The 72,089-nt window shown below is 45.1% G+C and overlaps 1 protein-coding gene across 3 annotated transcripts; it reads right to left on the bottom strand.

The window, feature by feature from the left end:
• Positions 1–17,088: 17,088 nt before the first annotated feature.
• LOC136573054 (phosphatidylinositol 3-kinase regulatory subunit beta-like) lies at positions 17,089–54,690 on the bottom strand. 3 transcript variants are annotated; one of them, XM_066574195.1, is made up of 16 exons: positions 54,627–54,690; positions 48,563–49,299; positions 42,068–42,160; positions 39,684–39,746; positions 38,090–38,227; positions 36,862–37,063; positions 32,683–32,768; positions 31,197–31,299; positions 29,547–29,645; positions 27,609–27,789; positions 27,403–27,528; positions 26,929–27,071; positions 25,829–26,005; positions 23,922–23,993; positions 20,008–20,178; positions 17,089–19,892 (listed from the first exon to the last, which is right to left on the bottom strand). In XM_066574195.1, the coding sequence occupies exons 2-16, from the start codon at positions 48,891–48,893 to the stop codon at positions 19,703–19,705; spliced, it is 2,175 nt and encodes a 724-aa protein (XP_066430292.1). In that variant the 5' UTR covers positions 48,894–49,299; positions 54,627–54,690; the 3' UTR covers positions 17,089–19,702. The 3 variants fall into 3 exon arrangements, with proteins under 3 accessions (XP_066430292.1, XP_066430291.1, XP_066430293.1); XM_066574194.1 differs by having other exon boundaries at positions 54,622–54,683; XM_066574196.1 differs by lacking the exons at positions 31,197–31,299; positions 32,683–32,768; positions 36,862–37,063; ... (3 more) ...; positions 48,563–49,299; positions 54,627–54,690 and having other exon boundaries at positions 27,609–27,785; positions 29,547–29,611.
• Between the last annotated feature and the right edge of the window lie 17,399 nt (positions 54,691–72,089).

Raw genomic sequence — 72,089 nt, 5'->3', positions numbered from 1 at the left:
AAGGAACCCATGGGCTTCTCATACATGTGATTTGTAGCATTGTAGCAACGCTACAAAATCGCGCGTCTTTGTCGCCCGTGTGAAGGAGGTCTTACTCCCTCTTTCAATCCATCCATCCCCCTTTCAATCCATTCATTCCTATTTCAATCCATCCATCCCTCTTTCAATCAATCCATCCATCCATCCCTCTTTCAATAAGAATCCATCCATCCGTCTTTCAATCAATAAATCAATCAATCTATCCATCCCTCTTTCAATCAATCCATCCTTCCATCATTCTTTGAATCCATCCAACATTCCCTCCCTCTTTCAATTCATCTTTTTCAGTCCATCCATTCCTCTTTCAGTCTATCCATCCATTCCTCTTTCAGTCCATCCATCCATTCCTCTTTCAGTCCATCCATCCATTCCTCTTTCAGTCCATCCATCCATTAGTCTTTCAGTCCATCCATCCATTAGTCTTTCAGTCCATCCATCCATTAGTCTTTCAGTCCATCCATCCATTAGTCTTTCAGTCCATCCATCCATTAGTCTTTCAGTCCATCCATCCATTAGTCTTTCAGTCCATCCATCAGTCTTTCAGTCCATCCACCCATTAGTCTTTCAGTCCATCCATCCATTCGTCTTTCAGTCCATCCATTCCTCTTTCGTCCATCCATCCATTCCTCTTTCGTCCATCCATCCATTCCTCTTTTAATCCAGCCATCCATCCATTACTCTTTCAGTCCATCCATCTTTCTTTCAGTCCAGCCATCCCTCTTTCAATCAATCAATCCATCCATCCATCCATCCCTTTCAATCCATCAATCCTTACTCCCTCTTTCAGTCCACGATCCCTATTTCAATCAATCCATCCCTCTTTCACTCCGTCCGTCCATCCCTCTTTCACTCCGTCCGTCCATCCCTCTTTCACTCCGTCCGTCCATCCCTCTTTCACTCCGTCCGTCCATCCCTCTTTCACTCCGGCCGTCCATCCCTCTTTCACTCCGGCCGTCCATCCCTCTTTCACTCCGGCCGTCCATCCCTCTTTCACTCCGGCCGTCCATCCCTCTTTCACTCCGGCCGTCCATCCCTCTTTCACTCCGGCCGTCTATCATCCCTCTTTTAATCCATCCACCCATCCATCTATCCATTTATGCCTATTTCAATCCATCCATCTATCCCTCTTTTAATCCATCAATCCCTCTTTTAATCCATCAGTCCCTCTTTTAATCCATCCACCCATCTATCCCTCTTTCTATCCATCCATCCCTCTTTCTATCCATCCATCCCTCTTTATCCATCCATCTATCCTTCTTTTAATCCATCCATCCATCTCTCTTGTAATCCATCCATCCATCCCTCTTTTAATCCATCCATCCATCGCTCTTTTAATCCATCCATCCATCGCTCTTTTAATCCATCTATCCATCGCTCTTTTAATCCATCCATCCATCCCTCTTTTAATCCATCCATCCCTCTTTTAATCCATCCATCCCTCTTTTAATCCATCCATCCCTCTTTTAATCCATCCATCCCTCTTTTAATCCATCCATCCCTCTTTTAATCCATCCACCCATCTATCCCTCTTTCTATCCATCTATCCTTCTATTAATCCATCCATCTATCCCTCTTTTAATCCATCCATCTATCCCTCTTTTAATCCATCCATCTATCCCTCTTTTAATCCATCCATCTATCCCTCTTTTAATCCATCCATCCATCCCTCTTTTAATCCATCCATCCATCCCTCTTTTAATCCATCCATCCCTCTTTTAATCCATCCATCCCTCTTTTAATCCATCCATCCATCCCTCTTTTAATCCATCCATCCCTCTTTTAATCCATCCATCCATCCCTCTTTTAATCCATCCATCCATCCCTCTTTTAATCCATCCATCCCTCTTTTAATCCATCCATCCCTCTTTTAATCCATCCATCCCTCTTTTAATCCATCCATCCCTCTTTTAATCCATCCATCCCTCTTTTAATCCATCCATCCCTCTTTTAATCCATCCATCCATCCCTCTTTTAATCCATCCATCCATCCCTCTTTTAATCCATCCACCCATCTATCCCTCTTTCTATCCATCCACCCATCTATCCCTCTTTCTATCCATCCACCCATCTATCCCTCTTTCTATCCATCCACCCATCTATCCCTCTTTCTATCCATCCACCCATCTATCCTTCTTTTAATCCATCCATCCATCCATCTCTCTTGTAATCCATCCATCTATCCCTCTTTTAATCCATCCATCTATCCCTCTTTTAATCCATCCACCCATCTATCCCTCTTTCTATCCATCCATCTATCCTTCTTTTAATCTATCCATCTCTCTTGTAATCCATCCATCTATCCCTCTTTTAATCCATCCATCAATCCCTCTTTTAATCCATCTATTCCTCTTTTAATCCATCTATCCCTCTTTTAATCCATCTATCCCTCTTTTAATCCATCCATCCATCCATCCATCCCTCTTTTAATCCATCCACCCATCTATCCTTTTTCCATCCATCCATTTCTCTTTTAATCTATTCATCCCCCAAGCTGATGAAAAATATGCCCGTCTTGCGAGACTTTGGCGTCCAGGTTGTGTTTCGCTAGAGTGAGGTCAAAAAGATGACCATTTTGACCCGTAACGAGTCCCTTTCTTACTATGACTTTATGACATGGCTCAGTCGATATGGTGAAGTGACAGACATGCCCAAGTAGAACAGGAATGAGCACGACCTATGGTCCGGGGCCTGGACGTTTATGGTCAAACTTAAGCGTTCAGGGAACTCAGTGTCTCACATACCATCTGCAGCCTTCCTCAGTAGGGATCGTATCCTGGCCTTTTACCAGGCGCAGCCGAAGCTCTGCCACAAGTGGGTGACCCCTCACACTTGAGCGCCGCTTGGAAGACTGAAGTGCGCTCTGTGTGGGGGTCTGGGTTATCTTGCTGCCTCCTGTGCGGAGATTAGGTGTAACCTGTGTGGTGACCTCGGTAACCCATTTAGCCGCCGTCTGCGCTTTTTTGCCAATATGGTTTCAGTTCCTACGGATGGGGGTTGTGATGTGACCTCCAGGGGAGAGGGGACCAGCAGACGTGAGGGGGCTCAGGAGCCAGGGAAAAAACGGTAAAAGACAGCTGCTCAGCAGAGGCGTCATGAGAAACTGAGCAGGGAGCTGGCAGGAGCCCACGTGGCAGGTGGGTCAATGGCTCCTGTTCCCAAAGCGAATCTTGTGGCTGTGGCTTTGAGGGACAGCGAGTTAGATGAAGAGGACAGGAGGAGCCAGAGGGAGGAGGAGACCAACTCTGCAGATTACTCCCACTATGAAACTGTGGATGAGGATGGCAAGAAGTGGTTAGAGAAAAGGCGCAAGCTAAAATGCCACTAGGAGGAAACAAAGGGGGGATTCAAGATCTTCTGCCAACCTGGGCCAAGTACTGAAAGGAGAAGCCTGCTCACCTCCGGTTGGACAAATTGTGGGCAAGAGCCTGGTGGTCACCCCCTCCCCCCTAACAATTTAGTTGGGCCAGACCATAATCAGCAAGGCACATGTGCTGGCACAGCTTAGCTAAGCACCACACTAGGTGAACGAAGGCCAATCACCGCCTGCGGGTGACACCACTGCCTCTTCTCCTGTGTTACATGCTGTCATTGCTGTCCAATCCCCCCCAGGACGCAGGCACGAGCCTGCATAAACAGCGTACTGAAATTTTTTCCAGCACATCGTCGAACTGTCCCCATCCTAGACTAGGTAAGGCGCACTCCTTCGCCTACTCAGTAGTCCCCAGCGTACTGAAATTTTTCCTAGCGCAGCGTTCAGCTCTCCCCATCCCAGACGGGGTAAGGCGCACCCCTTCGCCTACTTAGTAGTCCCCAGCGTACTGAAATATTTCCCAGCGCAGCGTTCAGCTGTCCCCATCCCAGACTGGGTAAGGCGCACCCCTTTGCCTACTCAGTAGTCCACAGCATACTGAAATATTTCCCAGCGCAGCGTTCAGCTGTCCCCATCCCAGACTGGGTAAGGCGCACCCGTTTGCCTACTCAGTAGTCCACAGCATACTGAAATTTTTCCCAGCGCAGCTTTCTGCTGTCCTCATGCCACACACTCGCTTGATAGCCACACCACCCTCATGTCTATTTATAAGTGCGTATTGGATGAGGAGGAACCAGGAGACTCACACTGCAGAGGGTTGGCAGGACCTGGCAGTGACCCGCTTTGAAATTGTGGACGATAGCCCACAATGCTGATGAGAATTGCTGATAAATTAAGGTATGATTATAATTCCAATCCCATGCCACCTCTGTCATAAAATTTCATGAGCCACAAACGTGGGCATAAAGCGGACTCAGATGCCAGTACTTCTACACACATCTCCACAATTCAACAACCCATTCTAAAACAAAAGATTTTTTTACCCAGAGTGCAGGTGAACCCTTGAAAGATTTGTTAATCAAGAGTGCAGGTGAAACCCTGAAAGATTTGTTTACCAAGAGTATAAGTGAAACCCTAAAAGGATTTGTTTACCAAGAATATAGGCGCATTCTTGAAAGATTTTATCAAGAGTGCGGGTGAAAACCTGAAGGATTTTTTGAGCGACAGCTCAACCTTGCTTATTGGGATTCAGGTGGTGGTCCACCGATAGGCAAGCTAACGCCTGTCCCAGCCCCTGCCTCTCCCTGAGGGGCTCGTTAACCAGTGCTCCAGGGATACGTTTCCGTGCGCCCCTTTTAAAATTGTGCTTCATAGCTGACAAATCACAGACAAATTAATGTATGATTGTAAGTGCCATCCCATGCCACCTCCGTTGCATTTCATTAGCCACAAATGCCAGCATAGGGGGGACTCAGAGGCCAGTACTTCTACATTTTTAATGAAGAAAACAACCCATTTAAAAAATTTTTTTTTACCAAGATTGCAGGTGAGAACCTGAAAGATTTTTTGAGTGAGAGTGCAGGGTATTTGTGAACCAAGAGTATAGATGTACCCCTGAAAGATTTGTTTACCCAGAGTGCAGGTGAACCCCTGAAATATTTTTTTTTAACATAGAGCTCATACTTGCTTAATGGTATCCAGCATGTACTATGAAGAAATTAGAGTGGCCAAACCAGGACAATTCATTGTCTCTGTGACAGATAGCTGGACACTACGCTGGGATACATTTGTGGACTCTGTGGGCATATGAAGCTGGAACCAGCTCGCTTGCTAAAGTCTAGTGGTGAACCTCTTCAAAATTGGGGGACAAGAACCTGGAGGCGGCCCTCGGAAAAAAATGTTTTGACAGAGCCTGGAGGCAGCTCTCTGAAAAAAAAAAGGTTTTTACAAAGCCTTTTGGCCCTCTGAAGAATTGACCGTTTAGTGTGCTGACATGCTGGTTTAGGAGGATCCAGAGAAAGAAGATCAGGAGGATAGACCAAGATACTTCTACTCTTTTTTGGGGTGATGGAGGGTGCATGGTTCTCCAATTCCAGCTTAAAGATACTTGTTAGGCTGCTTTCCACCGGTAGAGAAGAAAAGTCTGGGAAAATCCAGGCTTTGTTCATCTTAATAAGTGTAAGCCTGTCGGCGCTGTCAGTTGACAGGCGGATACGCTTATCCGTGATAATACCCCCAGCAGCACTAAACACCCTCTCTGATAACACGCTAGCTGCAGGGCAGGCCAGCACCTCCAAGGCGTACAGCGCAAGTTCGTGCCACGTGTCCAGCTTTGACACCCAATAGTTGTATGGAGCAGAGGGATCACGGAGGATGTTTGTACGGTCGGCTATGTACTCCCTCACCATCTTTTTAAACTGTTCCCTCCTACTCAGCCTAGACTAGGAATGAGTGGAAGCGTTCTCCTTATACCGTGGGTCGAGAAGAGTGAACACCCAGTAATCTGTGTTGGCCAGAAGGTCTCTAACATGAGGGTCACGGGAAAGGCAGCTTAACATGAAGTCAGCCATGTGTGCCTGAGTCCTAGTACGCAACACATTGCTGTTCTCACTAGGAGGATAACTCTGTCTCCTCCTCTTCAGCCTATACACGCTGAACAGATGTGAAGGAAGTAGCATGGGTACCCTCTGCAGTGTGGGCAGCAGTCACTTCCCCCGCCACCTCCAATATGTGCTGAGAAACAGACCTGAGGGTGGTCTGGCTATCAAGCGACATATTGTCATTCCCCATCTCCTGTTCTATCCGCAAAGCATCGGCCTTAATGCTTTGTAGCGACTTTCTCAGCAGGCAAAGCAACTGGATGGTTACGCTGATAATGGCAGCATCGCCGCTCACCATTTGTGTATTTCTACCGACTCCACCACCCTGATGAGAATGTTGGTCTTGCAGTTTGGAAGGAGCCATGGTCACAAATGCACCCTACCGTTCTGTTCATTTCAACAGGACTGCTACAGATTGCCAGGCACTATATAACAAGTACTAAATGTTGTCTAGCCCCAATTCAAGTCTCATAAAATCACTCTTCATTTCTAATGGATGTCAAACACAGCACAACTGTTTTGAATTGCTTTTATTTCCTTTTTGAAGTACCATATAAAATGTCATTTTTGAGTACCAGTCCTGGAAACAAATACTGGGTTTACATTAGTAAACATTTAGATATAAACAGAAATACTTAAGAAAAAAAAAGACAAAAACATCTCTGGTAACATATTTAACAAGTAGCGTTTAGTGTACAAGAGAAATTAAAAGTTTACATTGCCAATATCCACTGGATAAAACAGCTTATGGCATGAAACATGGAAAATTAAACATATAACAATAAAGCCAGCTTATCATGTAGAAACTTTCAACATTTGTGTCAAATGGCTTGTCGTGTGAAAAAGAAAAAAAAAAAAAAGACTACATGCTACAGAGTATGTGGCATATTCTAGAAACTAACAAATGATTCACTCTACACTTCCTAGTAAAATGGTACATAGTATATGTAGAATTTTCACAGTATGCTTTTTTTCCCTGCATAATCTACAGCAACGAAAGCTTACATGTAATAATCTAGAAGTGAAATGGAATACATCTATATAGAAAACATGGTTAGGTATAAAAATCTAGAACACTTTCTAAATAGTCTTTCTGGTCTGCACAGGGTTATGAAGTATAAAAGAATTTAAACGTTCTACCTTGAGAAACAATCATAGCAATGCCTCGACTAAAGAAATGTGGAGCAAAATGGACATAGTGCACAATGTACATATGCCTTGTGACATGTACATGAAAATCTAGATTTACTCTTGCAGTCCTTGGTGCAACTTTATCATTTTTACCGCGCGTTTCGACGCAACGGTTATCGCTCAAAAGATGCTCTTGAGCGAATTTTGAGCAATAATCGTTGTCTCTAAATGGGCCTTTACAACCGACAGGACAAACGTTAATTGTTTGGAACTGATATTTCTTATTCCTGTGTTTGTCTAGAGAAGTCTGTGGTAAGTTGTCCGTAAAGGGTGAGCTACAGTCATTGATCATAGTTGTGCTTTAATGATGTAGAGATAAAAAGCAGCAAAGGCAAAAACAAACAGCAGATCAGAATTACCCTTAGGCTGGGTTCACACAGGGCGGATTTGCTGCGGTTTTGCCGCAGAAGAAATGCTTCTGCAGCAAAACCGCTTCAAAGGTTAATTTTGGCTTGCGGAAAAATCCGCATTTTTTTCCGCAGCGGTTTTTACTTTTTGCCGCGTATTTCGGTGCGAATTTTGCTGCGTCCATAGAGGTCTATGGACAAAAAAGCGCTGCGAAAAAGACAGAAGAATGGACATGCTGCATCTTTGAAAACCGCGCCACAGTTGCATTTCCGCACTGCGGCTGTGCGGAAAAAAATCCGTCCTGTGAGAACAGCTTTTTGCAAAACTCATTTGTGCTGCATTGCACTGCCAACGCAGCGGTTTTGCCGCAGTGCGGATATACAACAGCAATCCGCGGCAAAACCGCAGCAAATCCGCCCTGTGTGAACCCAGACTTAAAGGGCCATTTCTTTCAAAGAACGAATTTGCACAATATTCTTTGAGTCCAAATGCACAGCCGTCCTGCACTATTCGTTTATAGTTCGTTGGACACTTACCTTCAACCAGCATAAAAAGAATCGCTGACATCTTGCTGAGTGTAAACGCTCCCCGCTCAGTGTATACATAGAATGTGAAGAGCTGAGCGAGAAGCCAGCGGGGATCTGTCTAAACGCTCTGCACGAGTGCTAACAACTAGCCGTGACGTCACTGCTTGTGCAGCCGTTTGGACAACTGTCGTCCCATGTAAATGGACTGTTGGGTAGACCACAACTATCTTGGGAAACCGGCATTTCACGGGGCTGGCTTATTTGTACACTGTTCTTTTGCAGTAACTTGTAGATCAACAAGAACTCTAGTTAAAATATCCTTATATGGCTTTCCTCCAAATATTTCTTTACATGACACATTGCTCCTGATTGTTTCAAGGGGTAGGTTTTGTCTAGTGCAATGACCCTTACAAACCTACAGATACATTCTGAACTGCAGAAAAAGCATAGTTAGAAAAATAGGCACACGTTCTAAAATAAAAAGTGTTACAATAGCTTATTCAAAATGTGAAAACCCACTGAGGGCAGGAACAAAGAATAGAGTACAGCATGAGGGGAAGCGTTATAGTAATAGAAATAGCTTCTAACGGGTCATTCGTGGAGCCAGTCGTTAGAGAGAACCCGTCACCTCCTCTCACGTGTATGTTTTAGTAAATAATAGCATTCTCTATAACAGTTCTGGAGTATCTTTTCTTAGAACTCTGCTTTGTGCTGTTTCTCAGTTATTCCTCCTGGAAATTACTGAGTAAATTGTCAATTAGGCGTTACAGGTAGGAGGGTGGGTGACATCCAATCAGTGCTGAGAGTATCAGACTGTAAGGACACACCCCTCTGTCAAGGAGGAGGATAACACACCAGTTGACAATTAACTGAATACATTCCAGAAGTAACAGGAATAGCACAACAGGTAGAAGAAAATTTGCATTGTTAATTTCTGGGCAATACAAGTATTAATAGCAGTGTCAGGAGAGGCGATAAGTCCTCTAAATGCATATAGTAGGCTCCCCTTCAATTCAAGTGTAGCTAGTAGTCTGCCACTAGCCATAGTTGGAGAAAGCCATGTGCTAACGGCACAACCTGCCTTCTGCAACACCAAATACTACAAATAAATGTTGGTGTCCTCTTTAAGAAAATATATAATCTCCACCTGAGTTCTCCCAATCGCTAGGCCTAGGCATCAGTCAATAAACAAGGCCATAAAGTAGTGACGGAGGCAGTGTACGTGAGGATGCAACAAAGCTGTGAAGTTTGTACAAGACTTCAAAAAGACTAAAGTGCAACAGGAAATCATGGCTTAAACTGCCCATACAGTAGATATTTATTTTTTACCACGAAGGGCTCTTTCACACGAGTGCATAAATGGCAATGGCATTTTTACGTTTTATGCCCACTCTGTATAAGCGCCTGAATGGGTGTTTTTCCGCGACCACGGCCAATGTTTTCTTGTCCATTCATACAACCGCGAGCATTGCTTTTAGCAAAAAAAAAATACGCTGCACCCCGGAAAACCCTCGCTCTGCAAAAATCCTCGGGATGCCTTCCAGTGCCTACATAGAGGCACCTGTAAGCTTTTCGCAGCGTTGGACGCTGCCAAAATGCCTCCCCCTCCCTTCTCTTTCCCTGCTTCCATTGTAGTCTATGGGACCCGCCGGTGTATATTGGCCAAAACATAGTTCCAGAACTATGTTTTGGCTGAGCGTATATGTTCTATTTTTCACGCTGTCGGCATATTTACGCGCCGTATATTCGCCCGTGTGAACGGCTGCATTGAAAAGCAATGCTTCACATGGGTACTGTATATGCGCCCAGGCGTGAAAACGCGGCATATATGCGCTCGTGGGAATAAAGCCTAACAATGTAAGTCTGTAGGGAGAGCTAGATAGCTCTCAGACCTCATCGTCAGGGTACGTTCACATGAAAACGTGTTACTGGTGGACATTTGAAGAGGTGAAATCTACATTGAAAATTATCATCATAAATTGACTGCGGTGAACTCAATATCCACACTGCAGGTTCATTTACACTGTTGACCTTCTCCGTGGCATGTGGATAATATTTCCAGAAATCTCACCCACATTTCCTGTACAGTAAAATACTGGAGATTTTCTACAGCTAATTCTGCTATCTGATTTTCGCAGCATATGAACATACCCTTAAGAGAAGAAAGATGGGACCGTGTGATTTTTACTTGTCCGTTTTTTGTTTGTTGAGATGAGCAGCACCAAATTTTGGGATTCGATACTTGTTCTTCCATCTATATAAATAACACGCCAAACATGTAGATGGAGGAGTCGGGAAGATATCTGTTGGCCCGTCTAAAGTCAGCTTTATCATGAGGTATACCAGGGCAATAAGTCGTAGGTTTAGTCTTTTACCATTTGGTCATGATTGCTTAGGAACGGGCAACTGCATTTTCTCCATGAGATGATCTGATAATGTTCTAGTAAAGAATACAGTCCAGCAGCGCTCCCAAACAAGAAGGAAAACTTCTGCTAACTCCATTACCTGACAATATCAATTATAGTGGAAACAAGTCTAGGTTGCCATGAGGCATCCAGATTCAATGGCCGTTTCCTGCAGCTTGCACTTTACAGTCACTCTTTAATGTAAGATCCAAACCCTAAATCCCAAAAACTTTACAGGAGAACAAACGAACTCTGCTTTTGTAATTCTCAATTTACTAAACACTGAAGCTCCCCAGCTTAGGAACACAAGCTGCAGCCTATAGGTAACACTAGTGGACGCCCCCACTCTTGTGGAGAGTTCCAGTGGTCTTACACATTGTACTGGAAGCCACCAACAAGCCTCATCTCTGCTGGATAACAGAAGGTGACCATGTGTTTCCCCCCCACCCTCCTATATAAAGGGTTTTCCAGGCAGTGCCCTCCTCTGTCAGAGGCAGGATACAAATAGGGTTGGAGTAGAGGCCACTGCTCTGACCCCTATGTAGTGGCCAGCGCTTATAAATGCAGCCTTGGGTCCCACTGATTTCATGGAGAGCTGCGCCTGCCATTAAGAGCATCGGTCACTACACACGGGTCTGTGCAATGCTACCCTTTCTTGTCATTTGGAAGAAGACAGACAGAAAATTCATTTAGGTCTGGGATTGTGATACAATATATTTTGTGGTTTGGTGGAGTTCCTATTTAGGGGGATATATTGTACGGCTTCATTCTTACAAACATATCTGCTGCTCAAATGGACGAGCCAAGCTGTGAACAGCGGATAGCATAGTCCGAGAGATGGCATCGTACAGGAAGAAATCATCCGTGTAGTTGTCAAGAATACAGAAGTGTGCCATCAATCTCCATTGATTGTGAATCTGTGTAATTGTCTATCTCAGCGGCTGGTCGCAGAACTTAAGGTTGATGGCTTCAAAAAGGTCTGCGTGAGGTTTGTTTAGAACAAAATAACACCAATGCTTATGTAAACCTACAGAATTCTTGTTTTGAATGTTGATCCAGACTAAGGAGCCTTTTACATGAGCCGATACATCGTTCAGATTCCTGCATCCAGCGATCATCATTCAGTGTAAATGCATCCCCCGACTAAACGAGAATTTGTTGGCTTCTCGTTCGTCTTTACGGATCGGCCCATGTAAACAGGCAGTTGTTCACTTATGAATGACTGCCTACTCACTGTGCATGTTGGCTGGCAGGCGGGCCGGAATGGGGACCAGTCCACTCCAAGTCCATTCACTAGAGAGGATTGTTCCTATGTAAAAACACAGAATTATCACTGGGACGATCCGCACCCGAAAGTTCGCCCCATGTAAAAGGGTCCTAACTAGAGATGAGCGAGCATACTCGCTAAGGGCAATTGCTCGAGCAAGCATTCTCCTTAGCGAGTACCTGCCTGCTCGGGAGCAAAGATTCGGCTGCCGGCGACGGGCGGGGAGCTGCGGGGAGGAACGGAGGGAAGTTCTCTCTTTCCCTCTCTCCCACCCGCTCATGGCTGCAACTCACCAGTCACCCGCGCCGACAACCGAACCTTTTCTTCCGAGCGGGTACATACTCGCTAAGGACAATGCTTGCTTGAGCAACTGTCCTTAGCGAGTATGCTCGCTCATTTCTAGTCCTAAGCCTTGGGATCAGGAGGGAGGTTTTTCCTTTTTAGGCTAGATTGGCTCATGCCTTTTGAGTTTGTTTACCTTCACCTGGAAGAATAGAGGGGAAAGAAAGTTATTCAACATCCGCTTCCCTTCAGTCTTATCATTTACTCCTTTTTAAAGTTAAAAAAAGATACGCATCATGTAAAGTAGGTCTAGCTAAGCAGTATTTGTAACCAAGCTGGCCATTGCTCCCCATCTCTGTGTTTATTTTGCCAATCACCATTTACCATCCTCTTTCGAAAGGGTGGTTAACATTAGTAAGATATAGTGCAATGTAAAGCCTTACACATAGCCGAGCATTTATTTTTCACCATCATTAGCTAAATAGTCCTTTAAAATATTCTTCATTTAATTAGGATGAAATCAAACAAGAGATACAGTAAAAGCCCGTTTACACGCAACGAAAATCACTCAAAATTCATTCAAATGAAAGAATGAGTGATAATCGTTACCTGTAAACACAAAGCCATTGTGCACTATTCTGCCACTTGTCTTTTATCACTGGGTTTCAGCCTGCATAAAAGTAGTCGTTCGTTTGCTTGTCGTTAGGTTAAAATGGCATGCGTTCAGGCTCTGATTGGTTCAATGCGATGGCTGGGATTGGTTCGAGTGCTGCAGTGAGTGGTTCTTGAGCGCCAGCGCTCAGTCAATTACTGCAGACCTGCGGAGAAGTGCGGCGGAGTGGACAGCAACTGTTACGCCTCATGTCCACTAGCTAAATGGAATTGCAGATTCCGCAGCAGATTTTGCCCATAGGGAATCATTGGCCATCCGCGGTCCATTAACCCCTTACCGCTCCATGACGTACCGGTACGTCATGGAGCAGCGGGGTATGTATGAAAAGAGGTTGCGTGGCAACCTCTCTTCATACAGCGTGGGCGTCAGCTGTTTATAACAGCCGACACCCGCGGGTAATAGCCGCTATCAGCCGTTCGCGGCTATTAACCATTTAAATGCCGCTGTCAATTCTGACAGCGGCATTTAAATCCCCCGAATGATGTTCGGGGGTCCTGCACGCCCCCCCCTCTGCAGTGAGATCGGGGGAGCCATGCAGGTGTCATGGCAGCCGGGGGCCTAATGAAAGGCCCCAGGGCTGCCTTACCAGACTGCCTATCAGACTGCCTATCAAGCCATCCCTGTGGGGTGGCTTGATAGACTGCCTGTTAAACTGCAGTATGACGTAACGTTATAGCATTACATCATACTGCAGGAGCAATCAAAGCATCGCATGTTAAAGTCCCCCAGGGGGACTTCAAAGTAAAGTAAAAAAAAAAAAAAATCTATAAAGTTTTTTTAATTGTAAAAAAAAATAAAAAAGTTATAAAAGTTTAAATCACCCCCCTTTTGCCATATCTATTACTAAAAAATCTAAATTCTAAAATAAAAATATGTATTTGGTATCGCCTCGTCCGTAAAAGTCCGATCTATCAAAGTAGTGCATTATTTTTCCCGCACGGTGAACGACGTCCGAAAAAAAAAACCAAAACGCCAGAAATGCACTTTTTTAGTTACCGTCTCCCAGAAAATACGCAATAAAAAGCGATCAAAAAGTCGTATGTATTCCAAGTTGATACTATCGGAAACTACAGGACATCTTGAAGAAAATGAGCCCTTGCTCAACTACGTCGACGGAAAAATAAAAACGTTATTGCGCGCACAAAATGACCGCAAAAAATAATTGAAAAAAATTAAATGTCTTTGAAAAAAAAAAAGAGAAGTATAGTAAGAAAAAACCTAAACATGTTTGGTATCAGTAATCGTACCGACCCATAGAATAAAGTTATCATGTCGCTTTTGTTGCCGTTTGTGCGCCATAGAAATAAGACACACTAAAAGATGGCGAAATGTCGTTTTTTTTTTTTCATTTTACTCCACTAAGAATTATTTTAAAGTTTTTCCGTACATTACATGGTACTTTAAATGGCACCAATGAAAAAATACAACTCATCCCGCAAAAAACGAGCCTTCATACGGAAACGTCGATGGATAAATAAAGGAGTTACTATTTTTTTGAAGGGGGATTCCGCGCGGATCGGCAACATTGCTATCACATTGATAGCAATGTGTGCGGATATCTGCATGCAAAAAAAATACCATTTAAAGCAAATCCGTGGCAGATTCTGCGCAGATTGTATTTTTCGAGTGGACATGAGGCCTTAGGTAATGTATTGATTTTTTTTTAATGCAGCTAGGGCTTATTTTCGCTCCCCCCCCCCCATCCCGGCAAAAAAGAAGAGACAAAATCACGATAATGCTGCCAGAAAACGCAGCGATATCGCACAGATGTGATATTGCTTTGATATCGCTGACGCTCGTGTGAAAGAGGCCTTATTTTCAAGATTATTTGTGTTCCCCGCAGAAAGTGATGGTACCGTGTATTCCAGCGATATGTCTGTGATGGGAAAACTCCTGCCAAAAGCGGCTGCAGTCCCGGCCGCACAGACAAGACACTGCTAAAACGTCGCAGGAGGGCAGCAGTAAAACCCCTAACTGCCACAGAAAAAAGAGGAATGCAGGAGCTTTTACTGTCTTTTTTTTCATAGGAAAGTACAATACTTCTGATATAAAAGAGGCCATTTATTCACATTTAAACCAGAAATGACCAAAACGGACAGGAATCTTAACATTTTACACCACTGCCTAATACTAACTATTGAGCTATACAAACAGTAACGTCTTGTACGAACATATCCTTGTGTGCAGTCAGGCGCTCTCAATGCTGGTTTGTATACCCAGGAGACTTGGTACACACTTATGTGTATATATGGGCCCCTCTCCACGGCCATGACGGAATACTGCCAGCGATATTCCACCGAGGGGGAGTGCTGACAGGTCTCAACAGATAGGCTCACTGCAGCATGATGCGATCTAGATTCCACGAGCGGAGAATCGCTATGCTTCTCCGCTCTTGGCCGCCGGCGCTGCACTTATCATTGCAACGCTATGGAAAGCTTCACACAGCGTGATCTGCCGGCGATTTATCGCGCGTGGACAGGCAGCCTGTTGCAGAGTTTTATTCAAGCACCAAAATTGTTAGGTTGTATACAAGAACAGTTATGGTCAACATTATTGGCACCCCCGACTATTAAAGGGGTTGTTCACTACTGATGGCCTATCTTCAGAACAGGTCATCAATAGATCATTGGAGACCCGCCGCTTCAAATCCCAGCTAATTCCCAGGGCCACTGTCATCAGCGCAGGAAGCAGAATGTACTGACCATAATGGCCTGAGTTGGTACTAAAGGAGCAACTACCGTTGAATTTAATGTGAGGTGCGTCTGTAGCACCAACATAGGCCATTGCGCTATTGTCAGCTCATTCTGCTTTCGGGGCTTACGGCAGTGACAGTGGCCCCAAGTATCAGCTGACTGGTAGCTGAGCAGCAGGTCCCTGCAGATCAGCTATTGATGACCTGTTGGTAATCAATAGAAAAAATAAAAAAAAGCCCCAGAAGTTATGCTAAAAGGTATGGAGCAGGCTGCCCCTGCTACAGTTAGTGTAAAGCCTGCAGTACCATGTTTGGACACCACATAAGGAAAGAGACTCCAATAGAAGTAAATAAGCAATGTTTGTCTACGAAACAAAAAAAGGAACATGATGGAAGGTTCTAGTAGACTGCCTGGGAAAATATAAAATGGGCTGGATGTGGTTTTGGGTCCTTTTTCTTTCTGCTGTTGACCTGTGGGACAGAACTGCTATGTAGTTAGACAAGCTGAGGAGCTGCTGTCCTGGGACATCTTGGTGCTGGTGTGCAACCATACCTGCTCCTAGACTACAGATAAAAACGGTTAGCGCTGGAACTCCGCTGCTGCTACCAATCTGGTAGTGTTGCTCGTTGTGATCGGCCAGGCCAAGAAATTGGGCTGATTTTTGCCAAATCTGATTGGATCATCACGATCCGATTTCTAGCAAAAGTTGCCAAGATACTGGCTTTCTGCTTTGAGTAGAGAGGACAGGTTTGTTGGCTTAGCACTGCTGGAGTTCAAGGTTTGAATCAGACTTTCATGAGAATTTGAACTTGGGACCCCGTGCCAACCCCTGGGCTGCAGCCGCTAGCCCCCCGCCCCCCCCCCAATTTTTTATCTTTTTGATTTTAATGGAAGTCGGAATAGGAAGTCCAGATTCACAATTATTGTTTAAAGTCAGGTTTGTCACTCCCAACCTGTTAATCTCTCAACACTATCTGGGAGCTCCCAGTGACTACCCCGGAGAGTGGGGAATGGGTTGAGCTCCCCAAACAGCTTGGGCTTGCAGAAATCTTTCTCTGCCAACATGCAAGTTTATAGAGCAAAGAAACCGATCTTAGTCAAGTGGTGTGTATGTATCTTATACATACGATAAGACAAACAGTGGAATCATGTACTGTGCAACGTTACTGTATAAGGCGTGATCTAACAGTGTGGGGACTTATCAAAAAGTACCTACAGCATACTAGGACATTTTGGGAAACTTGAATAATTTTGCATTTATGGTGTGACCTATAATACTGAAAATCTGATAACCAAGGATGCTAATAATGACCACAGCTGTACAGTACAAGTAATTTAACATCTAGGTAAATGTATGGGTGGTAGACTCTCAGAATCGCATTAAAAGCACTGAATACAGCAAAGCCGAATACACTTACACATTGGAATGTGACCAATATGAACAATACCTCTACAGCGTGATCTATTGGAAGGCAGCATTCCTACAAGTCAATGTCTGACCTTTTAACAAGCCATGTAACAATGACTGGGAACATAACCCAAAGTCTTCTGTAGTAGGAAAAGGTAACCACGTATAGACATCATCAGTGTGCAGTAGGTCTTTGGCTTGGCTAGTGAGAGGCCTAGAGATGTGGGTCAGGAAGGGTATTGTTTCTGCTTGGGGAGAGAACCTAGAAGGTGTGAAAAGACCTATAAGGCCATTCATGCTCCTCTGGGAAATATGCAAATAGGAAGATGGAAAAATATATTCCAATAGATGGCGCTATGGAGGTATTGTTCCATTTTTCTATTTGCGTACTTCCCAGAGGAGCACGGATGGCCTTATAGGTTTCCTTACACCTACTAGGGGTTCTCCCTAAGGTAAATGATGACCTTTCTGAATGACATGAACAACTTCTGAATCACAGAGGTAAAACCCCATCACCACCCAGAGACCTGATGGTGTGATCTGTTCGGGGAAGGTAAGTATGTATTGTGGCGAGCCGGCACCACGGTCTGGTCATTACTTAATTTAAGGCCAAAATCTTCAAAGTACAAGATTTGTTTTCTTCATATATATATTTCTCTCTTTATTGTCTACAGATTCTGACCTACCTGCAGCCTCCTAACTATGTCAGTATGATACTGCAGCATATGCATAGCTTCAACAGTCCCATTCGGGTGAGATAACGGACGTTACCTTAGTTCTCTCATATGAAGGCTTACCTCAGGAGAGGTGAAAAAATAAAAGCAGAGAAGCTTTTAATAAAAGCCGCCCTTGATTCAACTGTTTACAGACGGTTCTTGCACATAAACCACACGATTGGCCGGGCTCACACGACTGTACGGTAATACGCAGAGTTACAAAAATAAATCGCAGCATTTTACCGGCTCAGGGAACTGCACATTGTCGGGTTTATCCATGAACCACGTATTTATGCACACTATCCCGCGGCGGCTTTTTTTTGGCCTCTTTCTTCTTATGTTTCCTAATATGTGTAAAAAAAAAAAAATGCGCCGTACATACTCAATGTATTTGCATGTGTACTGTGTTTACCGAGCGCACCCATAGAGAACAATAGGGCTGTACGCACATAACACGCTGTAAACTGGAACATGCTGCGTTTTTGTTATGCGCTTAATATACGCAAGTGTGAATGGACCAAGGTAAATCAATGAACTTTTATTGAAGCCATCACCACGTATTTTGCGCACGTAATTCAAATACGTCGTATAAGCCCGGCCTGAGTGGCAGAAAAACAGTTTTTTTTAGTGAATTGAAAGTTCTGTTGTCCTCTATGTAATTACAGATGGATGTGGCAAGGCGATTTGTAATTAAGATTCCTCTACAGGCGCATTTTTGCTGTGGAATCCGAGCGGCAGTTCAAATACGCAGAGTAAAAATCACAGCGTTTTACTACCGTATTGTCGCGCTTTTGCCTGCGCATGAACAGCATGTTTTATGCCCGCTGTCCCACAATGGCTTTTTTCCCCCCTTCTTTCTTTCTTCTCAGGTTTCCTAACGTGTAAAAAAAAAAACACTGTACATACTCAATGTAATTACATATGTACCGTGTTCCGAGCGCACCCATATAAAATAATAGGGCTGTACGCACATAATACGCTGTAAACCAGAACATGCGGCGTTGTTGTTATGCACGTAGTATACGCAATACATATACACAAGTGTGACTGCAACAAGGTAAATCAATGAACTTTCATTTAAGCCACTCACCGCGTATTGTGCGCACGTAATTCAAATTTAGAGAATTGAAACTAAATACCTTTTTTGTTTTGATGAGCACACCACAAAGTACTAAAATGCTAAATACTTAAGTTCTGTGGTCCTATGTGTAATTACAGATGGGCAGTGCATCTAATTAGGATAGTGATAAGATTCCTCTACAGGAAGGCCTCATGTCCACGGTGGATTTTTGCTCCGATTCCGGAGCAATAACCCTCCATAGCATGCTATGGAAAAACGATTCTTCATGTCCATGAGCGGAATATAATCCGCACTACAGAAAATAGAAGCCCCGGATTGGTACGCAGGGTTCTCGGCTGTGGGCTCCCACATACAGAATCCGATTCCCACGTGGACATGAGGCGTAAAAGGCACATTGCACAGAACTACAACCAAAAAAAAAGAAGGAATGAATGGCTGAAAATTAAAGGTGTAGAGTCCTAGAGGAGAGAGGAACTTTGACTCTGCCGAGGTTTAACCCTTTCCAATCCACTGTCTGATGTATAAAGACATTATTATTTAAGGCCATACAGCTGTGATGTTGAAAGACGGCCATCGGGGTTCTCTTACTGTATATTGCCAGCCTCTCTGCTGTTGGAGCCGATCCAACGTGTCATCTCATGCAGTACTGGCCTTAGCCAGAAGATAGCGCCGTTATATAATGGCAGAAAAAGAGTAAGCCCCCTAGGAAAACCAGGATACAAATTGGATTGGAAAGGGTTAATTTCACCAAGAAAGCACAAAATCTGATTAACCCCCTCTGGAAGATGTGAGGCATAGATCTTGCTGCAACATGAATTCTATTGTAAATCAAGGTCTACTATTGTATATGATGCAAGAATGTACCAAGAGCATTAGATGACACAATGCTACCGCTATAGCTGCAGCATGGAAACACATCCACCTTCACAATGGCAATGCTCAAAACAGCAGTTTCTTGTAAGGATAGATGTGATGTTCTAAATCAACTGCCAAAACCACTTTTTTTGTTATTTTCTTGAAATATGACCCACAAAGCTATTAATTCCCCTGGAGATAATTCTAGTAGGAGCTCATCATTATAGTGCAAAGCTCCCAGCACCAAACGTTACTCCAAGTTCACATTCCTATGCGGTAGACAATACCATTGCAGAAGATTAGGGGTTCACCGTGACGGTGGTGCCAGCACGGGGTACATCAGGGTGACATTCAGGGCATCGTTGTGTTGCACCAGCGATGTGTGTTGGTAATGTAGCACTAGTTCTTTTAAAGAGGCATAAAGATAATAGGGTTCAGCAAAGCCATAGCCGGTGGATGTCTTGTAGATAACGCAGTGCTTGGTGTCACCATCAACCCTATAAAGAGGAGATTGCAAGTGTCAATGCCTGTAGAAGTATACAGACTGTATACATCATGCAGATAACCATTTCATCTGCGAAGGCAGAAACATGGCAGTAAACCTTTACTTACACTACTGAGCATGCATAGCAACCTTTCTGCCTGCTCTCACGAATCAGGAAAGTTCCATCCGGCTTCCCGCTCAGCATTTCTTCAGCCTGCTCACGTTTCATCTTTCCCATGAACCAGATTCTCTCATCGTGGTGAGGAAGATCCTCCTCGTCATCCATCATGGAGTATGGACTGAAAGGGAAGAAAGGTCAGCGATGATGTCTTAGGAAGAGGCATCATCTTGGTCACCATTCTAAACCAAAATTACCAGTTCTCAACTCATAGCAAACTTCTTAAACTCCTTTTATTGAAGAACCCTATGTGGAAACTTTACAATACAGCTTTAAAATCTTAAGATATTGCCATACAAACAAACTTCTAATGATGGATAAACACAAAGTTTTTAACTATAAAATGGTACAAAAAGTAGTGTTGCTGCAAAAGACAAAAAGTTTACAGTCAGTGCAGGAGCTACTATTAGTCTACATTGATCACTATCACTATACCCGCTAGAGGAGAACTGGTAAAGCCATATTAGGTGTTAGGTTGTGCTGCTGGGACCTGTAGTACACAGGGGTGGCATGATTGTGCTGGCTGGGTGTGGGGATCTCCTGCTAACCAATCCCCCGGGTCTTTGTTCACATATATACCCAGCTCCTGGCAATGTCTGTTTGGTGTCCAGGGTGAGCAGTCCTGTTACTTCTGTGTTGCATCTTGCTTTGACTGGTGTCCTGTTGTCTAATCTGTACAGCTTGCGGTGTGACTTGTGTCCTTTTGTCAGTGCTGTTGCTGCTTGATCATGTGTCTTGTTAGAGTAGGGACCGAAAGACACGAGGACCCTTGATCAATGGGCTTGCGGCTTAAGTGACTTGGCCAATTTACGAACGAATCCCTTATATTTATATAACAGCAATTTCCATCTGCTTTAGCGTATGGGGATGTTTGGTGAGTGTTTTGGTCGTTTGTCCTATGTTTTGGCAGTCCGTGTGTCCAGTCCAGTTGGTGTTTCTGTCAGCACGTTCAGTATACAAACCATTTTTAGGTCCCTGTGTTTGTGATATTCCCTGTTTTTGGGCATGTTCATGTGGGCCTTGTGCTTATTTGCCCACACAAATGTAACAGTAGGGGAGCAAGCACAAGAAGTCATCAGTCCCAGAGTGCTGGTGTTCTCCAGGACATACCCAATAAATATCGAAGCCCTGGTTTCCTAAGGTTATGGTTGACTCAATGAGTGTAATCTGGAGTTCAATTGGAACCTTCGTGATGCCGGAGAAAATAAGATCAATGGGGAGTAGCACCATATATCCTAGACCTTGTGGAGGATTTGTGGACACTGTTCTTGTGTACCATTAGCTCATGAGGTTAAACTGCACTTATTAGCTTGCCCCACTATCAAAGGGGGGGAGGGGGGAGGAGACCTAGTGCTCATTCATTGCAGGGAAAATGCTTTTCTTGCAAGAAGCAGAGTTTCTCTGTGTAAGACATGGGAGTGATGGGGCCACATGGATTCATGCAGTAAACGTGCTTCGGAGATTGTGCCACAGGGGCACACAGTATAGCAGTCAGTGTCTGCATGCCCATGCCATAAGGCAGAAGTCCGCCCACACTGCACAGCTACGGCACCTGTTGCATGTTAACCTACTGTTGTAGATATGACAAAAAGACTGTTTCACACTTCACAGGAGACAATCTACTTAAGGCCCAATTCTCACTGGCGTATTTGCACTGTGGGATTCGGAGCACACGGTCGCCTCTGGATCCTGCAGCACATACTGCCCATAGACATGCTAAGCAAAAAGCTTTTCCATGCCCACAAGCAGAAAACTGCGATTTTCCGCTTGCGGGGGAAAATCTCAGTATGTCCTATTCTAGTGCAAGCCTCATGCAAACAGCTTCCATTGCCGTCAATGGAAGCCGTCCGTCCCGCGACATCACCAGCGTCACTCTCTGTACTGGGCATGTGCGGCAGTACAGAGAAAACTGTTGGAAACTGTAAAAAGGATCTGGGTAAGGCTCCCTTTACACAGAGCGATAAATTGTTTGCATGTGGGAACGATGACAGAGTTCGTTCGTTCTATACAAGTGTCTTATTTTAGTAGCATGTACGCTGTGGCAAAAATGACATGACCTTATTCTATGGGTCAGTACGATTACGACTATACCACGTTTATATAGGTTTTTCTTTGCTGTACTGCTTTTAAAAAATAAAAGCTCTTTGGGAAAAACGTGACATTTTTTTCTGCCATCTTCAGACAATAACTTATTTCATGGTTGTGTGAGGGATTATTTTGTGGGGCATCTTGTAGTTTCCATTGGTACCATTTTGGGGTACGTACGACTTTTTGGTCACTTTTTATTACATTTTTTCTCAAAAACGGGGTGACCAAAAAAGCACAATTCTGTTTTTTTATTTTCACGCAACGTTCACCTTGTGGGATGGATAATGCATTATTTCGATAGATCAGACTTCCACGGACACAGCGATACCAAATGCGATTTTTGTCATTTTGATTTTTTTTATTATAAAATATGGGAAATGCAGGGGGCGGGGTTTAAAGTTTTAATACCTTTTATTTTTTCTAATCCTCAATACAACTGTTTCAAACTAATCTTTATATATATTTTTTTAGTCTCCACAAGGAATAAGCACTCGCTATCGTTTGATTGCTCCTGCAAAGAATTACATTATACCGTGATCTGACAGGCAGTCCATCAAGGCACTGGCAGGCCTTGATAGGCAATCAGCCATAGCAGCGATGGGGCTTTCAGAAGGCCCCAGGCTGGCATCGCAAGCAAACGGCACCCTGTGATCGCACCGCAGGGAAGGGGCCATTGGGAACCTCGCAAAACCAGTCACTGGATTTAAATGCAACGGTCAAAACTGACAGCAGAATTTACAGGGTTAAGAGCCACGATCAGCATTAATGCTGATTATGGCTGATGCCTGTGGTTACCAGCTGAGAGGAGCAGCCGGTACCCACATTGTCTGAAGTGGAATCAGTTTCCAATCTGCAGCCATACAAACCCTAAACAGTTTGGGTAAAGTGAGGCCAACCCTCTCTTGGTCTTGGGTCGGTGCAACGCTGTAATATGGAGCAGCTTGTGAGAACAGATTGTAGGTTGAAATTGGACTTGTTGCATGTTCAAGTAAATAAAAGTCCTCTGCCTGTAGTATCATTTTGTTTTACTATGTGAATGCATCCTGGAACTCCATGTCTTACATTTGGTCACCATGTAATCTATGGAGGGAAGTATATTTTTTATGCAAATTACAAGGGGACCTAGAGATATAAATACCCAACTACTTAAAAGGGAGTCTGTCAACTGGAACCCGCTGTCCGACGGGCAGGCATCATCTTATAGAGTCGGAGGAGCCGAGCAGATTGATCTATAGTTTTATGGGGGAAACATTCAGTAGAACTTGTATTTTATTCATTTATATCTCTGCACATTCTGAGCTGAAGAGTCCAGTGGGCGGAGCCATCAGTGATTGACAGCGATCTGTGTATGATTGTATTATATATGAATCTGCTCAGCTCCTCCTGCTCTATAACATGATGCCTGCAGTTTGGACAGCGTGTCACATGAACTTATAAATGACTATGTGTGGACTTCTTTTTGTCTCTGCATAAAGCCTCTGAGTGGTCGTTTCTCCCAAATCCCTTGCTATGCAATGCAGCCTCCTCACAGCATGCAGGTTCTTGCTCAAGAGAGCAGGCTACTACTGGAGGGGCTGAGAAGAGCCTTGGAAAACAATACAAGCATAAATACAATTACAAAAGGTCTTCATTTCCAAAGACACAATAAATAAAAAATAAAACAAAAGGGAGTGCGAGGGTGTAGATAGCCTTATGTAATATCAGTTATTAGTGCCCCATATGGGAGACCTGCAATCTCATTGGTTCAAGTGAATAGTGAAAGTTGTTCCTACTTACTCTTCAGGCTCGTTCTTCATGTCCAGCCACTCGCTGATATCTTTCTGTCGAGCTCCTTTCCCAACCAGCCAGCTAAATTATCAAGTGAAATAATTATTCAGAAATGCTAAGAACGGAGATTCAAAAGTTAACATTGGGGCAGCAAACTGATAAATAGTTAAGGGCTAGAGATGAGCGAGCATACTCGGTAAAGCGATATAATCGAGAGAGCATCGCCTTTTTCGAGTAACTGCTGGCTCGTCCCTGAAGATTCGGGGGGTTGCGGGGGTGAGCAGGAGGTTGCAGAGGGGATCGAGAGAGAGAGGGATCTCTCTCACTCCTCTCTCTGCTCCCCCTCGCTGCCCCGCGCCACCCCCGAATCTTCAGCGACGAGCCAGCAGGTACTCGAAAAAGGCGATGCTCTCTCTCAAGTATGTCGCCTTACTGAGTATGCTCGCTCATCTCTATTAAGGGCTTGTTCACACTAACGCTACCAATTTTCATTCCTCTGTTCAGTTATTGAAACCGAGAAATGGAAATCAAACTAAATTAAAGTTTCTGTTCCCCCCATTTAAAAAAAACATAAGCAGTTTATTTGATTCAGTTTTGCTTGATTCGGCTTTCAAAATGTAACAAACAGCACAGAATCCACCGTGGGAGAGGGGGAAACCCATAGGAGGCATACAGTATATAAGATGGAGCTTTATATATTACACAGTACACTCATATATATAATATGTATGCTGTGCCTTTTATATATACTGTAAATATATATGTATAGTGTAATTATAGACGTGTACTGTGCAGTATATACTGTATAAATATATATATGGTGTTATACTGTGTAACTTTATACTTATGTATATTTACACAATATATACATATATAAACATCTGTCGGACTTCGCCCCACATGGGAACTATACAGGGGAAGCTCAATGTCTGTCGAGGTCCAACACTGGATTGAAAAGGGTTAATGTAAGCCAATATATACTGTGTAATCAGTAGTTATATATAATACTGTGTAATATATACAGTATATATGGTGTAAATATACGTTATATATGCACACACATCTATCCATCCTGGTGGATGTCGGGAGGTATAATAGTGGTGCTATGTAACAAATACCATAAGGCTGGGTTCACACGTGGCTGAAATCTGGCGGCATGTTCACAGCGGGACTGCACAGACATTTCCGCAAGATTTCCAAGATGTAAGTTTGGCGCGGGATTTGAAGCGGCTTTATTCCGCTGCGGAAATCTCTTTCCATAGAGAGAAGCGAAACTGCGCTAAAATTGACATGTGGCAGATTTGAACTCCATGCCACATGTCAGTTTCTGCGGGGCTTGTCCACAGAGGGCTGTCGGCAGCGTGGGAACGAGATTTTTGCAAAATCCCGTCCACTTTGCTGGTTAGTCTCGGTTTTAAAAATGCAGCGGAATTTCCGTGTGGAGGGTCCGCACAGATATTCCGCCCCGTGTGTCCCCAGCCTTATGATTATGCAGTTACATGTAGAAGTCTATATAGCAATCTGCTGTTCTGTGCTATTAGTGTCCAGTACATGCCTGTACATAGTTCTGCATCTGTTACACACGCAGTGCTGCCAGTAGGTCTAAAGTATAATACATTCTAATGGACTGGCAGCATGAATATGCAGGACACCGATTCCAAAGCATTTAGAGGAATCAATGGCGCCTGAAGACGAATTACTACATACACTGATTATATTGTTGACAGGGTTCTGCCAACTTTTGTCTAATGGCCATCTTTACATAAAGTAGTGTTCACACAGACAGACATTTTCCTGATTAGTAATCCCAATTACATCTAACAAAACTGAAAAATGAGAAAAGTATAAATAATAAAATAGATAGACCAAGTTGTAAATGTATTGAGGCAGGAGAACCTCCGAGTCAAGTTACTTACAGAAGATACTGGTCTCTAAGTTTCCGAAGTTGCATCAGATCTGGCTTCAAGCTATTCATTTTTTTGTCAATCTCTCGGTTTTCATTTGCCTGCTTCCTTAGGTCCTGCTCCAATTTATTTTTGCTGTCGTGGATCTCGATTACCCGAGATTTTAGTTTTTCTGAATTTATCATAATCCTGTTGGAAATTGGGCAGAGAGAAGTAAAGCGTCAAAAAGGCAAAAGCTTGAACAAGCACATACATGGATAAACTATCCCAGGTCTAACACATATAGGCCTCATATAGTATACAGGTAAGTGAAAAATCTTCATAAGGGCTTTCCATGCCTGCGCACGGTCTGCATTTGCAACGGCAGCAGACTGACGCACACATACAGATTGATCGCTGCTTTGTACGAGATTGAGCACAGGTGAAAGTACTCAAGTCAACACCTCTAGTTGGGGGGAGGCCAGATCAGGCTTGCAAAACTTGGCAATTCATAGGGACCAAAATTATAAATAGGCAAACCTCTCTGGGCCGCAGGTTTTTAGTAGCCCAATTTTATAATTAAAGGTAAATAAAAGTGTAGTAACTTACAAAGCCAGGTTTTTCAGCGTAGTCGGCTTATACGCGAGTGAGGTTAAAAAAAACAAAAACAAAAAAAAAAACCCCCGCAATACTCACCTCCCAGCCGGTGTCTTTGTCCCTGGCACTATAGTCTTCCCGCTGTCATCTCCCTGCTTGGCTTTAAATTCCCACGCCGTCCGCCCTGTGATTGGATCAAGTGACAGCCAATCACAGCCGGCTGTGATTGGCTGGCGCTTGATCCAATCGCAGCGCTTACTTACACAGTGCTGACGGCACTGTACTTTCAATCAGTTGCCTTTCCCCATGCCCCATACTGTTAATGACTAGCAGATACCTGCTTACTCAACAGGATAAAGCGTAATACTGAAGACAAACGACAACTGAAGTCATCATAAAACCTTCTATCACTGACAAACAAGTGACAGGTTTGGATTCTTTCCCTTTCATGTAAAAGTTCCTTTAGATAAGGCAGCAGTGAAGTACATCTCCATAACATTCTTTTGCTGTTGCTGATCCAGGTATGTTATTCTGACCTTTCTATCTCCTGGTTGTTGCCCTCTCTACGACATTTCTCAATGTAGTCCTTTGTAAATGCTGCTTGGGTCTGACACTGCTCCTCAAAGATTTTGATAGTTTCTTTAAAAGCCTCAATAGCGGTCCGCTTCATTTGCAGTTCCTGTTAAAAAAAAAAAAGAGGAAAGGAAAAATAACATATAAAGGGATGTGGCATATGATCTAAAGCCTGTGAGCAGAATATCCACCTAAGGCCGGGCTCCCACGAGCCGACAACGTATTATGTGGGTTTTGCGTATGTAATACACCAAACCCATCTGACATAGGCTCCCATGGAAAATAAAAACGCAGCATGGTCCATCTTGGTGAGTATACACGCCAAGATAGTGCAAGGCGATTGGCTGCACGCAGCAAGTTCACAACGTCATTGCGTATTTGCTGTGTGCGGCACGCAGTGATGTACAACCTAAAACTAAGCAGAGTCAAGGGATTACCTGAGTTGTCCTGGTATACTCTTCATAAAGAGAATCAAACTCCCGGCTTTTGTCTCTGTACTGCTGACTATACACTTTAAGCTGTTCCCCTACGGCCTCCACACTGTCTTCCTTCACAATCTGGTCCTGCATTCCAAAAAGGAAAAAAGTTAGGTAGATGATGGAAAACATGAGCATATCAGTGAAGCCTCAGTTCATCACCGTACCTGCTGGTATTTGGACATGGGGTACAGTAGTTTGGTGTCCAGTTTAGGATTGTACTGAGCCAGAGACTCGTGCCGATAATGTGCAATTAGAGCGATGACAGATGTAAAAGTCAGAGGTTCCGAGAAACCATACATGTTATCACGGTGGAATATTTTGATCAGCTTATTGTTCCCACCCTTCCTAAAACACAAAAAGGTCAAAATTAATTTCTGTCAATATCTAAAGATAATTACCTTTCACAAGTTCTGTAGGACCCAAATAGAGGGATGGCCCCTTTTGGACTTTAAGGGGAAATCGCAGGACATTTTTAGCTTTTTCCATTGATTACCGACAGGTCAACAGTAGATGGGCGAGGACCCGCCGCCCGGATCCCCGAAGATTAGCAGATTCTAATGGTCAATGGAAGAAGCAGAAAGCGCTGATCATAGCGGAGTGGCCTGGTTTGGTACTGCAGCGTACCGCCCATTGAATTCAATGGACGCTACATATGGTTACGTATATGAGAAGTTAAAGACACATATCACTATTACATACTAAATGGGAAAACACTGGGTACAAGTGACATTGAGAAGGACTTGAGGATTTTAACTGAAGCAACCAGTGTCAGGCAGCTGTTTTACAAGTCACTGGTGAAACCACACATGGAATAGTGTGGACAGTTTTGGGCACCGGTACTCAAGAAGGACATATCAGAGCTTGAGTGGGTACAAAAATAGGCAACCAAAGTAATAAATGGAATGGGCGGACTACAATACCCAGAGAGGTTAACAAAATTGGGGTTATTTAGTTTAAAAAAAAAGACGTTCGACAGGCGACCTAACAACTATGAATAAATATATCAGGGGACAATACAGATATCTCTCCCATCATCTATTATACTCCTGGACTGTGACTGTAACAAGGGGGCGCTCTCTACGTCTAGAGGAAAGAAGGTTTCTACACAAACATAGAAGGGAGATTCTTTACTGTAAGAGCCGTGAGACTATGGTACTCTTTGCCTGAGGATGTGGTGATGGCGAACTCACCAAGAGAGTTTAAGAGGGTTCTGGATGCCTTTCTTGAGCGTTACAATATTATATGTTATGTCACTAATTACTTCAGAAGGGTCGGTGATTCAGGGATTTTTCTGATTGCCAGATTTGGAATCAGGAAGGAATTTTTTCCCCAAAAGGAGGAAAATTAGCTTCTACTTTGTGGGATTTATTTTCCTTCCCCTGAATGAATCTTGCAGAATAATAGACTGAACTGGATGGATGCGTGTCTTTTTCCGCTTTACAAACTTTGTTACTAATAGTTAGGGCTCCTGCATGCTGGTGACTGCGATATCGGGCAGTGATTCACGCTTTGATATCGCTCTCGTAATCCTTCTGAAAAGCCCTGGATTGCAAGGTATTTTCTGAGGGAATTAGCCTTGCATCACAGCACAGCCACGGCAGGAGATAGCGATGTTCTCCCATTGATTTTAATGGGGCCGGTGGCTCCATTGACATCAATGGTAGAAGATCGCTGGAGGAATCCCGTGCTGCAGCTGTCACAGCCACAGCAGGGAATCGTGATGTTTGCTCATTGTTTTCAATAGGGTTGGCAGCAGCGTCTCTGGCCCCATTGAATCAATAGGATAAGATCGCAATCCTTTGCCACTGCTGTGGCAGGGGATTCCTTCATCCCCATGGGGAGTCCCATCAGGGAAACATTGCAAGTGTGAATGAACCCATTTAAAAGAATGGGTTTCATATTTGTGCGTCTCGCAATGCACAAATCTCGCACAATATTCTTGCCAGGCGCCCTTAGTGTGAAAGTAGCAGAAGAATACGAATGCTAACTGACCATTTTGAATAAAATTGCAGATTTTAATGCATTGCTTTAATCTCACTGAAATAATCTGGCTAAAGCATAACTAAATCTGCTAAGCACACACATGCATGAAGCGTTATTACCTTAGAGTAAGAGTGTACTCTCCCGGGATTTTGCTAGAAGCATCTCTCACCAAAAATGTTCCATCTGGTGTATCCCGAAGTTTATCATTGACTTCCTCCCTAAAAAAGGCATAAGCAGAATTCAGGTCACTACAGTCCTAAAGTGACTCTCTGGTCCTGGACAAGCACCAATGGCGACGCCACTTCTCACACTACCTGGATGCACACTGTGCATTAGTATGCATTATCAGTCTAAGACACTACATGCTGTGACTGGCCAGTGCGGCCCACGTCATGCATACCGGTACTAATGCACAGTGTGCGTCAGGTAGTCAGACACACAGTGCGGCCATTGTTATTTGTCCAGGAACGGAGGGCTGCTGTAATGTAGACCATCAGCATTGCTTTTCATTAAGATTTCTGCCCCATGCAGACAAATGGGAGCGACAGTTGCAAAAATCTGCAGATCTGACGAGACACAGTTAAGTAGTACTTCTATACAGGAGGCTAGACAGGCTGGACTAGATGGACATTGTCTTCATTCAGCCTTACGAACTATGTTACTATGCCAACACTTGTATGAACACATGTAGTAGAGGCTATAAAGCACATGGTGCGGATTCAGGAGCAGTACAGTTAATGAGGGAAATGTTCCGCTTGCCCATACAGTCTAGTTAACTGCTTATGTCTGATCCATCTTTCAAGCATAGTGAAAAAAGTCTAATGGACACAAATGTACACGCTCAATTAAAAAATCAGTTGAAAACTGGACACAGAGTTATTAGACCAGTGATTCCCAACCAGGGTGCTGCGAGAGGCTGCCAGGAGTGCCGCGGCTCTCTGGCTGGAAATCACGTTGGTATTGTATCTTGTCTCCACGAGGAAGTCCTGGTGGAGACAAGATTGGCAGAGGTTGACGCCCCCTGATGCTGATTGGCCGTCAGCTTCCTGCTCGTCATCAGACTTGTGTGCCTGGGCGTCAGGGAAAGCAGCGGCAGGTGAACAATACAACACACCAGCCTCGCTGCCGGCGGCAGTCCTGTCCCATCTCTGCTCCCCGCTGTCACACGGCATTTTACTGGGGCCGCCGCAATTACGAGTGGGGCCGCCAATGTAGGGGGTTGCGATTACGAGTGGGGCCACCAATGTAGGGGGTTACGATTACGAGTGGGGCCACCAATGTAGGGGGTTGCGATTACGAGTGGGGCCACCAATGTAGGGGTGGGTGGGTGGGGGACACGGATTAGTTATGGAATTCATAGTAGCCGTAGCAACAAAGTGGATGAGATTTTGCAAATCATCCACATGGTGTGGAAACAATCTGGACGAAACCCGTGTGGACACCGACATGAGGTGCAGGATATAATTCTGCAGCATGTTAATTTTAAATATAATGTATATCAATAGCCCATCCAGCGCTCTTCCCTGTGTGTTTTTTTTAAACAGCCCTGTCTTTTTTTATAACGATGGAGGTAAAAATCATATGTCGTAATAAGCCACACTCTAGCCACGCTCCTGACCCCCCCCCCCCCTTCCCTTTTGGTTGGGGTGCCGCGGCGTAAAAAATCTTCCCAATGGTTCCCCAAGGCTGAAAAGGTTGGGAAACACTGCATTAGACCCTGACCTTCAATAGCAGCAATCCTGCAGGCTGGAGAAAACTACCCAACTCACCTAGAAATGTCTCCCCAGTACCACTCCGCCTCCTGCAGGGTCCCTCCGACCCCGCTGATCGTACAAGCTGCTGGTTTGGGTTTTGCTGGTTTGGGAGGGAGAGCTGGAAAGGACAAGCGGCAGGAAAGTAAAGAAAACCTTATCATGAATACAGAAACATAATCCTCATTAAATGACTAATATTTCATAAAAATGCTAAATCTATTGGCGGAGGTACCCAAAAGAAACAAGAATTCATATTAAAAATAATCTATGTGTTTGAACATTTCTCAACTTCCGTCTCCCTCCCAGTCCGCCCCGTTTAAAGCAAAATTTTTGTCCAAACGTATTTACACGCTCAAAGTCCTTTTTGAGCTTTTTGCTATTGATGTTTTTTAGTACTTATGAAGTTTATTTTCTTGTTTCACCTCTTCAGTATCGGCAAAATACTTTTTTTTCAGGTCTCTTTTAACCCAAGGAAAAAAAATAGAAAGTTTCATGAAGCGAGATCGTCAGCGAGTGAACAAGTTGATTTGCGTGAACAGACGTGTCACAATCTATGAGCTTGTTAAACAACTGAGCTGTGGTCACAATGCCATACAGAAGATGGTGGAAAGCCTGGGGTATCAAAAGTGTGTGCAAAGTTCAGCAGTAGCCCCTCGATTTGAAGGAGAGAAGGGTGGAAGTCTGATCTGATCCGCTTGAAGTGTTTGAAGCCAATGTACACGTGTTTTTTTTCCAATATGGTGACGGGGATGAAATGTAGGCGTATCTTTATGATACGGAAATGAAGAATCGGTCCGTGCAATGGCGGCATACCTCTTCTCCAAGGCCCAAGAAGTTCAAGAGGCAGCGATCAGCAAAGGGAGTCATGATGACTGTTTTTTTAAGATGACAAGGACATCATTCTCCTTGATTTTCTGGTGTGAGGCCGTACCATCAACAGCGAGCGGTACATTGAGACAGTGCAGAAGCTTAGAGGAGCCATTAGGAGGAAGAGACTGCACAAGAATCTGAAAGCCATCCACATTCACAACAAATCAGGCAATTGGCAAACTGGGCTGGTCAGCGGTCCCCGATCTGGCGTCCTCCAACTTCTACCTGTTCGTTCCGAAGAAGGAGGACAGTCTTCGGGGATATCGATTTGATGACACAGATGAGGTGAAAGTGGCTGTGAAGAAGTGGATACGACAGTGCATAGCAGACTTTTTTTCCAAAAGAACCTGAGAGTTAGGTTCAACAATGGCGCAGATGCATCAATCGCTTTTAATGGAGACTATATTGACTAGCAAATTTGTATAGAGGAAAAGTCACTCCAACTACTTGTGCAATTTGAACTCAGCCATTTTCGGTTAAGACGGCCCCTTATAGCGCTATATAATCAGCTGAATGGAGCTGAAAATGGCCGATGGAGCAGGAGCGCTCCGAAGTGAAAGTGCCGGCACTCTAAGTTGAAACAGCATAAGACAACTTTCTATAAAACAACACTAATGCACTGCAGTTGTACCTGGAGGAGGCTGATCTTGTGGAACGTCATTATCCTGAAGCAGAAGCTCCAGAAGCACGGCAGGATAATCTGGCAAAGCTTCTGCCCTAATCAGGGGGAAATAAAGAGAGGGAAATAAAGGCAATGAGCTTGAATTCAGGGAATCCAATGTGGGTCTCACAAGAGTTCCTCACTCAAAACTTTCCCTCTTATCATTATGGACAAGCTGCCTGAAGGGGCAGACCCCTTAGAGGAAACCAGGCAGCACCATTGGTCCCGATCAATTACGTTACAGGGCTCATAAGTAAGAGGACGCGGGGTTTCAGGGAGCTGCTTTTTATACTCCGCAGGAACCCCGTTCCAGCACTCTGCCCCCCCAAAAAGATCAGAGCAGGCGCACAATGTGATTCTTCTCAGGCAACTCTGCGTGCACGCTGTCATGCGGAGCATTGAGCTGGATCGGAGGACCGGGTGTGTCTAAAACGTAATTCCCTGGGACGCCCGTACCCTCACTTCTGAACCCCATAAAAAAGTTTATGGGGCTGAAAGGTGCTGACAGGTTCTCTTTAAATTATAATTGTTCTATACTAAAAAGGTAATTTTACTTAATTAGAAACACTGAGAGGCCTACACACAACACAAAGCAATGAGGTGTACACACTAACATATATGTTGCATGGATGTCCCCTAACCCCTGCAGTGGCAAGCCCGGAAATTTTCCGGGACTAGCTCCACTGCCCATAGTGATTAGCCCAGAAATCTTCCGGGCTATGTTTCACTATAGGACCTGCAGAACACAATGCCATAAGCTGTGGCAGTTTGCTCTGCCTACACAGACCCACAGAGAACGCTGCAGGGCTTTAAAAAAAGAAGCAGGAAGATAGAACCGATCTGCTAGCAACTTCCCGCTTCTTTTTTCAAACTCCTGCATTGCTTTGTTTACAGGTTGCCACGGAGACCATTGGCTTTGTGGCAGAGAGAGGTGGTGCTTGGCTGTCAGAGGATAGCCAGGCACCAAGCTCTTACAGCAGAGAATGGAGAAAATCTCTGATCTTTGCTGTTTAACCCTCTACATGCCGCGGTCTATGCAAAAGCAGCATGTAAAAGGGCTGACATCATCGGATCCCCGCAGTGTGATCAGGGGGTCCTGATGGGTCTCTGTAAAAGTCCCCTAAAGGGACAAAAAATTTTAAAAAGTAAAAAAAAAAATTATAAAATAAAACCACCTTTCTCTTTTTACATTGTAAAAAATATGTAAAACAAAAATTACACATGTGGTATCCTTGCATTCGTAATGACCCAGAGAAGTTAGTACATTATTTAACCCCTTAATGACGCGGCCCCCGCTTTTTTTTCCCCCCTTTTCGTTTTTTCCTCCCCTTTTAAAAAGTCATAACTCCTTTATTAATCGCCGTCGCTGTATGAGGGCTTGTTTTTTTGCGGGACAACTTGTATTTTCCAATGGTACCATTTAATGTACCGTATAATGTACTGAAAAACTTTTACAAAATTCTAAGTGGAGTAAAATGAAAAAAACCAAAAACACGACATTACACCATTTTTCAGTGCGTCTTGTTTCTACGGCGCACAAACTGCAACAGAAATTACATGATAACTTTATTCTACAGGTCAGTACGATTACTATAAGACCAAACTTGTATAGTTTTTTTTCGCTGTAGTACTTGTATTTTTTTTCAAAGACATAACATTTCTTTTTTATTATTTTCTGCTACATCTTCTGCGCGCACTAACTTTTTTATTTTTCCGTCGACGTACTTGAGCAAGGGCTCATTTTTTGCAAGATGTTCTGTAGTTTACGTTGGTACCATTTCGGAATACATTCGACTTTCTGCTCACTTTTTATCGCATTTTTTTTGGCAGACAGGGTAACTGAAAAAGTGCATTTCTGGCGTTCTTTATTTTTTTTTAGACTACGACCACCGTGTGTGGTAAATAATGCACTACTCTGATAGATCAGACTTTTATGGGCGCTGCAATATCGAATATGTATTTTTCTTTTATGATCTTGATCTTTTTATTATAGATATGGCAAAAGGAGGGCGATGTAAACTTTTATTTAATTATTATTTTTTTTTTCCAATTAATAAAACTTTATTGAATTTATTTTTACTTTAAGTTCCCCTGGGGGACCACAACTAGCGATGCTTTGATTGCTCCTGCAGTATGATGCAATGCTGTATGATTGCGGTTATTGCCCTCCGGTGTCAGCTGTAATAAACAGTTGATGGCCGCGCTGTATGAAGAGAGGATGCGCCGCGATCCCTCTTCATACATACCCGGATGCTGCAGGACGTAAATGTACGTCCTGCATTGGGAAGAGGTTAATCTGCAGAGTGCACTGAATGGAAAAAAATGATTTAAAACATGGCAAAAATAGCTAATTTATCTCACCATACAAAAAACGGAATAGAAAGTGATCAAAATTCTGCACAGATCAATAAATGGTACTAATAAAAAAGTATAACTTATCCCGAAAAATAAAAACCCTTACATAGCTCCGTTGTTTAAAAAAAATAATTAAATGCTAGGGGTCTTTGAATGCAGCGATAAAAATTACTATTATTTTTTTTTAAACTGTGAAAAAGTAGCGAAAAAGAAGAAAAAAACTATTACAATTTGGTATGGGCATAATCATACTGGTCTGTAGAATGACTTTAATACATTATTTATACTGCTCAGAGAATGCTGAGAAAAATAAAAATAAAAAACATGGCAGGATTACAGATTTTGTTAATCTTGCCACTAGAAAAAATGGAATAAAAAGCTATCAAAATTTGACATGGGTTCCTAAAAATTAGATAAATGAAGACTGGAGTTCATCCCGCTGAAAACACGCCCTTCTAGAGCTCTGGCAATGGAAAAATAACATTAATTCGGCTCTTGGAATGTGGCGACACAAAAGCAAACCTTTAAGAAAAAAAATGTTTTAAAATGTACAAAAATAGCGAAACATAAAAACCTGTATAAACTTGGTATCGCTGGAATCGTGTGACTCAGAGAATAACGTTATCACATTATTTATTCCGCACAATGAACACCGTAAAAATGAAATCCAAAAAAACAAATGGCAGATTTCTTTTTTTCCCCCCCCAATCTCCCTACAAATTTTTTTTACAAAAGTTATACAATACATTATATATACCCAAAAATGATGCCATTAGAGATGAGCGAACCTACTCGGCCACGCCCCTTTTTTCGCCCGAGCGCCGCGATTTTCGAGTACTTACGTACTCGGGCGAAAAGATTCGTGGGGCGCCGTGGGTGAGTGGGGGGTTGCAGCGGGGAGCGTGGGGGGGGGGGGGGGGGGGGGAGGGAGGGAGAGGGCTCCCCCCTGTTCCCCGCTGCTACCCCCGCGCTGCCACGCCTCCCCCCGCCCCCCGAATCTTTTCACCCGAGTACGTAAGTACTCGAAAATCGCAGTGCTCGATCGAGTAATTACTCGAAACGAGTATATTCGCTCATCTCTAGATGCCATCAAAAAGTACAACTTGTCCGCAAAAAACAAGCCCTCACATGGCCGTGTCAATGGGGAAATGAAAATGTTATGGCTCTTGGAACGCAACTGGAAAATTGGTTGAAATTAAGTGATTGGCTCATTTAAAAAACCTGCCCTGGTAGGTGCGACAGGGTGGTAAGAAACCCGACACTCAAGGGGTTAATGGATAGAGGATAAATGTCCAATCACTGGGAACCCTAAAAATCTGGAGGACTCGGCCCGCAAATGCCCTTCAGAGTGGAGTGTCAGCGCACATGCCAGATCAGCACGACATTCACTTCTGTGGGAGGGATGGAAATTGCAGAACACGTCAATCTCTGCCTGTCCCATTGAAGTGAATGGAGTGGGCTTAATGCACCCCCAGCAGTGTGGAGGGGATTGAATGCCGCTCCATTAGTTTTCAATGGGACTGCACACAGGTGCTTCCATCAGCCCCACTAAAATAATGGTTCAGCAACCGAGCATGCTCAGCCAGTGCTCCATTCAATGTGACATTACTGCGGGGGACACGGGTCCTGAAAACAAGATTTTAATATTAGGCTGTATCGCCCCTACTGCCTAGTAGACCACTACTTCGTGTATCAGCGAGATCTCCATAGGTGGGACTCATAAGGCTCCTGCTGTATATCACATAATGCAGATGAGGAATATATGTAATGACTAGATCCATTATACACACTCACCCTGAGACAACAGGCCGGAACAGCAAAGGTCCGAGCGTCTGTCCAGCACACGGCACCGTCAATCCATTCAGGCTGCTGACTCTGCATACTTTGCGGATATGCTGGAGAACGCACTGCAAAGTCAGAACATGCTGGATGGGGACAGCAGGCGGCTGGAGCAGGGACAAGACGGTCGCCCTCTTCTGCACATCTTCCCCATGGTCTGCGTAGAAAACAAACAATATAGTAGCTATACGGACCCTGTGACTATCCAAGCGAGGGATACTCCTGCAGTACATACCCTCACAGCCACAGCTACTTATCCGCTAAAATTAGTGCAACGGTAAACTGAAGAGAATCGCCAAGTTACATAAACTTTAGTTTATTCTGAAAATGTACATAGGAAACTATGCAAAGTGCCAAAATGAATTAGGATTTCATTCACATGTAGTGAGCTTGCACCAGTAGGGGGCAGTACTTTTCATCTCTCCATACTGTGCAAATTGCATTAACAAATATTTCATGTGATCATCAGTATAATATGCAATAAAATTAACTGCACACTTTGAAAGTAAAGTAATTCACTCCCGCAAACTGAAAGACCCACCTTAGGCCGCCTGCTCACGGCAGAGCCGGATTCCACACGTGACCCTGGCCAGCGACCCCGCATGCCTGCTTTCCCTGTACTGCGGATGACCGTGGACGCTCACCGTCTGACACGTGCAGTACAAATGCACGCAGGAACAATGTCAACTGTGGATGGGCTGCGGGTCAGACGGCTTCCATTGATTTCAATAGAAGCTGTCCATGTGGAGCCCGCAGCACGCTGTAATTTTACCTCCGCTCACAGAAATCACAATTTATTTCCCAAAGTGTGAAGGAATAAGTGAATATCCGTCCATGTTCAGGCGGCCTTATGCGGAGTTGAAACAAGTTCTATATGCTCCAATAAGAGAGCGGCAGCCTTCACCATTTCTAAAGCATAGGCAAACATTTTAGTTAGTGGTCCAATTTGTTACGGTGGCTATACGACTAAATACTCGTCAATTCTTCAATTAACCCCTTGTGTGAAAGGATTTAAGTGTAAGTTTTGGTCCAGTAAGAGACCTCCCTAAAAGTTTCTTCGTGTAGTCCCAGCCCCTCTATAGTGTGTGCAGGGGGGTTGTTGCACATGAGAGCACTAACGCCACGTAACATGCCACTATTTAATAAGCACAGGCAGCGTGCACCAGGTAGACGAGGAACTTACCTAGCAATGCCTGAATGAGATCCCGATGGACGTGCGCAGGAACTACAGGACTAGGCAGTTCTTGCAAGAAGGACTTCACCATCTCTGTGAGGAAATGAACATCGGCTACTTCCAGGTCTGTCCTGGAGAGATCTGAAACTACAAAGCCACAAATGAGAACAAGGACTGGCTACAGGTCCTCACATGGAAGGCCCCCGTGGCATCAATAATGTACTCGTCACAGGAACTGCTTGCTTCTATCTTATCATGGCTGGGAAACAGGCATGGCTTAATAGACAATCTATAAGGGGCTTTCAGAAGGCCCCCGGCTATCATGGCAACCGCTGTCAGAATTGACAGTGGCAATTAAAGTATCGACAGTTGCAATCAATAGCGGTGCTGATGGCAGATGGGTGTCAGCTGTAAGAAATAGCCGGCACCCGCATTCTATGGAGCAGGATCGACCCATGATCCCCCTCCATAAAAACCCCGAACCTCCATGATGAAACTGTACATCATAGAGCGCGCATCTTCATGCAAAATCTGCTTTAACCCCTTAATGCTCTATCTATGAGCAAAATACCTCTGCAGCACCACTTATTGGATGGCAGCATTCCTGCAAATCAATGTCTGACCCCATTTATACAGGTCTTTATAACAAAGATAGGAAATTGAAAAAAATGATACAGCTGTCTGTGAGGTTTTCAATTCCCAATCATTGTTATAAAGACCTGTATAAAGGGTCGGACATTGATTTGCAGGAATGCTGCCATCCAATAGTTGGCGCTGCAGAGGTTTGTTCCATCTTCCTTATTTGCATAGATTTCCCAGAGGAGCATGCACAGCCTTAGAAGTCTCCTCACTCATCTTCTAGGCTCTCTCCTTGAGGAGTGATGATAAGGAAATCTGCTTGTAAAACCGTGGTAGAAATCTGAAGCCATTCTGACGCAGTTTTTGCCGCGGATCTGCATGCGGATGTAGCCCAGTTAGTAGGCAAAATCTTCATGTGAGATTTTCCAAGTGTTTTCACATGGCTTTGCAGGAGGAAATGACTGATCTACGCAGGAAATTCTGCACCTGGTTTTTGCCCATTAATCTGCCTCATACAGGTAGATTCTGTGTGGAAACTCCCATGGCGAAATCTGCAGTGTGACCCTCGTACAAAGGCGATATGTAACCCAGGAGTTCTAACTGATCTGAACTAGAAACATTCTCTTTTATAGTCAGAAATTAGCTGTTAAGAAAATTCAGAAAGGGAAACCGTCAGTCCAGCGTCACTGATGGATCTCCAATTGAGCGCCGTCTGCAGCTTCTACATACAGAGATAGTAGAAGCTGCAGAAGCCAAATTCTGCAACATTCTTAATCAAAAATAGCTCCCAAAAGGTGTTCCCAGCCTTTAAGTAATGCCATGTTTAGTCACTTCCACCCGTCAGGCATATTTTATCAGGCATACTCCACTCCACTACTGAAAAACACCAGATTCAGTTTACTTACGACAAAACCAATATACAAAAAGAGTCAAATGTAAAGCAGCATCTCAGATTCCTGATACCCAGAAGGAGCGGACCCCCTCACTGCCGGCTATACAGACCCTTGTGGGAACTGGTTCTTACCGGTTTTTAGTGTGTCTCTATACTCCGAGCAAACAGTCCTGTAAAGCATTTCACTGTCCAGTCCTATAGAAGGGGAGAAGCATACAAATGGAGTTTACATAGTGCCCACAGCCCCCACATGTTATGCCTGCACCTCCGAGGGGTAACTGCACGCACCTCCCATACTACACACGCTGAACCACCAACACTCAAAATCTCACAACAACCACAAAATTAAAGGCTTTTGAGAAAAAAATGTTTGCATGTTTTTGCATTTGTATTATGTATCAGACAGAGATTTTCATTAAAACGATCCTCTGGGCCTGGAGAAACAAAGATGGCCGCAACCGCTTGTCCGACTACCTATTACACAAAGTGTATTAGTATAAATTATTAGGCAGAGACGCAGCGAGCGCCAGAGAGAGGCCGAGGCGCAGCGAGCGCCAGAGAGAGGCCGAGGCGCAGCGAGCGCCAGAGAGAGGCAGAGGCGCAGCGAGCGCCAGAGAGAGGCCGAGGCGCAGCGAGCCCCAGAGAGAGGCCGAGGCGCAGCGAGCCCCAGAGAGAGGCCGAGGCGCAGCGAGCGCCAGAGAGAGAGAGAGGCCGAGGCGCAGCGAGCGCCAGAGAGAGAGAGAGGCGCAGCGAGCGCCAGAGAGAGGCCGAGGCGCAGCGAGCGCCAGAGAGAGGCCGAGGCGCAGCGAGCCCCACCCAGAAAGAGACAGACAGAAAGACAGGTATCAGTGGCCACTAGAGCAGACACTTTCTGTTTTAGCTTTACTGTATAAGACTACCCACACACCGCAGACAACGGTCACCTGAAGTGTTCGGCCAACAACCATCTTTCCTGACCCCAGTACTACCATATGAAGAGCTAAGCTACTGCCTGCCACACAACGCTCCTGGTGGCTTATCCCCTCCTTAGTACCAGGCACTATAAGAGGATACCCGTCCCTTTACTAGGGGGTCCTGTACGCCAATAATCAATGCAGCTTCTTCCTCCCATGCTCTCACCCCCGCATGATTTCAGTACCTGCCTATATGGCTGAGCCAAAATCAATTTTCCATTTTGTGCAAAATTATTATTATTGGGGCACAGAATTAGCAAATTAATGTAATTAGTTTGATTAATCTCCCAGCTCAAGAATTGCTTTATTGTTTAGCTAATATGTTCTCTCGCTTGTCTTTATGGTTTTAAATAATTGAATATTGGAATTAAATAGTTAAAATATATTATAAATGTGACATATAATATACACAAATCCATCATACCAAAAAAGATGGCGATTCATAGTCCCGAATGGGAGCGCTGACAGGGGGCCCGAAGTACAGACAGTGCAAGAAGATGGCTGTAGAATAAAACACACGCATACCGCTACTGGAAATAGCCTCCTCCTATTATTGTTGGGCGGTGTGCACATATACTTTGTGTCGCTTTCTCTTTTCGCCATACATACACTATTCACACAGGGTTCACACAGGGCGGATTTGTTGCGTTTTTTTCGTTGCGGTTTTTCCGCAGAAGAACTGCTTCTGCGGCAAAACCGCTTCAAAAGGTTATTTTTGTCTTGTGTATTTTCCGCGCGGAAAGTCTGCAAGCTTTTTTTTCCGCAGCGCTTTTTTACTTTTGCAGCGTATTTTGGTGTGGATTTTGCTGCGTCCATAGAGGTCTATGGACAAAAAAAGCACTGCGGAAAAGTCAAAAGAATGGACATGCTGCGTCTTGAAAAACCGCACTGCAGCTTTTTGGCCAAACACATTTGTACTGCATTGCACTGCAAACGCAGTGGTTTTGCCGCAGAAACACTGCAGTGTAATAGCAGCGCACAGCTTTGAGTACAACCAACCCTCCCTTTATGACAAGAAAGCACACATCTTAATCCATTACCAGAGAGCATTATTAAAGTTGTAAAGCATTGATGGCCTTTCAGTAGAAGATCAGCGGCGGTCTGCAGCCTGGCACCCTGCTTATGATCTGTTCACTGGGCGGTGTGATTATGCAGTGAGCAGATTTCTGCAGGAAGCAGACAGCTCCGTTCTTGCTGAAGTGGCCAGGCTTGGTATTGCAGCCAAAAGTTCCCATTAAAGTGAAAGGAAATTACTCCTGCAATACCAAACCTGGCCATTGCTGTGAGAACAGAGCTATCTGCTTCCAGAAGAAAGCAGTTCAGTGCATGTATGCACCAGGCAGGTGAATAGCTCATCATTGGGGGTTCTGGGCAGCGGACAGTGACCAATCTACTATTGCTGGCCTGTCCTAAGAACAGGCCAGCAATCATTCACATCTGGAAAACTCTTTCAAGTCCACATATCCATATAAAAAAGGTAATTATGAAATGTTCGGAATTGTGAAAGTTGACCACAAATAGTTAAATAACTTGTATGTGTATTAACAGTGAAAAAGAGCTCACCTTTTTTTTCAATTGCTTTGAGCAACCTGGCGAGGAGAGGAGGGGCTTCTTCAGGAGGGGAAAACTGATCGACAAGTTCAGGTAGGACAGAGCCTGAAGGGAAGTAACAAAGTAATATGGCGTGTATATACATACATGTATGAAACATATTATACTTGTGTTGTGAACAGCGATGCTCACTTAAAGGGAGCCCGTCGGCTTCAACATGGTTTCCATTCTGCAAGCGGCAGGTTATAGGCAGGAGGCGGCCAGCAGGTTGATATACGATTTTATAGGAAAACATTAAAGGGATTGTCTAAGTTGTTTTTTTATGTTAAAACCTCGTTCCCCATGCTGTGACACAACTAATCAGCATATATTCACCTGTCCCCGCTGTGTCCCACCCCACCGCTCTGGGTCCCCCTTATGAGGACATTTACTGGCTGCAGCCCCATCAGTAAACATGTCTGGTGACAGGGCTCAACGATCCATCGCGGAGCTCTGTCATTGGCTCCATGTAAACATACAAGAGCAGCGGAGGACTGAACAAAGGCAGAGTGGGGACCTGGGAGAGGCAACTATATGCTAGTTAGTTATGTTACTGCATGGGGAACGGGGCTTTAACCCTTTCCAATCCACTGTCTGACCTCTGAAGACATTATGATTTAAGGCTGTACAGCTCCGATGTTGGAAGACGTCCGTCGGGGTTCTCTTACTGTATATTGCCAGCCTCTCTTTGCTGTCCGAGCCTATCCAACGTGTCACCTCATGCAGTACTGGCTTTAGCCAGCAGATAGCGCCGTTGTATAACGGCAGAAAAAGAGTAAGCCCCCTAGAAAGAGTTAACATTAAAAAAAACAAAAAAACAACACACTTGCACAACTGCTTTAACTATAACTTGTATTTAATTCATTAATATCTCTGCTCATTCTCAGTTTAGAGGTCCAGTGGGCGGTCCGATCAGTAATTAACAGCTATCTGTAGGAGTATGTCTAGTGTCAATCACTGATCGCTCCGCCCACTGACCCTTTAAACTCCTAATGAGCAGAGATATAAATGAATAAAATACAAGAAAATGGCTTATGACAGCGTGCGTGAGATACGCGGTCACCTGCAGTACAGAATTGCTGCCCTAGGCGGTGGGGATAGGCCGGCTCACTCAGCAGTAAGGCGCTGCTTTATACATACAACACGCTTGTGTGCGCCCGGCCTACGTTATGGTGCTATTAGGGGAGGGGACAGGGAGCGGGGGGATGGATTATTATACACACTCGCTCCCTCGATCCAGTGCTGTCGGCACAAAATCCGAATCTTTCCAGGGTTTCCGTGTGTGCGCTCCCCTATACAAGTCTATGGGAAGGCGTGCACGAGACCCGCTAAATAAAAAGCATCAGATTTTCGTGCAGTGCATGGGCTTTACCGGGTATCAGCGCTGGATGGTGGGTGTTACACTCCATCACCCCCATCCGTCACATCCCCTAACGGCACTTAGTTTATAGTTCTGTGGGACATGAAATAGAGGAAATCTGCAGAGGGAGACTGATGCGCTCCTGCCTCCTCCTCCTCCTCCTCCTCCTCGCACATCCTGGCTCGGGGCTTAATCCACAGCCAGATTTATTTAGCCTTGTCAGCAAATTCCAAGCTCTCCAAGAACATTAACTCTTTACTGGATGCAACAGCCAGAAAGAAGTCACTTTCAGCTCTGCTTTCCAAAGGTCTCTGAATCAAAGCTACCCAAAAATTGATCAATTACTGATGTATCCCCAATGTCTTAGGCCTTCTGCCCACGGGCGTCCTGCAACGTTTTACTGCCGTTTGTGATGCCAGCACAGACCACGCATGGCAGCGAGTGTGCACACGCTGCGTGGTACGCCGAGAAAAACAGCATGCTGCGATCCATTTGGCGAGTATCTACACACTCATGTGCATGGATCAATGAGAGTCCACTGATCACATCGTGTGCAAAATACGTGGTGTAAAAACAATCGTGGACATGACGGCTTATTCTGCCTCCAATGCAGAAAAGAGTTCAACTCCAATTTATCAAAACAGGCGTTTCCTACCCCCATCTTAAGTTACACTACAGCAAAACATACCAAAGTTTTTTTTTTTACCTCCATGAATACCAGTACTGGATATCCGGAGTTTATATGAATTGGAATTGCCAGTCAATCCTGCTTCATACTAGGAAGGGCGACTTTCCGTAATACAGTTCCCCCCGAAAATAAGCCCTACCCCTCTATTTTGGGGGGTGTGTTGAAATATAAGCCCTACCCCGAAAATAGGCACTAGCTACACTAGGTTAAGAAAAAAAAAAGAAGAAGGCAATACTCACATAGCTGCCGGTGTTTGTGTCCCTCACTCTTCTGGTGACGGGGCTTTGAATACCCCGCCTCCGGTAAGAGAGAGCTCTGATTGGATTGAGCACCAGCCATTCAAAGCCAACACTTGATCATTCACAACCATTCAGTGAATGACATTACTGAATGGCTGTGATTGGTTCATCGATGGCCGGCTCTGATTGGCACTATTCAATCACAGCTCTCTCTTACTGGAGGCGGGGTATGCAAAGCCTCGTCACCAGAAGAGAATCCTGTCAGCGCTGAGAACTGCAGCAGCGTGGGGTCCAGTGTGAGGGATACAAGACACCGGCGGTTGGGTAAATATAAGACAACCACGAAAAATAAGACACTTCACCTAACTACGTGTATGTTCAGCACTCATAAGATGGGTAAACTAAACTGGTCCGATAAGAGACTTCGGATCCGTGTAAAAACAATTCCATTGCAAACAGTGCAGCGCGGCCGGAGAGGAAGCGGGCGGTATTCAGCGATATTCATATATTCCTCCCCTGTTCGGCTGCTGATGGAGAAGAGTCTCCATGTTAATGTGCATGAGAAAGACCTTCTCAGCATTTGGAGGGCCGGGAAACGTGAAAGTTAGCAAGAGCAGCCACATAGAGCAACTCTTGGTCTGTAGGACCCTGCCACGTGTGCATTACATCAAAAGTCCATTGATTTCAGTGGGAAATGTACCAGTTTCCCCTATGGAGGCACTGCAGGGGAATACAACACTAGATCACAGGGTCCAACCGTCCTGGACTGTCAAGCTAAAGCCCAGATTTGGTGGGCTGTCCCACCATCTCGGGAGGCTTATCGGATGTGTCCCCTCCTCTGTCCCACGGTTGAAGGTGGGACAGATCTTCCTGACTCTTCTATCTTCTGCTCCGATGATCTATATAGAGTGCGCGGTGCAAGACAAGCGAGGAAGACGTATATAGAGTGCGGGCTGCAAGTCAAGCGAGAAAGATGTGCAACGACTGTGGATGTGGAACCACTGTGTCAACCTACCAGGTTGCTGATGATCTTGTCCAGCACGGTTGACAGCCGACCCCAGCGTGGGAGGTAAGATACCAGATGTATGAGCCGCGTATGCAGATGCAAACTAGGGAAAATATCTTGCCCTGAACTAATAATCAAGAGAGGGAAACCCGTCTATAAGCGGAGAACTCGTCCCGATAAGGACGACCCCACGGTCTTCATCTAGGCGCTGACTGACCCTGATCGGACAGAACACCTATAAAACAAATGACAGAACAATACCAGGGTGTACAGGAACAAAGGAGGTACAGGCTGACCAGGATAACAGACAGCTGGATACACGAATGGAGGACACGGAACACAAGCAGATAGCAAGGTAGCAGGGAAACTGCCGAAGCAGCAGCTAAACATGGAGTTATGGACACAAATCACACAACAACACTACAGCACTGTTTGAAAGGCCCAGGGCAGCTATATACGGAGGTGATTAGAAAAAGATGCATCAGCTGAACAGAAGGCCCAGAAGCAATTAACACTAGGAGTGCTGGAAGAGAATAAATGTAAGTTCAGTGAACAGGGAGAGCAGGATGACGCCCTCGCCTGCCAGACACAGAAGCAGAGGATTGTGTCTGAACAGTGCACCTAACAAAATGTATATAGATTGTGCCATGCAAGACAAGGGAGGAGGATGTATATAGAGTGAGCGGTGCAAGACAAGCGAGGAAGATGTCACCGTGCTGCTGAGCAGAGCCTGAAGTGGGGGATCAGGACAGGCGAGAGAAGCGTTCATTAAAGGGGTATTCCAGCAATTGAAAGTGACAGTTATGTGTTTCTTAATGCAATAACTTGTAATTTTGCAAAATAATGTTATAACTCGTTTTACAACGCTGCAGAGATATTACTCTAGCTGGGATCCCCCACACTCAGTTCTCCATTGGTACCCAATAGTAACGACCTGTACGCTCCGCTGTTTTACTGGTCAGGCATGCTCAGCGCCTTCACATTCTGCAATAACGATACCGTTTGCACAGTCGTGAATGCAAACTTATAACTAGCAGTGTGGGGCATTGTGGGAGATGTAGCTTTTGTACTCCCTGGCGGCCATTTTAAATAACAATGTGGAGAGACGAAGCTGGCTGGAACGCAGCAATAGCGCAGTTCGGCAAAAAAAGTATCAGGGTTCAGTTTGACTTTTTAGTTGAACATTAGGAATAATGGCAATAAGTGTAAATGTTAAGGAAATTTTGAAAAAGTTGCTCAGTTTCTGAAATACCCCTTTAAGTAGGATCAGTAAAACGGAGTGGGGCCACAAAGGTTTATTGGGGTTAGCAACAGGATGGTGAGCGTGTGCAAAGAGGAGTCGCACATGGGATTCCAGTGGGACAGTTCCTCGGTCTTTTGAGGAATTGTTCTCATCCCCTTGACTTTAAAAAACACAGCGCAGAAATTTTCAGGAAAACGCATAAAAGAAGTTTTAAAAGCTTTTTGAACTGATCGGACCTTATTGCTCTCGAAGGATTGTGTGAAAAAGAGGATGAAGCGGAGCGGTACTGTGGTGATTAGGTTTCTCTCACATTTTGATTATCACTGTATTTTTGCCGGCCCTCCAAACACTGAGAAGGTCTTTCTCATGCACATTAATATGGAGACGCTTCTCCATCAGCAGTCAAACAAGGGAGGGAATATATGAATGCCGCTCCTCCCCGGCCGCGCCGCACTGTTTGCAGTGGAATTGTTTTTACACGGATCCGAAGTCTCTTATCGGACCACCTTAGTTTACTCATCTTATGAGTGCTGAAAATACTTACGGGGGTCCTGGAGAAAGAAATTGGCGACTTTTGCGCCAAGCAGGATTCTAAAACATGCAGTGAAGATACGTGGTCTCCAGGTACGGCTTAGCAGCGGACACGGTCAGTCAGGGCACTTCTGTTGGGTGGTCAGCCCGGGGCCACAACGTCTCTGGACTGTAACCCCCTACCTACACTATACGGAAGGATGGCATGGAGTTACGCATGTCACCTGTGGGGTGTTGTGGAACGTTCTTCTGTGTTAATCAGCATACCACATCACTGACGGCTCCTCGTTAATCATCTTACCAGAAGTTAGATTGTCTGTTTCGGTATTTACTTTATCGCTTGATTTCTTGGTTGTCTGCTGCCAGGGACGTACTTTATAAGCACTGAATAATGAACTACATGTCTACACTGATGGTTGTATGTATAAGGTGGATGTCCCCATGGAATACTTGGATCGAGCCAATATACTTGCTGCTAGTCCTCCAGCTTTCAGGACGAGTACTTTAATTAACTTTAGCTATAAGCTTTGCCATAATTGCTATTTTTTTTTATTCATGTACTGTTCCCATTCCGTCTCTATACACTAACGATGCTCGTTCCTGACAAAGGAGCAATCATCGCTGGGACGACTGTCAGGCCCATCCACTAATGTCCAGGTGACCAAGCTCTCATATGGGTCTTAACTAGAGATGAGCGAGCACCAAAATGCTCGGGTGCTCGCTATTTGAGTCGAGCTTTTCGTAATATGCAAGAGCTCTATTCGAGTAACGAAGGTATTTTTGCAATGGACCCGCCGGGTGCCAAGCTTTTTTTTTTCTTTTTCTCTCTCTCAGCCAGCCAGCCACATACTGCTGGCACGTCACAGCAGGAAGTGGTAATGCAGGGAGGGGGTCGAACACGGCGTGGTACTCGCTCGAGTAACGAGCACCATCGAGTATGCTAATGCTCGGACAAGCATGTTTCCTTAACTCTAGTCCTAACGTTAATACCAGGTGGTATTAGGATGAGATTTAATTTTGGTGCAAAACCAGTTAGTAGGTGATAAAAGTTAGACAGAGGTTTCCAAAGATGTACCAGATTTATCATCCAGCACGAGCCAATGTGATAACTGCATGCACACTGCCACTTCATTCATCATTGGAACCCCCGGAGATAGCAGTTAAAGGTGACCATCACTGGCAGTCCCAGTGAAATGAATAGAGTGGTTGGTGTGCACTAAACCTTGTTTTTGCCACACATTCTAGCCGTGCCATATTTACACTACAAAAGGTCTACAATCAAGTAAAAAAGTATACATTGTGATCATTTATTGGGCAATTATCTTTTTTTGCCTTTGTAATTCAGCATATCAACCATATACTCAAGTCCACCCCAGTCAGAAACACACAAAAGTAACCTACCTGATGAGATGGGTTGGTCTATTCTAGATGCAGTAGGTGTTGCAGGCAGTGGTCGCTGCCCACGTGAACGAAGACCTGGCAATGACATTCGTACAGGTCCAATAAATTCCACGTAAGTTCCTGGAAAGTCTCCTTTCTGCTTGGTTCTTTCGTTGACTCCCAAGATCCAGCCAATGCGATGTGGATCCCGCTCATCTCCATCTCTACACCCTAAGGCTAACAAAGATGCTCGACTGACTGTTAGGACATCACTAGGCAGAAGGTCTAGGTCTTCCTCTCGTTCTCTCTCGTAGGGATACAAAGCTCGATACTGGAAGCCTTCGTTTGACATTGGTACAGACTCCAAATGTCCTAGAAGTCTCAGGTGCTCAACGACGTGTCTATCGCACCACGGAAATTGGTTGGAAGAAAAAAAGTTACACAACAAAAGCTGACAGTCTTTCCATTAACATTGTTCTCTTGGGGCGGAGAGGAACCCTCCTATGAAGTGAAGTTCACGCTCAGCTGACAATGTAATGTGGAGAACACAACCATGCCTCTAGCTGCCTCTTTTTCTCAGCTTGAAGCCCCTGTTCAGCCAGATGATAGAGCAGAGGAAGAGTGCAACAAACATAATCCACGACTTTTCAGGGATCATGCAGCAAATGGAAGAACCACAAGTGGAGATGGTGAGGAAGGATTATCCTTAGTTGTTGTTACTTCCTCAATCTATGTGTAACGTGTTGAAGATTGCAAGTCTGAAAGACAAGGAGTTCGAGAGGCTCAGCGACTGCTTAGGATTAGTTTAAACAGTTTGAAGTATCTGTTATATTTAGACACAATATTGCTTTATACATTTTTTAGTGTGTTATTTGATAAGATCATGTGGTGGTTTCACACCTGTGCTAGGGGTTCCACCTTCCTGTACCGTTTAGGAAGAAGGAAAGTGGAAATTACATTGCCGAACGGCTGAGGACGAAACCAATAGCGCCAGGTAAACACCATTGACTATAGTGGGAGTCCTTCAGTTTCCAATCCAGCTGCCTGGCTTTTGGATTGAAGAAGGGAAAAGGGACTTGTTATTTGTATAGCGCCAACTTAAGGCCCATTTACACGAAGCGACAGTTTGATTGACAGTTTTGAGCGATCACTTTGCATAAACTATTAAGTAGCTACTCAGCTACCTAATAGCTATTTAGTGTGCAAATGAAGCCTTTAGCTGAATGCAGTTAATATTCAAGGGGCTCTTATCTACTTTCAGTTCCTTTGTTCTCCGATGGGAAACAATGCTATCAGCACCGTGGAGAACTCCTGATGACGATTTTTAGGTTGGCCTGAATTTAACGATCAGCTAGCAGTGCACGAAAAGTGCACAATGGCTGCACATTTAGACGCAACGATGATTATTCAAACGATCGGCTTTTTAGCGATTTTTGAGTGACCATCGCGTCGTGTAAATGGGCCTTTATTCCGCGGCGCTTTCAGGTAATTTGTTTATTACCGCCCAGCAAGCTGGGTACTCATTTTACCGACCTCGGAAGGATGGAAGGCTGAGTTGACCTTCACCTGGCTACCTGAGCCACGCGGGGATTGAACTCACAAACTTCAGGTCGTAAGCGAGAGCTGCCTTAACACTCAGTGCTTTTTCTCCCATTTTTTGAACTGGATCTGTGACAGAACCTCTGGACGGAGCTTCCAACGCAGATGTGAAACCAGCCAAACTTACACAATGAAGCATCTCTAAAAGTCCACCCCCTTATCTAGACCAGATTTCATGTAACACATCTTCAGTTCATCTATATACTATGAATACAGACTATCTTGAAAAGACCCCATGATGTAATGTACCCTCTCCCCGACAGAGGTCCGACAGTGTGACGTAATGTACCCTCTCCCCGACAGAGGTCCGACAGTGTGACGTAATGTACCCTCTCCCCCCGGACAGAGGTCCGACAGTGTGACGTCATGTACCACCTCCCCCCGGACAGAGGTCCGACAGTGTGACGTCATGTACCGCCTCCCCCCGGACAGAGGTCCGACAGTGTGACGTCATGTACCGCCTCCCCCCGGACAGAGGTCCGACAGTGTGACGTCATGTACCGCCTCCCCCCGGACAGAGGTCCGACAGTGTCACTTAATGTACACGCCCGAAAAATGATATATGTAAGTTTCCAGGCTGCAAGGACCCCTTTATCAGGCAGATACCAAGGGAAAAGCAGGAAGGCACAATCTTTAATGATACTGTCAGTAACTCACCTGATTGCAGATACAACATCACCTACAGATACAATATCACCTGCAGATACAATATCACCTCTATTAACACTTTAGTCTTTTTATACAAGATTATTTAATATCACTTTTTTGGCCAACAAGTTACCACAATTTTGCTGTGTATTGAGGTCTAAAAGGAAAGTCCCCAAGGCTGGGTTCACATGGGGCGGATCTGCTGCGGAAATTCCGTGCGGAATTTTGCCGCGGCAAATCCGCATGCGGCTGCTAATCCCGGGATTAGCCAGCCATGTGGATGAGATTTCTCAGAAATATCGTCCACACGGGACAGCAAATCCACTGCGGCTAACCCGGCAGAAGCCACCGCTGATTTGCCAACCGCAGGATGTTCATTTTCTTCTTTCCTGCTGCGGCCGCGCTCTCCTCTATGGGAGCACCGGCCGCACCGGAAGAGCGAGCGGCCGGGCCTCTTCAAAGACGCCACGGGTTTTGCAGCAGCGGTTCTCCTTGCGGAAATCTCGTGGTTTTTCGCTGCGGCCAAACCACGAGATTTCTGCTGAGAATCCGCCCTGTGAGAACCCAGCCTTAGGGTGAATGCCCACGGACGGAATCGCTATGCAATTCCCGCTGCCATAAAACGCGCATGAATTCTGCAGCTATTAGGTTCCATTGTGGAATTCTGCAGCAGATTTCCACAGCGGGGGAAAAAAAAAACGCGCCATGTTCTATTTTCTGCTGATTTATGCCATGGAAGGTCTCCATTAATGGAGACTGCGGAAGTCCGCGATCCCTCGCAGGCACTTCTGTGTTTATCATTGCAGTACTCCCGTGGCGTAAATCCACGGGCATGAGGCCTGAAGGGGGTTTCCCCACTACCTAAAATTGCCTCTCAACCGCTCTGTCCTTCCTGGTTGTAGCTGACAGGGACATGTGACTGCTGCAGCCAATCACGGGCCACTACAGTGACCTTCTATAGCCGGTGATTGGCTGCAGCAGTCACATGTCCCGGTCAGCTGCATCCAGGAAGGACAGAGCTGTTATGGGGCAATTTTAGTGTGTGTGAAACCCCTTTAACACTTCAGTGCTATTGAACACTTTGATAGCAAAATCCCTCTGATCTGCAACAAGATTTCTTCAGTTCAAATACGGATCCGGTTGGAGCGAAGGGTTGGGTTTATGGCAAATACGGAAAAATGAATATACACAAGTATAGACATTAAAGAAAACCGCTACACAGGTAGGATGTAATAGGACCGTTCATCTTATATACTAACGGGCCACTAAGTCTACCAGGCAAGCCTTCCGACAATGCTCTTTTAGTACATAGGTGTATTCTGGAGCACCATGTCTTGTGCCGTATTTTCCATTATATACACCCTGACGTTGTCCAGGTACTGCTGACAACTTCAGACACGTTACTTTGGCAAGACTAATAACACAGTTGTCAATTTATACATGGCCAGATGGTTCCATCCAGAGACAGTGCCAGGCGGTCCCCATTGACTACAATGGGGTCCATCTGCCTTCTGCCCAGTTTTAGATGGAAGATGGAGCTCTGCATGCACCACTTCTGGTATTTTCAGCCGGACCTGCGATGGAACCTCCGACCGCGGATGTGACGCCGGCCTTAAAGATTGCAAAGATGATGCAAAAACCCTAAGTGATAAGCAGGCTGTGCAGGTAGGTCTAGAAAGGAGAAGGGCTCCTCACATCCAGACTAACACACCCTCCAATGACCTACTTCACAGGGGACTCAATGATACAGTACTTACCTAGACTATGGAAATGTGGCGACATGCCCGGTCAGAGGATGGCATAACCTGTTCTCTACACCCGAAGAACAATGCTCTTCACAGCCAGGCCGTATTGTAAAATCTGCAGCGGGTTTTCTGCGTGTTGAATTGCGTATCCCGACATACGCGTGTGTAGTTTTTGCACCCATGTACTGTACATTGATGTCAGAAGTTGCCCAACCCCATGGATAAACCCTTTTAGCGCTCACATGGTCACACAGGCACCACCTTCTTGTGCTTTCCTGTGTTGGTGAGAGTTGGCGCTCTGAGAACTGTCTCTTCGCTAGAGGACGGCGCTCTCTTGCCTTGGCTGGATTTTCCCACTTTTGCGCAGCTACATCTGATGCAGAGTAATGAGCTTGCCTATATAAAAAGTAGCCCTAGTATTAATGCTATTACTGGCGGACTACTGAGACATCAGGGAAGGTTTTCAGCACACAGATCAGCCCCCTCTTCAGTCTGCATGAGTCATGGACACTTTAGGGCTCGCGGCTCTCAGTTTCCTTATCGAAGCCAAGGAAAGCAATAAAAACGTGTGACCACCCTATCGTGTTTTTATGTCCGGCCGTTGCAGGACGTGTGTGGAGGGGGATAGCGCTGCTATCTCCCTCCATACATTGCGGGTGTCAGCTGTTTATTATAGCTGACACCTGCGGGCAACAGCCGCACGGCCAATCGGATCAGGAGAGCAGAGCAGGTATCATGACAGCCAGGGTCCCCTGTGGGGCGGCTTGGTAGGCTGCCTGTCAGAATGCAGTATGATGTAAGGTTATGGCATTACATCATAGTGCAGAAGTGATCAAAGCATCGCTGGTTGTGGTCCCCTCGGGGGACTAACAGAAAATGTTAAAATAAGAATAACGTTTTATTAATTTTTTTTAAAGTTATAATAGTTAAAAAAAACAAACCCTTTGCCATATATACAATAAAAAATCTAAATAATAAAAGAAAAATACATATTTGGTATCGCTGCGTCCATAAAAGTCCGATCTATCAAAGTACCGTATTATTTACCGCGCGCGGTGAACGTTGTCCGAGAACAAAAATAAAGAACGCCAGAAATGTGCTTCTTTGGTCACCGTGTTGTCAAGAAAAAAAATCCACTAAAAAGTGATCAAAAAGTCATATGTATTCAAAAATGGTACGATCGGAAACTGCAGGACGTCCCGCACAACATGAGCCCAGAAGATGGAGATAGAAAATAATTTAAAAAATTAAATCTCTTTAAAAAAAAATATTAGTACAGAAAAAAAAAGACTATACAAGTTTGGTATCATAGTAATCGTTATCACATAGAATAAAGTTATCAGGTCATTTTTGTTGGTTTGTGCGCCGTAGAAAGAAGATGCACTGAAAGATGGCCGAATGTCGTTTTTTTTCATTTCTCTCCACTTAGAATTTTTAAAAAGTTTTTCAGTACATTATATGGTACATTAAATAGCACCATTGAAAAATACAACTCGTCCCACAAAAAACAAGCCCTCATACAGCGATGTCAATGGATAAATAAAGGAGCTATGATTTTTTTAAAAGGAAGGAGTGGGGAAAGGAAATAACAAAAATGGAAAAAAGGCAAAAAAGTGTGGCCACTAATGGGTTAAAGGATTCCGTTTTCTCGCCATCGATTTCAGTGGTTTGTTTCTATTCAGTTAAGTTTCAGTTTTTTTTACTGGAAAAATTAGCGCAATGAACTGCAATACCGACCCGGACTGCGGCGCTACGGTCAGCACGATCCGCCTCCTGCGCTTCCCATAGCGGCAGCGGTGCTGGTAATCAGCAGGGACCCCCGTGATCATCTATCGAGGACAGTATACGGACAGCATTGGATCAGCGCCGCGGGTTCGGTCCCTCGCAGCTCCGACAGTTCAAAGAATTCTAGATGATTTCACTAATCCAAAAATAGTACTTTACAGGTTCCAAGAACAAGGTGAGAACACAAGACTCGTTGTGAGCCCTCACCAAGTACCCCTCGTGAGGACATATCACATCCTCGTGTACACGGGGATAGCAGAATCAGTGCAGTCTATTAAAACGATGCGATATGCAGCCAATCACCTTACACAGACGGTGGCATCTCTACCGGTCCCCGAGCTCCGTCCCGGCGGTGCAGCCACGCGCCAGCCGCCCTCCCCGTCACAGCACCATTCTTCCTGTGTACTCCGACGTCAGATCCGGCTCCTAGCCCTCCATGGTTAGCACGGCGTGCCCAATCACAGACGGGGCTCCGTGCCCTCCCTGTACGGACACCGCCACATCATGCAGGGGGACAGTTGGCGTCAAGTTACCATGGCAACCCGCTGTCAGACCTGCAGGCACTGAGATAGCGAGCGCGTCCTGTACCAGCAGTGATCACCTGCGTGCAACAGCAGCGGTTTACCACTGGAGGCGCCATCGCTGCTGCAAACCGTACAGTCAGTGTCAAATTCACATTGCATTTTAGGCCATACAGCCCAGCGCTAATTACATAGTGACATAGCGGGTTAGGTCAAAAATAGACATGTGTCCATCCAGGTCAGCCTGTTACCCCCCCAATATTGATACAGAGGAAGTAAGAAAAAACAATGAGGTAGAAGACAATTGAGGGGGGAAAATTCCTCTCCAACTCCAATCTGGAAATCAGAATGATCTCGGGATCACCGGCCCTTCAGTGATATAAATGGAATATTGCTTCACTCAGGAAAGGCGTCTAGACTTCAGACAAGAAGCCTAGCTTTAAACATCAGTACTATAGATGAGCGAGCATGCTCGTTAAGGACAAATACTCGAGCGAGTATCGTCCTTTTCGAGTATCTGCCTGCTCGTCCGCAAAGATTTGGGTGCCGGCGGGTTGCCGGAGTGAGCGGGGGGAGGAGAGAGAGATTCCCCCCCTCCCCGCTCTCCCCGGCCGCCCCCCGCAGGCAGATACTCGAAAAGGACGATACTCGCTTGAGTATTTCTCCTTAACGCGTATGCTCACTCATCTCTAATCAATACAACGTATACATTTTGCGCTGTCCCCGTACCATTTGTTCCTGATCCTCAGTATAAGAGCCGCTGACCACTTCTCTAGCGGCGATGTTTACACACTGTGGTCATAACAATTATCATCAGAAAGTGACGTCTAACAGATAGCTGACACTAAGGCCGGCTGCACGCGGACGGATATAAATTGCGGAATCTGGAGCGTGCATCCACCGCCGGCTTCCGCAGTAAATACCGCCATAGCATGCTGTGGAAGTGATTCTTCCTGCACACGAGCAGAAGTTAATTGTCATTTCCGCTCGCAGAGGAAAAATCGCAGCATGATCTATTTTTGAGCAGATTCCGCCACTGCTGTCAGGGTCTACTGCGGCCCCCCACATGCTGTGTGCAGGCAGCCTTAGAAGACATTCCCAGCAGTCAGAAAATTTTTTTTTCCCCCAGGAGCAGGTTGAGCGTTGGCCCTATGTCTAGGACACAACTCCGTAAGCGTACTGCCCTGCAAAATAAAGCTAATGAGTCATTTACATCACACAGCGAATGCTGGAAAGAAAAGCTAAAATATGGTCTGTGGCGATAAGGGGGTTTATGCCTTGTGCTGCGTTCATCCATGATGTGACATAGGGTTGTCCGAGTTACAATATATAGATTTTTTAAATGAAAGTGTGTTCCTCATGCAATAAAATAACCAATCGGCATATACTCTCCTCTTTCCGCTCCCACTGTATCCCACACTGATACTCCGTCCTCCGCTGCTCCACTTATCGGCTGCAGTACCGCCTGGTTTATGGGACATCAGAGGCGCTGTAGCCAATAACAGAGGTTAGCGATCAAGTTATTGTATCTTGACGCCACCGGAAGCTAGGGGCTTGACAGGAGAAACTGCCCTGTCACACCCCTTGCTCCGGATAGGGTCAAGGCTGGAAGGTCCTAGCAGCACAGTGTGTAAGCACTGTAACATAGTACCATTAACATGTAATAATTAGAGATGAGCGAGCGTACTCGGAAAAGCACTACTCGCTCGAGTAATTTGCTTTATCCGAGTATTGCTGTGCTCGTCCCTGAAGATTCGGGTGCCGGCACGGAGCGGGGAGCTGCAGGGGAGAGCGGGGAGGAACGGAGGGGAGATCTTTCTCTCCCTCTCTCCCGCCCGCTCTCCCCTGCTCCCCGCTGCGACTCACCTGTCAGCCGCAGCGGCACCCGAATCTTCAGGGACGAGCACAGCGATACTCGGATAAAGCACATTACTCGAGCGAGTAGTGCTTTTCCGAGTACGCTCGCTCATCTCTAGTAATAATGTAAGGCGAAAAACAAATGTTACCGTCACCCTAAGGTCCCCCGCTCACAGCTGCGCCCTCACCGCTTGTGGTCCGTCGCCAGGACTGTGAGCTCCGTGTCGGCCGCTCCCCCACTCACAGCTGCCGGCCTAACCGCTTCTGCTCTGCCGCTGGGACTGTCAGGTCCATGGACACGGCTCCCCCGCTGACAGATGCTGCCCTCACCGCTTCTTCTCCACCGCTGGGACTGTGAAATCCGTGCCACCTGCTCCCCCGATGACAGCTGGTGCCCTTTCCGCCGGTGGCAAAGGTGTCCGCCTATAGCGTCAGTGCTGCAGGCTGCTGATCCCCACTGGCAATGCTGGCCCACTGTGCGCCAGGAAAAGGTGGGCAGCCGCCGCCTTAGTGCTGCAGGCGGCTGTCAGCTGTGTGCCGGCCGAAGCCTCTGTGACCACTGATGGCCACCTTAGTGCCCTTCCAGGACCTACTGCCCAACAAGTTGTGCAGCCTATCAGGTACAGGGGGCGTCACCCCCTGTCAATCTTGGCTCCACCAGGACTTCCTGGTGGCGTCAAGATACAATAATACCAACCGCCTCTTTAAATGGACTTTTACAAAAAGTAGTTGCGTACCCTTCGCCTGGAGCATATGCTGAAAATGTCCCCCCAGCATCCAAGCACTTCTGAATGTGAGTCTGTACATTGGCGCAGCTATTGCTAGTGAAAGCAATCTCCTGCTGGATCAAATCTTGCTGTATACATGGACATATCAAACGTCCTGGAACAGCAGTATGTAAAGTGATGAATTGATGATGGTGTGCCGTAACCTTAGATGATGGCTGGGAACGGCCACACAGATATACGTTGTGAGGTGTGTTATGGAATTCAATGTTCCGTCAATATGCTGTGAGGCTCCAAATCAGAGGTGGTTATGGCGACCGCCGGGAGAAAGCAATGAAACACAGAGATCAGGCCTGTGTCTAGAAGCAATCTGTGTTTATTCTCTACATTGTCATTTCTTATACAAAAAATAGAAGGAGTATCAGTAGGCGTATCAGTAGGCGTATCAGTAGGCGTATCAGTGCAAAGGCTAGTGTTACAAAGTTAAATCTGTTATACTGAGGTCAAAGTACTAAGGTGGTGAATAATTGCGTTTTCTCAATAAACATGGCTTCTTTTGTTGGAATGTAGACTGACTGTCTAGTACCTTGATTCTTTATCACAATCTACATTTTAATCACATGCCCTAGACAGCAGTTAATGATCGAAGCATTCCATTATCCTTTGATCATTGTAGCGAGATTAACAAGATCTTGGAGACATGATGGACATTTAAGATTACACCTCTACTTAATGTAATTAAGTACTAACCTAAATGTACAAGCATTTATCAGAGCTTTTCATAGGACACAGAATAGAGTGTACAATTTAGGCCTAAAGCCTCCGGAAACGTGTATCAAAGATACATACATATATAAATTAATATGTTCATAACCCTCACAATCCCCCATTTGAAACAGTCCATCTTGAAAAGAGCCTTTGTTGTGGTACTATCAAGGGTGCTAAGCCACCCCTGCCGGTCTTTCTATCCTCTTCGCCGGATCCCCACTGTTGGTGCTCTTTTACTCTTTTGACTGTTTTAACGATATCGTAGAGGGAGCGATTCCAGATAATTTGCTTGTCTCCGTATCCCACAGAATGTCCATAAGTTGCAAACACTCAAAAGAATGAACAAAAGAAACAGTATTAGTAATGGGTGAAACATAAAATCCATCATCTTTCCTGCTGTAGGTGACCATCCAGTAAAAATATCATACCAGTTATATTCGGTGTCTATCTGGATTTTATTACCTATGCTGACCAACTTATCTCCTACCCATATAGTTTGTTTTTCTAATTCCATAAGGGAGAGGTTAGTAACATCCAAATGCTTTTGAAGGTGTTCAGTGTCTTTCATTAGTCTTACAATTCTACCCAAGGATATAGTCAGATTTGACATAGGGATAGCATCTGGGTGCCAGTAATACTTTATTGCAGCTTCAGCATCTGGCAAAAAGGTGTAAGTTTCTGTAAACCAATGTATCACCGATATGTTCTGTAAACATCCAGAAAATGGAGTGGTGAGATTATACATACTGGTGGTTTTAGTTTGGTTGGTAACAAAGCATATATATTGGGGGCCAACTTCTATCAGCATATGGAAAGACGCAGGTAGCACCGTCCAATCACATATGCTGACTGAAGGCTGCAGGAAACATGGCTCATATGCGGCTGTACTCCGTCCGCATACTAGGCCATCCAGTGTTTCTTCACAGTTCTCTATGCCATGGGTTTTATTTTCACTATCAATCATAGTACCTGTGAACTTGGGCAACCAATATTGGAAAGCATATAGAGGCGGTCCGAACACCACAGGTAGTACTACAAACTTACACATCAGGCTTGTGTCCTTTACATCATAAAAAGTCATTTCTCCAGTGCAATATTCATCAGAGCATTCTACACTATCAGCCCGGGGCCGTATCCAAGATGCTACTGGAATTACATTCTTGAAAATATTTCTCCACAATTTTTCATTCTTTGTCATCAAATCTGACTGTGCTTTATCCTTCTCGTGAATCATATATACATATTGCAGGCTACATTGTGTATAGTTTATGAATTTACTCATATTTACAAACAAATCATTTTGAACCCCAAAACTCTGATTAAAAAGCGTTAATACATCCTTATTATATCCTAATGCAAGATGTTGGGGGAGGAATATGGAGGCCATTCATTGTGCCTGAATATTGACCAGATTAGACACATCTCTTCCTTCCCCTGCCATCTTATTTTTCATTACTTCTAAATCTATTGAATTTAAAACCCCTGTGCCTGCTCTTATTCCTCCAAGAAGAGTATCGTACCATTCTCTCTTCATTCTAGAGCATGATTTCATTACAGGGAAAGATATATTAAACTGCACTACGGTCCTCTGTTGTTTGGTTGAGACATTTTTACATGTATGGGGGAGCCTAACTAAATTGTCAGTGTGTACCACAGGGGTTGTTTCCAGGACGGTCAAAAGGTTTAACCACATTAGAGAGTTGGCTATAGGAGTACCATTAATGCACAGGAGAGTATATGTATCTTTTAAAGATATTGTCTGGTTTGTGCCTCCTCTTCCAACTTGGTCACCCTTACACATTAACGTTTTTGAAAGATGCTCATATGTGAACTGCTTATCTATATGAGCCACACATCCTTGGGTTAGTTTATAGCATGAGATATTTACTCTACTGATAATGTTTATCCAAGGATGCTCTCCTTCCTGTATGACATATGAACGACCTTTAAATTTATTGGAGGGGACATATAAGCCACTGGTCTCTCCTAGTGTAAAATTGGCTATTATGCACCTATGATTGCCTTCACATATGAACTCGTCTTGCTGTCTGGCTTTAGTTTTATTTGCCCAACCCCAGTAGCTTCTAACAACACCTCCTTCCTTAGTTTGTGCCAATTTCAACTTTCCCGCTGGCGTCAGGGTCCAGGCCCTGGCGATAAGCAGGAGAATTCCAAGCACCAGGAATAGTCTCATTTCTCTCATATTGTGGTTTCTTAACCTTTTTGCAATGTGAGGCATGTACCCAATTGGTTTTACCCTCTAGTTTGACGGCAGTACTGGTTGTGAGCAGCACTTGATACGGGCCGTCAAACCTTGGTTCCAATGTCCTCCTCACGTGTCTCTTTGTCACTACCCAATCTCCGGGCTGCAGATCATGCGTTCCTTCAAGAGAATTTGGATCTGGAATTGAAGAAAACACTTGATTGTGTGTTGCCTTTAGGCGTGCATTTAAGGACATAACATAGTCAGTTAGAGTACCATACTGGGCCTGCAGTACCTGTGGAAAGTACAGACCCAACCTGGGTGCGCACCCAAACAAGATTTCATATGGTGATAATTCTGTTTTTCTGTTAGGCACATATCTGACTGAGAAAAGGGCCAATGGGAGGCACTCAGTCCATGGTTTGCCTGTTTCTTTCATTGCTTTCTGTATTTTTAGTTTTAGGGTACCATTCATCCTTTCTACCTTCCCACTACTTTGTGGATGATAAGGGGTGTGAAATGCTTGGGAAATACCCAGGGCAGACATGATGTGTTGCATTATTTCACCTGTGAAATGTGTACCCCTGTCTGACTCGATTACCTCTGGTACCCCATACCTGCAGACTACCTCATTCATGAGCTTCTTTGCTGTTGCCTGAGCAGTTGCCTTGGTGATGGTGTAGGCCTCAACCCTGAGAAGATATCAACAACAACAAGCACATATTCATATTTCCCCACACGTGGGAGCTGAATATAGTCAATTTGCAATCTCTGAAATGGGTAGAGTGGCCTAGGCAAGTGTTTTTGCGGGACCTTTACTTTCTGTCCTGGGTTGCTCACGGCACAGATCATACAAGATTGGACAAATGATGCAGCAGTTACAGAGAACCCAGGGGCCACCCATTCTCTCTCAAGCGTCAGTAGCATAGCTGCCTTCGATAGGTGAGTCTTTCCATGGATCAGCTGGGCCATCATGGGGTACAGGGATCGTGGTAGGCAAGTTCTACTGACTGTTTGCCATACGCCACCCTGTTCTACTGCTCCCATATTAGTCCATTTATCTTTTTCTTCTTTGCTGGCTTGTGACTGTAATGTCTTTAGTACATCAATGTCCATATTTTTATCAAAGTCCAAATCATAGTCTCTGACTTGTGCGGTCAGTATCTTCTTTTCTTCTTTCTTCCATGGTTTGAGGGCCGCTGCCTTTGCTGTGAAGTCTACGAGGGCGTTGCCTTTTGCTTCTGCAGTGTCGGCTTTAGTATGAGCTTTCACCTTTAGGATTGCTACTTTATCCGGTAGGAGTAGGGCTTTCATAAGGTTCTGTACTGCTGCACCATTCTTAATGGGTTGTCCTACAGAAGTTAAAAATTGTCTGGCCTTCCATATTGGGCCGTAATCATGAGCTATGCCAAATGCATACCTGGAATCAGTGTAAACGTTTGCTGTTTTACCTTCTGCCACTCTACACGCCTCAGTGAGGGCCTTCAATTCCGCTTCTTGTGCTGAGACATGCGGAGGCAGAGCTTCTGCTTTTAGGACATCATGTTGTGTGACTACTGCATACCCGGTATGGAATCGGCCATCCTCACCTTGGTACCGTGAACCATCTACAAAAAGCTCAAAATGTGCATTGTCAATAGGCGTTTCAGTAACTGATTCAAAACCTGCAGTTTCTTGCTGCATCAATTCTAGACAATCATGCTGGTGTTTTGAATCAAATAAATCAGAATCATGCTGTACAGAATTTAAAAATAACTGATCTGCAGTACCCAAATCCCCCACCCCCCCATTTGAATCGGGATACTCGATTGGAAGAAGAGTAGCCGGGTTCAAGGTAGTGCACCGTTGGAAGGAGATGTTAGGAGGCATGAGCAAGGCACATTGTAACCTTATTTGACGAGCTAGAGACAGGTGTTTAGGTTGCACTTGAGTGAGTATACTCTGGATGTCATGGGGGGTGAGAACCACTAGGGGGTAGTCCAGGACCAACTCAGAAGATTTGTCAACCATTGCTTGTACTGCTGCTACCGCACGGACACAGGAGGGGGCTCCTCGGGCCACCGGATCCAATCTCATGGAGTAATACCCAAGTGGCCGTGGACGTCCTCCATGTTTTTGTGTCAACACTGCCGTCGCATGACCAGAAAGTTCAGTGCAGAAGAGAGTGAAAGGTAGAGTGTAATTAGGAATTCCCAGTGCTGGAGAACTGAGAATAGAGAGTTTTAGTGTATGGAAATTGTCAGTTGCTTCAGGAGTGAGAGAGAAAGGAACACTTGGAAGACAATCATAGAGTGGTTGCATCAGGGATGAGGCAGAACGGATCCAAGGACGGCAGTATGAGACAAGCCCCAAAAAGGTGCGGAGTTTGGCAGCAGAAGAAGGTACAGAAATGGCTTGAACTGCAGCTTTTCGTTCTTCTGTGAGATGTTTGGTTCCTTGAGCTAGGCAATGGCCTAGAAACACAACCTTTTGTTTACAAAGCTGTAATTTTTCCTTTGAAGCCTTGCAGCCATTTTCTGCTAAAAATTTTAGAAGAGAAATGGATGCAGATTGACATGTTTTCAGATCCTCAGCACAAAGCAGAAGGTCATCAACATATTGCAACAGCACAGTTCCATCAGGCGGAGTCCAGGCCTACAAAACAGACTGGAGTGCCTGGGTGTACATGTTTGGAGAATTCTGCGCACCTTGTGGCAGGACGGTCCAAGCGTATTGTTTACCCTTGAAGGTAAAAGCAAAAAGGTACTGGCAATCCGTATGGATCGGTACACTGAAAAACGCATTTGCAAGATCTATCACTGTAAAAAATGTCGCAGTGGGCGGGACTTGTGCTAAAAGCGTATGTGGATTTGGCACTACTGGGGTGTCGAGTACAGTTACTTTATTAATTTCCCGAAGATCATGTACCATGCGATAAACATCTGGTTGTCCCTTTTGTGTTTTCTTTTTAACTGGGAAGAGGGGAGTATTGGCCGGTGATGTTATTTCCCGTAGTGCCCCCATTTGAATTAAGTCTGTAATTTGTGGGCCTATAGAATCCTCTTGGGCCCTACCCAATGGATATTGTTTTACTTGGGGGGCTACGCATCCTGGTTTTAGTGTGACTACCATGGGTGTCACATTCATATGACCAATATCTGTTTTGGACTTGGCCCAGAGTTCCTGTGGAACTTCTTGTAATATTATTTCCTCTTCTGTAGTTAAGAGGAAAATTGGCTGTGGATCATCTAGAGAAGCCACCATCTGGCAAAATTGTTCTGCGTTTGTTTTTGCAAAATCAATCTGCACTGTTCCTTCTTCAGTAAACTGAATGGAAGCTGACAGGGCAGAGAGTATGTCTGTGCCCATAACTGACAGTGGAATATCATCACTCACCAATAGTTTTGTTAACACTGTCTGGTCTCTGAATTTTATGGGGAGAGGGTCTGTTTCCTGAAGTTTCTTAGGAACTCCTTCAAGACCTACAACAGTTTGAGCTGTATTTTGCCGGTATGCTGGAGGAATTAGGTGGCTTTGGATGACTGAGGTTGCTGCCCCTGTATCAACAAGGAAAGGAATTTCCTTATTGAGTACTTCCCCTTTAAGAAAAATGACCACACCCTCTTTTACATTGCTCATGGGGAAGAAGGGCAGAGGGTCGCCGACTATTCAATCTTGGTTTTCTATTTCTCCCTTGGCGACTCGTGCTTTTGTGGGTTGTTCACTACCCCTCTGCTGGAGGAATTTTCTACACTCCCGTTTAAAGTGCCCAGGCTTACCACAGAAATGGCACTTAAGGTTATGTTTGGGATGGGTGCCCCGTTTTATTTTGTTCTCTCCTGTGCTGTATTGTGCTATCATAACAGAGCTATGTCCTTTTTTGATTTTTAAATTTAGTTCAATGCCCTTGGCTGCTTGCACCAGGCCTGCTGCTTCATATTGTCTCCACTCAGGCTTGTTATCCATGAGTTTAGACCTCAAGGGTTCTCGCAATCCCTCTACAAAGGCCATGCTAAGTACATGGTCACCCAATTCTTGTATGCCCCTATACCCCAGATCTGACCAACGTTGTTGAAGGCGGGCATAAAATTGCTCTACACTTTCATCCTTCTCTTGTGTGACATTAGAAAGAGACAGGGAGGATTCTTTTAATTTTTCTTTTGCCCAACGTTCTAGACCAATTAAAAATATCTTACCACTTTTTAATTCTCTATGTTTAATTTTATCCCAATCTGTGCCACAATAGTCTTTCACATAATTTAAAATTATAGTTCCCACTGCCTCCCCTGTTTTTAACATAATCAAAGGACCCAGATCAGCTAATGTTGCAGAGTATGTGTCTTGTATTTGTGCTATCTGTCTAAAGAAAGGCATAGGTCTGGTCATGGGGTCTGGTAATTGCTGTATAAGTGACATATGCTCTTGAGGTGTCCATGGTCTATATTTAACTTTTTGTGAGGTCATATCATATTGGCTCCTTCTGCCTTCCCCCTGTGATACATCAGCTCCTATACCACTCTCCGCTCCCTGCATCTCCTCCTTGTCCTCTTCTCCATGCTTCCACTCACTAGCCTTGGATCTAGTGAGCATAGGCATAACCGGTTTGTGCCGAGGAGCTCCGCAAGCAGGGCAGCTCTCTCTCCAATCCGGGTTTTGTTGTCCACAATGCCAGCAGGTCCATCCCTCCTGTCCAGTGTTTGACCTTGGAGTGGATGGCTTGGCATAGGGTGGGGGAGACTGTTGGAATTGAGATGAAGGAGGGGGTGGAGGTGGAAGAGGGAACTGACCTGGCAATGGGGGAGCATAATATATCTGTCCTTTGAATTCTTTTCTCTGATATCCTGCATCTTCTATATCTCTACTTGCCTTTTTCCAACTATTCAACATTTCCTGTAATCCATTATCTTTTGCCCACCCAGCATGACTGTCTGAAAACCTTTCCCACTGCTGGAGATCTAATACTCCTGTCCCTTTATATCCTATGTGCTTAAACAATTTATCACATCCTCTACCAACTGCAGCTCTGCCTTCTCTTTCTTGTACAATTTCTTTAGCTGTCTTCCATACCTTATCCTCTTTACCAGCAGTATTGCCCATGGCTGGCGGTTTATGTACACCAAGAGGCTTATTATTTTATCCTTTCATACACATAAAACAATCCCCTGACCGTTGAAATATACAAACGGAACTGCAGGGGGCCCTGTCCAGAATCGTGGCCTTGTTAGGGACTCCTTTCAGCGTCACTGATCAGGTTCCTGTTAACACGGGACACAGAGATTTATATTTGCACCCCGGAGGTCAGGTTCCGTCGATCAGGTCAACTCATCAATCACTCACTCGTGCATAAACAGGCACACATAAAGACAAAAACATTTGAATGTCAGTTACTACTTTTTTTAAGTGTCAGTACTTCCTCACTTGTCTGTAAGTGTCGGTACCTCCCAACCCTGCTTATTTTTCCCCCGTCTCAACTACTTCTCTTATACCTATAAGAGGCTCCCATCAGGGATTTTATCCCCTGAAAATTTTAGGCTTCCCTGGTACAATTTATACCATGCCTTCCAGAGATCGGCAAGAGGGTTTCATATTCTGTACACTGACCATGCAAAGTAACAAATAAAGACAATAACAGTTAAAGAACACCTGCACAGCATATTCAGCCCACCATATGAATTCTTAAAAAAAAAAAAGCTTGAAGATTTATAAGAGGCATGCACTTCTTACCCCTCGGACAGGAAAGGAGCAGCCAAGAAGCATGGATAGATTGTGGCAAGATAAAGCCTTACCTTACTGCGCAGTTTTTGTAAATCCGTGGTTCCGAGTGGCTCCTTATCCCATCTGGGTCCGGGGGGGTTTGAGGTGCAGGTGGTCCTCTTGTTCCTTCAAGCCCCACGTTCTGGGCACCAATTAGTGTTATGGAATTCAATGTTCCGTCAATATGCTGTGAGGCTCCAAATCAGAGGTGGTTATGGCGGCCGCCGTGAGAAAGCAATGAAACACAGAGATCAGGCCTGTGTCTAGAAGCAATCTGTGTTTATTCTGTACATTGTCATTTCTTATACAAAAAATAGAAGGAGTATCAGTAGGTGTATCAGTAGGCGTATCAGTAGGCGTATCAGTGCAAAGGCTAGTGTTACAAAGTTAAATCTGTTATACTGAGGTCAAAGTACTAAGGTGGTGAATAATTGCGTTTTCTCAATAAACATGGCTTCTTTTGTTGGAATGTAGACTGACTGTCTAGTACCTTGATTCTTTATCACAATCTACATTTTAATCACATGCCCTAGACAGCAGTTAATGATCGAAGCATTCCATTATCCTTTGATCATTGTAACGAGATTAACAAGATCTTGGAGACATGATGGACATTTAAGATTACACCTCTACTTAATGTAATTAAGTACTAACCTAAATGTACAAGCATTTATCAGAGCTTTTCATAGGACACAGAATAGAGTGTACAATTTAGGCCTAAAGCCTCCGGAAACGTGTATCAAAGATACATACATATATAAATTAATATGTTCATAACCCTCACAGGTGGAACACCGACCAGTGGGCTCATGGCAAGGCGATGTGAATTATGGGACGAGGTGTGATAGTGGGCGCCAGACAGATGAGTCGTTCCATTGCTAAAGTTGTGTTAATGTAGTGGCCCAGTACATGCTTTCCTGGCCCATTCCATAATGTCATACATGTAATGTCTTGTCTTGATGCACGGTGCAAAATGTCTTGTCATTCTGTTCTGAGTATTGCACAGCAGCAGCGTGTGACGGGTTAATGTCTACTAAATATTAGCTGTCCGCCTGTGAATGTATCAATTCTATCCTGTCACGTAGTGTGAGAGAAGGTATAAATGTGAGTGCTTGAGAGCGGGAAAAGAAGAGTCCATCTGCTGGAGCTGAGAGAGCAAAGCATAGCGGCAACATGGGGGCACCTTCAGCCCTCATGTGTTGAAGATGGAAGAAGAGGAGAGGTTTCCCAGAATGCTTATCTTCAGCATGAACTGTAAGTGAGCCCCAGAGAGAGAGTGAGTAGAGAGCAAGTTCAGTCTGTCAAGGCCTAGTGCAGAGGTACTCAATTATCTGTTTTACACACCCACGTGTCCTGAAGTCTAGGACCGCTATTAAATTCTGCCATTTGTGTCTTGTATTACTAAAGTGAAGTTTGCAAGTAAAAGTTATTTTAGGCCCTGACTGTTCCCGGGGACCTAAGGTACTATACTATTGTCTGTGGCTCCTTTATTTCCCCGCGGATGTTCATGCCGGGGGGTACTGGAACAGTGGCGTCACCGGTGACAACTACAACCCCTGTTCCCCAGTTTATTGGGCATTCCCATGCCGGAGGTGTCCGGAAGAGGCCCAGCGCTGCCCTGGCTTCGGCTGCGTGCATCCTTCTGGGAGGGAGCGTGGAAAGTGCCGCCGTGACAAGCCAGCATCTTGCCCTCCCAGCTCCTCAGTGCATACCATGTGTCCGGGGTTACCCTACGGGACGCTGCATTAACATTTCTCAATCCACAGTATAATGAAAACAAAGGTTTGGTACCGTGTTAGCCAGTAGAGCAAAATGTGATTGTTTCCAGCAAGAGAAACCAAGTAATCTTGTAGATATGATACTTTCCTTGGCTAACAAAAATACATGATGTAATAGCAAGCTTGCAAACCTCTCGGGCTTTTGTCAGGCTTAAAATGGAATAGATCTGAAGAGGCATGGATACTTAAACACACATAACATACATACTTAAGACAAGGCACAGATATAGATGTGATTGGTTTGCACTTTAAAGGTATACTGCAGATTAAAAGGATTAATTGGTTTGCACTTAAAAGGATTGCAGATCCCAGGCACATTCACATGTCCCACGTCCAATGTTGTGCAATAAATGTCCTGGTGGGGGCCTTTTTTGTCGGAGAAACAGGGCAAAGACTGAAAGCGAGGATGAGGTCTCATTGCCACACAATTAATCACAGAAAGACAGAATTACCTGTGGCCGAGCACTTTTCTAATCATGGCCATGACATAGGAGATATGAGAGTTTTGATATTGAAGGGTGGTTTCAAGTCACAAATGGAGATGAGCGAGCACCAAAATGCTCAGGTGCTCGTTGCTCGAGTCGAACTTTCCGCGATGCTCGAGGGCTCGTTCCGAGTAACGAACCCCATTGAAGTCAATGGGCGACTCGAGCATTTTTGTATATGACCCATGCTCCGCTAAGGTTTTCATTGGTGAAAATTTGCAAAACCCAAGAAAGTGATGGAAACGACACAGAAACGGATAGGGCAGGCGAGGGGCAACATGCTGGGCTGCATCTCAGGTTCCCAGGTCCCACTATTAAGCCACAATAGCGGCAAGAGTGCCCCCCCCCTAACAATTTTTACTTAGGACAAACCCTCATTAGCAAGGCACACCTTAGCTAAGCACCACACTACCTCCAACCAAGCACAACCACTGCCTGCGGGACACACTCCTGCCTCTTCTCCTGGGTTACATGCTGCCCAACCCCCCCACACGACCCAGTGTCCACAGCGCACACCAAAGTGTCCCTGCGCAGCCTTCAGCTGCCCTCATGCCACAGGCTCACTTCATAGCCACACCACCTTCATGTCTATTTATAAGTGCGTTTGCCATGAGGAGGAACCGCAGGCACACACTGCAGAGGGTTGGCAGGGCCAGGCAGCGACCCTCTTTAAAAGGGGCGGGGCGATAGCTCACAATGCTGTACAGAAGCAATGAGAACTCCAATCCTGTGCCACCTCCATCAGGAGCTGCAAACGTGGGCATAGCAATGGGGAATCCATGTGCCACACAGTATTCATTCTGTCAAGGTGTCGCATTGGTCAATCGACACTGCAAGGGGAAAGCCATCTGCACTCTGCCCCCTACCCAAGTCAGTCAGTGTCTTTGTGCCAGACAGGTCAAACACCGTGATGGGAACTAAGTGTGCACCAACAGCATAGGTGGGTCCTAGGAAACCCAAGACATGAACAAAAAATAGATCTGAGCGGCCAAACATGGCAGACTTGCACCGCGCCCATGATATAGGCCTCGGCCCACAACTTCAGCAATGCTAGGCAGGAAGCGGACTTTTACTGCACCCAGGACATAGGCCTCTGCACAAACCCTCAGCAATCGCGGGCCTACAGCGGACTCCAATGCTAGCGTAGCTGTGCACGTCTCATTAGCGCTGTATTGCTCCTGTAGTTTGTCCCAATGCAGTGCTCCGGATAGTAGGCCACACTGCATGCCCCAATTTTTATAATAGATACAGGCAGGTACAACTCCGTGTGGACCGACAGCATGGGTGGGTCCCAGGAAGCCACCGGCGGTACATAAATAAATCCCATTGCATTGCATTGCCCTGCACAGCTGAGGTAACATCAGATCAAATGCAGGTGGGCTTCGGCCCACACTGCATGCCCCAGTCAGACTGGGGTTTTTTATAAGTCGACACAGGCAGGTACAACTGCCTAATGTGAAGTCCCTGTGGACCCACAGCATGGGTGGCTCCCTGGAACCCACCGGCGGTACATAAATATATCCCATTGCAGTGCCCTGGACAGCAGAGCTAACGTCAGATTACATACAGGTGTGCTTCGGCCCACACTGCATGCCCTAGTCAGACTGGGTAATTTTTTGGGGGGCCATGTACGTGGAACACCATGATGGGAACACTTAGTGCACCCATAGTTTGTACCGACCCCTGTAATACTCCTGTAGCTAAGGTATACGCACACCCCACTAACAGTTATGTTGCAGAAGTCTAGGGAGACCCTATTAACACTTCTGTAGTTACAGTATAGACGGACCCCAGTAACATTTAAGTAGTTGCAGTATAGGCAGAGCACAGTATCAGTTACATTTCAGTAGTAACGGTATCGACAGTCCCCTGTAACATTTCTGTAACAGCAGGATAGGCATAGCCCAGTATTAGTGGGATTTCAGTAGTAACAGTATAGACAGATAGACAACACCTATGTGGAAAAGCTAGTATTTTCTGAGACAAGAGAGGGGCATTTGATTGCAATGAAAAGGATACTCAAGGTACTGAAAGTCTGCACTCCTTCTCATCTCAAGCTGGAAAATGGAAAGGCTTCATTCCTATGGTTTCCGTTGTCCATTTCAACGTGTTAGCAAATAGCAATCCATGTTTCCGGCTACTACCACGGATCTTTCTTAGGAATTACCAAAGATGATCACAAGTAAAGGCCTCATCATCGGTCGGTCCAAAATCATTCAGGGAGTATGTGGTTCTCAGCTGACCTGCTTCCATTTAGGGTCGGTACCTGCTGCCACTCAGTCCCTTGCCCTGCAGGGATGGTGTGTTCTATAGTCACCTGTATTCCGACCTCAGCTGTACGCTAATCTTTGGACTTAGCAGTACCAACAAGTTAGAAGCCACCATTGCTCTACCAGTCGGCTGAAAGCTTCAGCTAGGGATAACGGAATATTACCGCGGTTGTATTTAGTTGGTTTTCAGGATGTGGCCAGGATTAAGTGGGCCGTGGCGAGGTGGTGGTGGGGGGCTTTCTTATTGTATGGTTTAAGGTGAAATTCTTGGACTGCCACCAGACGGACCACTGCGAAAGCATTTGCCAAGAATGTTTTCATTGTTGGAGAAGGAGGAGGGGGATGTCTTTGAGGCAGTACGTGTCCTGTCCCCGTGTCCATGGTTATATGCACCTTACCAGTAACCGCGTTCGTGGGAAAGTGGTCGTGACTGCGGACCTATTAGCGTGGTTTTATTTTGTTGGTTTTCGGAATGGGGCCAGGATTAAGTGGGCCGTGGTGGGGGGCTCTCTTATTGTATCGTTTAAGGTGAAATTCTTGGACTGCCACCAGACGGACCACTGCGAAAACATTTGCCAATAATGGTTTTCGGAATGGGGCCAGGATTAAGTGGGCCGTGGTGGGGGGCTCTCTTATTGTATCGTTTAAGGTGAAATTCTTGGACTGCCACCAGACGGACCACTGCGAAAACATTTGCCAATAATGTTTTCATTGTTGGAGAAGGAGGAGGGGGATGTCTTTGAGGCAGTACGTGTCCTGTCCCCGTGTCCGTGGTTATATGCACCTTACCAGTAACCGCGTTGGTGGGAAAGTGGTCGGGACTGCGGACCTATTAGCGCGGTTTTATTTCGTTGGTTTTCAGAATGTGGCCAGGATTAAGTGGGCCGTGGTGGGGGCTCTCTTATTGTATCATTTAAGGTGAAATTCTTGGACTGCCGCCAGACGGACCACTGCGAAAGCATTTGCCAATAATGTTTTCATTGTTGAAGGAGGAGGGGGATGTCTTTGAGGCAGTACATGTCCTGTCCACGTGTCCGTGGTTATATGCACCTTACCAGTAACCGCGTCGCTGAAAAATTGTCGCGCCTGGGGACCAAATAGCGCGGCCTCGCCACCATCATGTCTTTGGCAAGCCTTCGTTTCCACAACCCTGTAACACAGCAGTAGCAGCAGTATAGGCAGAGCCGAGAATTAGTAACATTTCAGTGGTAACAGTATGGACAGACCCCAGTAACATTTCATTGGCAGCAGTAGGGACAGACCCCACTAACATTTCATTTGCAGCAGTATAGACAGACCCCAGTAACATTTCAGTAGTATAAGTATAGACAGGCCCCAGTAACAGTTCAGTAGTATAAGTCTAGACATGCCCCAGTAACATTTCAGTTCCAGCAGTGCAGACAGACCCCAGTAACATTTCAGTTCCAGCAG

The sequence above is a fragment of the Eleutherodactylus coqui genome, chromosome 7 (assembly GCF_035609145.1).
Source record: "Eleutherodactylus coqui strain aEleCoq1 chromosome 7, aEleCoq1.hap1, whole genome shotgun sequence".
Lineage (NCBI taxonomy): Eukaryota > Metazoa > Chordata > Amphibia > Anura > Eleutherodactylidae > Eleutherodactylus > Eleutherodactylus coqui.
Note: the sequence above shows the minus strand (reverse complement) of the source record. Positions and strands in the feature narration are given on the sequence as shown.

What these genes read in the sequence shown, in the direction of transcription:
- LOC136573054 (XM_066574195.1), bottom strand. Translation starts at nt 48,893, where the DNA reads ATGTCAAACGAAGGCTTCCAGTATCGAGCTTTGTATCCCTACGAGAGA. An exon ending in CAAAGCAATTGAAAAAAAAG is followed by an intron (nt 39,747 to 42,067) that starts GTGAGCTCTTTT and finishes CCCCTTCTATAG; the next exon opens with GACTGGACAGTGAAATGCTT. An exon ending in CCATGTCCAAATACCAGCAG is followed by an intron (nt 27,529 to 27,608) that starts GTACGGTGATGA and finishes TTTGGAATGCAG; the next exon opens with GACCAGATTGTGAAGGAAGA.